The sequence below is a fragment of the Gnatocerus cornutus genome, chromosome 2 (genome assembly GCF_029298725.1).
Source record: "Gnatocerus cornutus isolate USDA-ARS CGAHR chromosome 2, icGnaCorn1.1, whole genome shotgun sequence".
Taxonomy (NCBI): Eukaryota; Metazoa; Arthropoda; class Insecta; order Coleoptera; family Tenebrionidae; genus Gnatocerus; species Gnatocerus cornutus.
Window position 1 is genome coordinate 10,084,507 of NC_142234.1, and position 67,264 is coordinate 10,151,770.

The 67,264-nt window shown below is 31.3% G+C and overlaps 15 protein-coding genes across 15 annotated transcripts; 14 read left to right on the forward strand and 1 right to left on the reverse strand.

The window, feature by feature from the left end:
• The first annotated feature begins 242 nt into the window (after positions 1-242).
• LOC148178851 (uncharacterized) lies at positions 243-1,780 on the forward strand. The gene is made up of 3 exons (XM_088030388.1): positions 243-334; positions 402-461; positions 521-1,780. Exons 1-3 carry the CDS (start codon positions 277-279, stop codon positions 1,627-1,629), a joined length of 1,227 nt encoding a protein of 408 aa, XP_087886514.1. The 5' UTR covers positions 243-276; the 3' UTR covers positions 1,630-1,780.
• Positions 1,781-2,009: 229 nt separating this feature from the next.
• On the forward strand, positions 2,010-3,493 carry LOC148178852 (uncharacterized). Its single transcript, XM_088029846.1, has 3 exons — positions 2,010-2,103; positions 2,163-2,219; positions 2,288-3,493. The coding sequence occupies exons 1-3, from the start codon at positions 2,049-2,051 to the stop codon at positions 3,364-3,366; spliced, it is 1,191 nt and encodes a 396-aa protein (XP_087885972.1). The 5' UTR covers positions 2,010-2,048; the 3' UTR covers positions 3,367-3,493.
• A 948-nt stretch (positions 3,494-4,441) lies between these two features.
• LOC148178853 (odorant receptor 4-like) lies at positions 4,442-6,392 on the forward strand. The gene is made up of 7 exons (XM_088029474.1): positions 4,442-5,151; positions 5,200-5,299; positions 5,346-5,450; positions 5,497-5,652; positions 5,946-6,001; positions 6,116-6,155; positions 6,303-6,392. The coding sequence occupies exons 1-7, from the start codon at positions 4,451-4,453 to the stop codon at positions 6,390-6,392; spliced, it is 1,248 nt and encodes a 415-aa protein (XP_087885600.1). The 5' UTR covers positions 4,442-4,450.
• Positions 6,393-8,232: 1,840 nt separating this feature from the next.
• Positions 8,233-9,667, forward strand: LOC148178854 (odorant receptor Or1-like). Its single transcript, XM_088029475.1, has 6 exons — positions 8,233-9,054; positions 9,100-9,204; positions 9,253-9,408; positions 9,455-9,484; positions 9,532-9,599; positions 9,646-9,667. The coding sequence occupies exons 1-6, from the start codon at positions 8,233-8,235 to the stop codon at positions 9,665-9,667; spliced, it is 1,203 nt and encodes a 400-aa protein (XP_087885601.1).
• A 2,200-nt stretch (positions 9,668-11,867) lies between these two features.
• LOC148178855 (odorant receptor 4-like) lies at positions 11,868-12,961 on the forward strand. The gene is made up of 5 exons (XM_088029477.1): positions 11,868-12,334; positions 12,388-12,487; positions 12,542-12,646; positions 12,694-12,849; positions 12,905-12,961. The coding sequence occupies exons 1-5, from the start codon at positions 11,877-11,879 to the stop codon at positions 12,959-12,961; spliced, it is 876 nt and encodes a 291-aa protein (XP_087885603.1). The 5' UTR covers positions 11,868-11,876.
• Positions 12,962-15,434: 2,473 nt separating this feature from the next.
• LOC148178856 (odorant receptor Or1-like) lies at positions 15,435-16,377 on the forward strand. Its single transcript, XM_088029478.1, has 3 exons — positions 15,435-16,150; positions 16,198-16,287; positions 16,329-16,377. The coding sequence occupies exons 1-3, from the start codon at positions 15,435-15,437 to the stop codon at positions 16,375-16,377; spliced, it is 855 nt and encodes a 284-aa protein (XP_087885604.1).
• On the forward strand, positions 16,369-17,168 carry LOC148178857 (4-vinylanisole receptor-like). Its single transcript, XM_088029960.1, has 3 exons — positions 16,369-16,445; positions 16,893-17,048; positions 17,098-17,168. The coding sequence occupies exons 1-3, from the start codon at positions 16,392-16,394 to the stop codon at positions 17,152-17,154; spliced, it is 267 nt and encodes an 88-aa protein (XP_087886086.1). The 5' UTR covers positions 16,369-16,391; the 3' UTR covers positions 17,155-17,168.
• Positions 17,169-17,547: 379 nt separating this feature from the next.
• Positions 17,548-19,200, forward strand: LOC148178858 (4-vinylanisole receptor-like). The gene is made up of 8 exons (XM_088029479.1): positions 17,548-17,649; positions 17,686-17,690; positions 17,739-18,524; positions 18,572-18,671; positions 18,718-18,822; positions 18,880-19,035; positions 19,085-19,134; positions 19,176-19,200. The coding sequence occupies exons 1-8, from the start codon at positions 17,548-17,550 to the stop codon at positions 19,198-19,200; spliced, it is 1,329 nt and encodes a 442-aa protein (XP_087885605.1).
• A 4,253-nt stretch (positions 19,201-23,453) lies between these two features.
• LOC148178859 (odorant receptor Or1-like) lies at positions 23,454-25,478 on the forward strand. Its single transcript, XM_088029480.1, has 11 exons — positions 23,454-23,458; positions 23,512-23,601; positions 23,669-23,671; positions 23,737-23,743; positions 23,848-24,644; positions 24,694-24,793; positions 24,847-24,951; positions 25,001-25,156; positions 25,203-25,244; positions 25,298-25,360; positions 25,434-25,478. The coding sequence occupies exons 1-11, from the start codon at positions 23,454-23,456 to the stop codon at positions 25,476-25,478; spliced, it is 1,413 nt and encodes a 470-aa protein (XP_087885606.1).
• Positions 25,479-31,940: 6,462 nt separating this feature from the next.
• LOC148178860 (4-vinylanisole receptor-like) lies at positions 31,941-33,275 on the reverse strand. The gene is made up of 5 exons (XM_088029958.1): positions 32,548-33,275; positions 32,400-32,499; positions 32,248-32,349; positions 32,045-32,200; positions 31,941-31,997 (listed from the first exon to the last, which is right to left on the reverse strand). The coding sequence occupies exons 1-5, from the start codon at positions 33,273-33,275 to the stop codon at positions 31,941-31,943; spliced, it is 1,143 nt and encodes a 380-aa protein (XP_087886084.1).
• Positions 33,276-35,181: 1,906 nt separating this feature from the next.
• Positions 35,182-36,723, forward strand: LOC148178861 (odorant receptor Or1-like). The gene is made up of 6 exons (XM_088029481.1): positions 35,182-35,188; positions 35,385-36,099; positions 36,147-36,246; positions 36,293-36,397; positions 36,447-36,602; positions 36,652-36,723. Exons 1-6 carry the CDS (start codon positions 35,182-35,184, stop codon positions 36,721-36,723), a joined length of 1,155 nt encoding a protein of 384 aa, XP_087885607.1.
• A 4,694-nt stretch (positions 36,724-41,417) lies between these two features.
• LOC148178862 (odorant receptor Or1-like) lies at positions 41,418-42,914 on the forward strand. Its single transcript, XM_088029959.1, has 5 exons — positions 41,418-42,316; positions 42,360-42,463; positions 42,510-42,610; positions 42,657-42,812; positions 42,861-42,914. The coding sequence occupies exons 1-5, from the start codon at positions 41,589-41,591 to the stop codon at positions 42,912-42,914; spliced, it is 1,143 nt and encodes a 380-aa protein (XP_087886085.1). The 5' UTR covers positions 41,418-41,588.
• A 4,619-nt stretch (positions 42,915-47,533) lies between these two features.
• On the forward strand, positions 47,534-48,630 carry LOC148178863 (odorant receptor Or1-like). The gene is made up of 5 exons (XM_088029484.1): positions 47,534-47,665; positions 47,696-48,264; positions 48,302-48,413; positions 48,464-48,568; positions 48,613-48,630. Exons 1-5 carry the CDS (start codon positions 47,534-47,536, stop codon positions 48,628-48,630), a joined length of 936 nt encoding a protein of 311 aa, XP_087885610.1.
• A 6,701-nt stretch (positions 48,631-55,331) lies between these two features.
• LOC148178864 (odorant receptor 46a-like) lies at positions 55,332-59,718 on the forward strand. The gene is made up of 8 exons (XM_088029485.1): positions 55,332-56,062; positions 56,114-56,213; positions 56,257-56,476; positions 56,525-56,609; positions 58,607-58,629; positions 59,135-59,188; positions 59,428-59,430; positions 59,609-59,718. The coding sequence occupies exons 1-8, from the start codon at positions 55,332-55,334 to the stop codon at positions 59,716-59,718; spliced, it is 1,326 nt and encodes a 441-aa protein (XP_087885611.1).
• A 4,575-nt stretch (positions 59,719-64,293) lies between these two features.
• LOC148178865 (odorant receptor Or1-like) lies at positions 64,294-65,494 on the forward strand. Its single transcript, XM_088029486.1, has 4 exons — positions 64,294-65,015; positions 65,070-65,169; positions 65,219-65,323; positions 65,429-65,494. Exons 1-4 carry the CDS (start codon positions 64,294-64,296, stop codon positions 65,492-65,494), a joined length of 993 nt encoding a protein of 330 aa, XP_087885612.1.
• Positions 65,495-67,264: the final 1,770 nt, after the last annotated feature.

The following is a 67,264-nucleotide window of genomic DNA, read 5'->3' on the forward strand; positions in this document are numbered from 1 at the left end:
TAAAATAAAAAGTTTTTTGAATAAATGAATACAAAATTTATTGATACAAAGCATAACTTTTTGTTTAAATTTTTATACTAAAAATCGAGGTTACTGTTAACACTGCAATAAACTTCACATTAAGTAAAAAATATCTCCACTATTTCCATAATTTTTTTGTTTTATTTTTGTTATCCATATCTAACTTTTAATAATATGCGAAACAATAAATTTTGATAGTCTAAAACGTATAAATTGTGTTTCTAAACCTCTTCAAGTTAACAATAGAACACAGAAATGCCGGTAGCAGCAAGTATTTTGACTTTTTGTGTTATTTTTGGAGTTCTCCTTGTTGGTAAGTGAGCTTTTATTAGAAAAATTTAATTTAATTTTTAAATATCTACATATGTGTACGAAAACAGGTAAATATGCTAAGGAAACAAAAACAACTTGCTGTGGAGATACCGAAAGCGAGGATCCAGGTAACTAACTACATAAATAAATTAACCTCTGAATTTCAATTTCACTCTTTATCAAACAGATAAATTTATCTATGGATTTTTGGCTAAAAGGAGTCTCCACTACTCCCACAGAGCAAAAACAAAGCAAGGAGGACTTCTAGACATTCATCAAAACCTAAGCATTTTCTTCAATGGTCAAACTGGTGAAGCTTTTGGAATTTCCTACGAAGACGGTCGTGGAGTTTACATACCAGCTGGCGTCACCAACAAAACATATAATGCTGAATACCACGATGACAATTACTTTAAAGACCCCGTCTCGGCGAAAGAACTGTTCCAAATAGGAGAACAAATGGGGCAACAGTTTCAAGCAGACTCTATTTCTAACGAGGTCTCTGAAAAACTAGCTGATATTATGGAAGCTTTGAGTACTGATTACTCCAATAAATGCGAAGCTTTGGCTATTGCCGCTCAAGTTTCCAGAGTCACATCGAATAATTTTAAGACCACTTTAGCTGCATTGGGAGATGTCATGAGCGAATCGACGTTAACGCCACGTGGAGATTTCAATTGGTTGTGTGGGGTTTACCGAGGAATAAATGATTTTTTTATTCCTTTTGACGGTGGTTTAAATGCTTTAAAAGAGAAGAATATCACCCTAGATTTAAATACAATTTTGACTCAAGATACAGGATTCCACGTTCTGATCTATTTCTTAGCGAGTTTACACTCAGACTTTGATCTAGCGCTACTAGAAACACTCTTGAACTCCCATTTAAACTTTTTTACTCTAATTAATAAACTAGCAGGAGAAATCACTCATGGATTCGATGGGTTTATTAATATAGTTACAGGAATCTTAAGTTACAATTCTGGACAAAATTCGAGGGATAATTTAGCGGGAATGCTGAGAATATATTTTAATTCTCCAACATCCCATAATTTGGAGGCAAAATGGTACACTTCTGCTCAAGATCTTCTAGTAACTTTGAAGAAACTAAGATTAGATGAAGAATTCAAAGTTTTAGTACAACTGTTACAAGATATTCTCGATAGTTGTTGGTTTGAAGGAGATATCAATATGTCGGAGGTGACCAAAATCATTCTTTTTGTTGAAATGCCTGGCGATGAAGACGCTGTTAAGCGGGTTATAGAAGTGGTAGAGAAGAAAGTAGAGGGAGATAAATAAGTGTTCTAAAATTATTTGTTTATAGTTTGTATGTAGGATAGGTAGAATATTTATAAAATAATTACCTGAAAGGAAATTTAAGATTGTGTTGATTTTTTTCACACATTAGTCATCCATAAAATAGTTAATTATGATATAAGTGTTCGTCGTGCTTCAAACTGATTTCGAGCTGTAAAATGTAAGTTACCACACGCGACTGTAAATAACTATTTTTTTACAGTGACAATATGACAGTTGAAAAATGTAATAAAATTATTTGCTACTTTTTTATTCTATTGTTTTATTTGTGTTATTTCTGAGGGACCAATGACTTTATATCAAGTGACATTACATTTTAATGACCCAAATGTATAAATAAGTATAAAAAACAACTCAAATATTAACCATTTTCATATTGCAAACTTTTTCAGTTAAAAACAATGCAAGTGTTAGCAAATAGTTTGATATTGTGTATCGTTTTTAGTGTACTTGTTGGTGAGTTTTTAAAACTAGCTTTTCTTAAAATTCATCATTTACTGACTTGAAAAAACTAGCTAAACATACTAGAGAAACCACAACGCTGGGCCAAGACGTCAAAAGCAACCATGCAGGTATCTACATACATACTATTATAATTATTATCTATGAAGCTATTTAATTTTTAATTTTATTTAAACAGATCAATATGTTTATGGATTTTTGGCCAAAAAAAGTCTTCACTACTCTTACACATCAAAAACAAAACAAGGAGGAATTCTAGACTACCATCAAAATTTAAGCATTTATTTCAACGGTCAAACCGGTGAAGCTTTTGGTATTTCTTACGAGGATGGCCGTGGAGTCTACATTCCAGCTGGAGTCACTAACAAAACATTTAATGTAAACTACCATGACGAGAATTACTTCAAAGGTCCAATTTCGGTAAAAGAGCTTTTTCAAATTGGAGAACGGTTGGGCTACAAGTTTGAAGCAGACTCTATTACTAACGAAATATCTGAGAAATTAGCGGGTATTATAGAATCAATGAGCAGCGATTATTCCAATAAATGCGAAGCTTTGGCTATTGCGATTGAAGTTTCGCGAATCAGCTCGAATAATCTTAAGACTTCTTTAGGTGGGATGGATTATGTCATGGGGGAGTCGTTATTAGCACCACGTGGAGATTATAATTGGTTGTATGGAATTTACAAAGGAATGAGTGACTTTTTTGTTATGTTTGATGGAGGCTTAAATGCTTTAAAAGAAAAAAATATAAAATTAGATATGAACACATTACTGACTCAAGAAACAGGATTCCACGTTTTGATCTACTTTTTGGAAAATTTACATACAGACTTCGACTTAAAAGTTTTACAGAAAATGCTCAACAGTCAATTAGAGTTCTTTAAACTAATCAACAAACTAGGAGGAGAACTCACTCACGGGTTTGACGGGTTTATTTATGTCATTACAGAAATTGTAAGTTACAATTCTAAACACAGTTCGAAAGATAATTTAATGGATATGTTGCGAACATATTTTAATTCTCCTTTAGATGATAATACTTTAAGGCAAAAATGGTACACGTCCATTAACGATCTTTTAGAAACTTTAAAGAAGTTAAGACTAGAACAAGATTTTATAGGTCTAGTAAAGTTATTACAAGACATTTTGAACAATTGTTGGTTTGACGGTAATATTAACATGTCGGCGGTTATTGAAATTATTATTTGTGGTAATGAAGATGGTGTGACATGGATTATAGAAGCACTGAAGTAATAAGCAGAGAATTATGTTTTTGAAAATTTTTAGAGTACAACCTCTTATTGTTTATTTAAAAGTTGTGTTGATTTTTACTGTATTGTATTTTACTGTATGACTTCAGTTTTGTATTAAAGTCTTAATTCTTGTAACATAAAATTACATCTCTTTAAATTATCGACTTTGGTTATTGAGGTATGTCAACGTGTAAAAACGTTATTGATGGACTTTTGTCGACGGATTCTACATGTTGGAAACTCTTGAACTGTTATTATGTCATTTATTATTTAACAAGTTGCGGTATCGAATTCAGAATAGGAGTTTTTATTCGATGTTTACAGTTTTGTAGACTGCAATTGTAAACCGATTTTCTTAAATTAAACATAGGTAAGTATTAAAAAGATAAAGTTTACTATATGGTTAAGAAGATAAACTTACCCGGCGCATCCACCATTTTTGCAGCTTCTTTTGTCATAAATATTAATTCCAAGGCCATGCGTGTTAGCAGAAATAATATTTGTAAAACATTTGTCAATTATTAAAGTTGGCTTTGTATGAAATTGATACCTAGAACTTTATATTATTTTAGCCACTAATTTATGTTTTGATACAAAAATATTTCACTCATTTTTATTAAAAATTTACCAACAAATAATAAATGGTTGCACTTACATATAAAACAACAATTTAATATTAATACTTTATTACAAAGGATGCCCCACAGGTCTGTATTTATAGACTTAATTATTCATAAACGCAAACGCGTTTTTCTGATGCTGTTTTTATGCAGTTTCTCCCCGGTCTCGTAAAGTGCTAGTCGATAACAGTGGGGCATGTTTGTGACAAAGAAATTCTGTAAGTTTGATCACAAAATTGAAAAGTTGTTACACCAATCTGTTTGTAGAAGCATAAAGAATTCATAGTCAGACTAGATAAATTATTTTAAATTAAAAGAAATTCTTTGATCTCAGTTTTGGTAATAAATTATTCGTAATCTGTAACAATTAATATTGCAACAAAGACGAGCTTAATTAAAAGGTGTACCAACTTATTAATTTCATACTATAAAGGCTGACCCATTTTTAGTGATAAACTAGCGAAGATGCAGACATTTACTTGGCCAACCTTTACCCAAATTTTCTTCTCTCTGAGATTAGTAGGTTTGTGGCCTAGCTCTGACTCGTACGAATTGAATTTATACACCCTGTATGCATTGATTTGTGTTCCTTTGTTTATGATCGCAAACACTTTTTTCCAAGTATTTAACATCTTCTTCGTTGAATTTAACTTGAAGGCGTTGGCTGCAGCCATGATGTTTGCATCCCACATCATGTCAGTTATCAAGATTTTGGGATATTTGAACAAACTGAAAATTATTAAAAAACTTGTAAAAGAACTAGGAGAAGAACATTTCAAACCGAAAAAGGGCAAAGAAAAGATCATCGAAGTGGATTTGAAAATATGGTTGTTTCTTTATAGAAGTTTCAGCGTTAGTATTGTTGTTTTGTCTGTTCTCTATCTACTACGACCGCTTCTGGATAAATCGTACCAAGATTACGAGTTACCTTTTTTTGCTTGGTATCCTTTCAACGTGAAGAAAACGCCGAATTACCAAATAGTTTACGTTTATCAAATCTTTGGCTTGTTTTACATTGTTACAGCAAATTTGAACTTGGATTCGCTATCAGTAGCATTGATGGTTTACATGGGGGCACAGTGCGACCTTTTGTGTGATGACTTAAAAAATGTCAACACTTTAACTAAACTGGTACAATGTATTAAACGTCACAAAAAAATTCTCAGGTATTTTTCACACTTTACGTTAACTTTTCTCATTTATTTGACTTTTAGGTTTGCATCAGACTTTGGTAAATTTCTCAATAACTTAATACTGGGTCAATTTTTAAATAGCGTGGCGTCCATGGCTCTAACGCTATTTAAATTATCAATGGTAAAGATTTTAAGTCGGCACATTATATTTTGATATAAAAGCTTAGAGTGTTCCAGGAGGAACAGAATTTTACACACTGATCATGTTCTGTTCGATGGTTGTGTTGGAAATTTTTTTGTACTGTTGGTACGGAAACGAGGTGGCAGTCAAAGTAATTCGTGTCAAATGTAATACAAAATATACAGTTTGGATTGTAGAGTGAGAACATTTTCTTCGCTGCCTATGATTCGCCGTGGATCAAATCTTCGATACAGTCTCAAAAAAGTTTGCTGTTTTTTATGATGAAGACTCAGAAACCAATAACAATAACTGCTTTTCACTTGTTTTCTCTCTCTTTGGTTACTTTCACAACGGTAGGTTCTCATTACGATTTCAAGCAAAAATGATATGTTTGTGAAAAATACGCATAAAATATTACAATTATTTGTATGTATGTATATACTCACTTAAAAAATTGAAAAACATTGTTAAGACAATTTGACCTTACTTTCACAAACACATCTGCTTAACGCTTAACAGGTGATTCTAAGTTGACTTGCAGCAATGAAAAGTTGCGCTACAGCAAAGCTAGTAAAGTTTGCGTCACTTGAAATTAGTTGATTAGTGCGTTCTTAGTATTTACATATTTTACAAATATCTGTTTTAGATAATGCGGACATCATTTTCGTATTTTACGGTCCTTCAACAGATGAATTCGCTTCAGTAATAAAAATAAAAAATGCACTTTTTAAACAATCAATTATTATTATCATTATAAACTAATCTAGTTTGTAGTAGGTGTTTTGAACTTTTAAATAAATTGTAAAAATTTCACAGATGTAGACAGATATCTAAAAATAAAAGCATTTTAAATTTTGTTTTATTTAAAAATGGAAAATTTAACTTAATTAAAAATATTAATAAGTTAAAGTACTGATTTATGTATTCCAGCTCATCTACATTTTTAATTTTTAGTTATTCATTTTTATTGTTCTTATAATGAGTCATTTTTTGCATAAAACAGTTCAATATATCTAGTAGAAATTCAACATTTTATTGTATGAATGGTGTATTTAGTAAATTGTATAGAGTTAGTTTTTTTTATGGGAATTAAAACTGATGGTACACCACATGAGATTTACCAAACTTAATGGTTTTAAAACACTTCGTTATCAAATATTTCTAATCGACTTTTACTTGTGCAAAAATAATGAGCCATTTATAATATTTGACCATTGACTTTGGTTACTCTGTTAATAATATCTTCATAATTTCTTTGAAACAAAATTGTTTGAAAACATGTCATTATGTCGTCTGCTTTCGAAATGTATAATTAATATTTTTTTTACAAGTAGATAAAGGAGCACGTGTTTTGGGTTGTCTGTATTAGAAGAATGAAAACAAATGTCATGTAATATGTCAAAATTAAAGATGTTTTATTGGTTTTGGGTTAGAATTTTTAGTTCATGAATTGTAAATGATATTTTATATCATAAAGTTTCTTATCAATGTTTTAATTTGTTCAAATTTGCTCGGTAAATTGAAAAAAATGACCGATTGTGCAAAAATATTATTTTACTTAAAAATGGACTTAAGTACCATAAACAAAAAAAGTAAAAAATGTATTACAAATTGAACATGTAATTATAAGAATTAAAAGTAAAATTAAAAGTAAAAAATATATCAAAATTTCTAAAAATTACAAGCTGATTAAATCGGAAAAGACCAGAAAAATCTGCATTCGATAATGATTAGGAGAGAATCGAATGAAAATTACAAAATAAAATCAAAAGAAAAAAAGCACAAAACCTAAATATGATATGGTAGGATAAGAAAGAATATTATTTTTTTACAATTACATACACAAAAAAGTAAGAAGAAATGTTTTCAAATAAAAATTACCATTGCATATAAAAAAGTTAATTTTTATCTTGAAATAGAGCAATATGTGCCTAACTTTAATTAGTGAACAGCAATAAAAAAAACTTGAGCTTGAGGGAAATTTATTTAAGGAAATTCTAAATTACGTTAAAAAAGGAGAGAAAAGGTTATAATAATAGAAATAAGGAAACAATACGAAAAACTAGCAAAAACACTAAATACAGAATAAAAAACAATTAACAATAAAAATGTTCTCACCTGTTTATATTTTCAGTACCTACTGATTACAGCAACCGTAAAAAATAGAACTGCAATAATAATAAAAAATAAAGATAAAGTAGGGTTTATTATTACGTTCAGTTTATCAGACAACCTATAATCATTAAATTGTAATGAGATCACGATTAAAAAAATTACAGGAAGTGATTTTTTGCAACTCTTGAAATGAAGAAAATTGTACTTAGAAATTTAAAATTTTAATTTTTACCACACTTCCGTGCTTGCTTTTACTTAAACTAATCGTCATAGAGATGTCCCAAAAATTAAAAAAGTTAAAAACAAACCAAAGTATTATATAACGGAAACAAATTTTGAAACAGTTGTATTGAACAAGATTGAATTGTACTCACCTGTTAATGACAAAGTACAATAATTTAGAAAAGATTTTCAGTTATGACACGAAAATGATGTGTTATTAATTAGACTAGACGGATTGATATTATTTAATTATTGAGTTACAGTGGATGTCATTATAAAACTTAATTTAAATTACTGTCTAGAACGTGAAAGATCAAAGACTTTATTATTTATTTATTATTCATAAAAGTCGGTTTTCTGCGTTTGTTTTTTTGTTCCACAATTTCTGAAGAATATTAGATGAATTTCGTATTATGCATAGCAGAGTTTTAATAGGCCGTTTCAGTTGTCCACGTGTTGATCGCCAATGTACATCTTGAACTAACATCGTTATTTTCTTTTGACTTGTGAAAGGCGTTCCTACAGTTCATCAGAACAAAGGCAATTTAAAAACATACGTATTTTTTATTTGTAACATACTTCTATTAGTTTTCAGCATGGATAGTTCAACATTGAAACATTACAACTGGATGTCAATTTTCAACCCAATTCTATTTTCACTGCGTTTAGTGGGTTTATGGCCAACTACTAACACTTATAAACATAATTCCTACAAACTCTACGCCACCATATGTGTCTCTCTCTTCATGTTTATCAACACTTTTTTTCAAGCAATGAACCTATTTATGGTAGACTTGGATTTGAACGAGTTAGCCGCATCGCTTTTCATAGCTGAACATATTGTTGCGGTCATAAAAATCGCTGCTTTTCTTATGAAACTCGGAATTATTAAGAAATTGATATCTCAGCTGAACAAAGACATATTCCAACCAAAGAATAAAAATCAGTTGGACAAAGTAAAACTTGATTTAAATTTGTGGATGATTTTGTATCGAGGCTTTCAAGGTGGTTCTTTCGGAGTGATCATTTTCTGGTTGATTAGACCGATTTTGAATGAAACTTACAAAGAGTGTGAGCTACCAATGTTCGCGTGGTATCCATTTGATGTGACCATAGAACCCCAGTATTATTTTGTTTACGGTTACCAATCTATTGGACTTCTTTGTATGGTTACTGCAAATATTAATTTGGATTCTCTCTCAGTGGCTTTGATGGTTTATATAAACGCACAGTGTGTTATTTTGTGTGATAATTTGATAAACATCAATAGCCTAACTGAATTAATAAAATACATAAGACACCACAAGGAGCTTTTACAATTTTCGGCAGATGTAAATGTGTTCTTCAGTAACATAATGTTGGCGCAATTCCTGGCATGTGCGGCAACCATCGCTTTGGGACTTTTTAAATTATCTTTGGTACGATAATTTTTTTAGAATCCTTACATTTAGATAATATTCTAGGTTGCTCCAGGAACTACAGAATTCTACACTTTAATAATGTTTGTCAATATGTGCATTTTCCAAACTTTCTTGTTCTGTTGGTACGGAAACGAGATAGAGATTAGGGTAAGTTCCAGTAATAAGATTAATGAGCAGTATAACTTCTTTTTTTAGAGCAGTAAATTTTGCGAAGCTGTACTGTCTTCAAAGTGGGTGGGCACCAACTTAAATTTTCAAAAAGCTCTCTTATTTTTTGTAATGAAGACTCAGAAGCAAATTAGGATCAGGGCTTTTAATTTGTTTTCTTTGTCGCTGCCAACATTTATGACGGTAAGTTGATTTTGATTTTTGGAGATTTCAAGGTGAAGGATTTCAGATTATTCGGAATTCATGGTCGTATTTTGCTGTTCTACGTCAACTCAATTCTTCACAAGATTGATTAAGCCCATGTAGCGATTAAAATTGAGTTTACTGATTAGAAGTTTTAAGTATGACATACTTTTAATATTTTTAGGCGTTAAGTGTGGTCGTTGTTTATTATTTGTTTTAATGATAAGTAAATTTAAGGAAAGTAGAGCTATTCATCTAATAAAATATGTTTCTATAATTTTTATTTGAACAAGAGTTTCCTATGGCCACTGTTAAACAATTTTTGTTTGCTAGTTTCTTCACCTTTTCTTGACCATCCAAAATCGAAAATTGTTAAAAATGTATTGCTTGCTTTTTTTGTAATCCATACTATGATGGACACAGAATCTTGGACAGTACTTTCCTGTCATTTCAAAAAGTCTGGATGTAATCCTAGCTTTATTGTCATTATGATTGACGTTAATACAAAAGACAAACAAATTTTGAAAACGTATTTCTGCGATATGCCATCAATAACAATTGATGTGCCGCCACAAGGAAGCTAGAATTGGTTTTGCGCTACAACACTTGGTCATGGGCGAAGAGTTTTGGAGTCGAGTGGTTTTATTATTGCTAAAATGTCAAAATTTCAAATGAATCAAAAATTAAAAGTTTGGTTATGAAGAAACGTCCTCCGTAAAGCCCGGTTTAGAAACTTTGACAATCAAATGACAATTCTGTTCAAGATTCAGTGTCCACCATTGTATGATTTGATTTTGTATAGGTAACTATTGACGACAACGAAATGTGTACAGCAAAATTGTACGTTCGAAACCTCATAACTGACATTGTCAAGTAATGTCAATTTTGCTACTTTTAAGCAGCTTGCCCACTAAAAAAAGGTGCACATGTAACTGACGACCCAAGTTTCGTGTCCTAATTATGCCCGGTTTTCGGCTAGGCATGAGTTCTGTGACATTCTATACAAAGTATTTGGTAAGTAAAGCCCCAAACTGTAACAGCAATGTTATAAAGGTGGTAGAAATTGAAATCTTAAATATTTTTTTTCTGCAACAATTCTTGCAAGCAGTGGAAAGACGTAAAAGTAACCAATCACATCACAGTTTGGATATTTGGAAAATTTAAGAAATCATGTCATTTCGTGGTACAAAATGTCACCCATGTCCCTGACATTTTGTAACATAGGCGTACGCTGTCAGGTATCTGTCAACGAGTGCTGAACAGTTTTGCAATGGTTCTAAGATTGCAGTAAATAATTCCTTGTTGCGGCGTTCATATCTGGTTTAGATCGGAACAAAGGACAATTTGAATGGTTTTATAGTTTTGTATACGATTTATTTTTCGAATTTAATATTCAGTTTCAAGTACCTACATTTGTGCCGTCACTGATTAATTATGTCAAATGTGACAGTTGGTCAGCACCCTCGTTTTTGTCAAAACCAAACTACTATGTTTTCAGCCTAATTTTTAATTACTTTTTAAGTCCTGATTGGTCAACTTTACAACCTTATAACTTTTACAAGAAAAGGAAAAGTAAGACAATTTTTACTCAGATCGCTTTCTGTAACCTCTCTGATTCTCCAGATTCTCCCTCTATACATTTTCAACAAAATTACATAATTTGAAGCTACACATCCGTGATTTGAGACGACCATGCTAATAATTTCAATTTTCACTTTTTGAAATTTTTGCATTAAAAGTTGGAAAAAATGTGCAAAGTAATATAGCACTCTGTGTTATTTAACTGTAAAAAAAAATAAAATAAAAAAAGAGCAAGGTGCGTAAGAAGGAATATTATTGATTGAAGAATAAAAAAATACAAAAATGATATGTATTAAAATAAGCATGTCAAACTTAATTAATAAAAATAATGAACAGAAAGGGAAAAGCTAATTTTTTGCAATAGAAGTCAAAAAAGTGACTTTTTTTCCTTAATCACTAATACCTAATTTCATTTCGACATGCATATTTTAAGATTCAAAAACACAATTACCAATTAACCAATTATTCTAATTACTGAGAACTCCGCGATAAACTTGTCCAATAATTACTTAAATTTTGTATAACTTCTACCCCACGAACTGTTGGATTGAGCATTATTGTTCATTTACAACCTTAAAACCAATCGAAAAAGTGACAGTTATTAGCAAACCTCGAAACTATACATTACAATGAAAAATAAAGAATTTAATTGGTTATCCACCATTGCACCTAATCTTTTCTGTCTGCGATTAGTAGGTGTATGGCCCGAAAAGAATAAACTTTACGACTTTGATGCTTATACATTTTACTCGGCTTTCAACGCAGTTTTTATAATTGCAGCTCACAACTTATCACAAATAATAAATATTTTCTTCGTTTATAACGATTTGGAAGCTTTAACAGCCACGATTTTCGTATTAACCACTAATATTTTAGCGACGATAAAAATGTATCTTTGTGCAAGGAATTTAAGAGTAATAAAGCGACTTTTTATGACTCTGAATACAGAGCCGTTTTTACCAAAATCTGAAGAACAGATCAAGTTAATACAACCAACATTGAATCAGTGGAGAATTGGATATTTCGCTTTGTGTGGTCTTGCAGGGTGTAATGTGTTTTTGTGGAATATTTCCCCGATGTTGAATGCAGGACAAAAGTTACCATTTTTGGCGTGGTATCCTTTTGATAGCAGCAGTGGAATTAACTACGCAGTTGTGTACCTTTACCAAGTTGTTTGTATTTGGTACATTACTATTGGGAATGCGAATATGGACTGTTTAATTTATGCTCTTTTGATGTACATTTCATGCCAGTGTAGTATTCTTTGTGATAATCTGAATAACAACGAAGGGGATTTTGGTAAAAATCTCGTCGCTTCAATAAAACACCACAAAAAGATTCTCAGGTAAAACTTATATTATCAATTGTACACATATAAATTAAATAAAAAAATCACAGGTTTACTGAAGAGAGCAACAACTTTTTTAACATTGTCATTCTTGGTCAATTCGCTACAAGCACGGTAGTTCTCGCATTGACAATGTTCCAACTAAGTCTGGTAAATATCCATTTGTAGGTACCATTTTTGGATAACGAATAGTGTAAAATCTAGGTTTCTCCAGTTAGTAATGAAGCTTTCACTCATGTAAACTACATCTTGGGTATATCAACCCAACTGTTTTTTTATTGTTGGTTCGGAAATGAAGTGGAGCTCAAGGTACATTTTATTTATCTACTCCTATTTTTTCTCATTAAGTTTTACAGAGTGGTGAAATACCATTTGCTGCGTATAAATCTCAGTGGCTAGACCAACCAAACAGCGTGAAAAAGAACATGCTTATTCTGAATTTAAGAACAGGGAAACCAATCAGAATAACAGCCATAAACCTATTCGCTTTATCTTTGCAAACTTTCATAACTGTAAGCTGAAAGTAATTTTATTGTTATCAAAATAATTAGAATAACAAATTTGCAGATTCTGCGCAGTGCTTGGTCATATTTCGCTGTTTTATACAAAGTCAATAATCCATAGAACACTTGTTAGAATTTATTAAATACATTTTAGCGAGCAACGACATATTCTTTGAGACCTAAAAACGGGTCTTACCTGAAATTACCTTGCAATGAGTAGTTGTGTACTGAAGCGCGATAAAACTGTTTATGAAGGGACTTTTATCGACGCACCGCAGCAAACAGCCCTTAATAATTCATTATCGATTTTTGCTCTCTCACGCAAAGTGCATTCTTATAAGAAAAATTAATAAAAGGGTTTGATTCGATTAAGTTCACACCTTGGATTCGAGAAACTAACATCTGGTGATTTTCTCACGGAAAAATTAATGACCGGGTTAAGAACGCTAATTAGTGAAAGTTATAAATTTATGAGTTCGAAGAAGGTAAGGAATGTCGTCGGTTTTATCGATTTCACTGAGAAATTTTAGTTGTAATAATGCAAAATCTTTAAAAATAAAGTTTTTTTATATTTATTTGTACATACACAAAAAGAGATGTAGAAATATTGATAGGGCTTTAAGTTGGGAAATAATGTGTTAATAACAAACCCTAGTAACTAACTCTAGTAATATGTACTACTTTATAAAAAACTGCGAATTAAAAAATACCTTATGGTCACGTTAATAAACAACATTCAATCCCGAAACTACTTACAATAAGTTATGTTATCTTCAGATCTTGAGTTCTTGAAAATTTTTAATATGATCGGATTCGAACAATTTTTTACCAGTGCTGCTTGCATAGCAATCACTTTTATTATTCGGCTGACTGTTGTTAAATATTCCAAAGTTTTTTTATTTTATTTTGAAAAATTAATGAGTTATGAGTTTTTCTCTCTTCCTATTTAGTTAGGAGCTGGATGTACTGTTGATTAATAACGAAGTGGAACTAAAAGCTTACTTACAGTCTTAACTGTTTAAACTTTTTATATCTACAGATGATTATAATTTTTAGAGTACCAATTTTGTTTAGGCTACCTTTGAGTTTGACTGTCGAGCTGCACTTTAAGTTTTCAGAAAAATTTATTTTTATACTGAAATGTCATAAATCGATTAAAATGTCTGCTTTTATGTAGGTCTGTCGTAATCTAGAAACTTACGGTGATTTGTTTAATTGGAATGGTACAAAATTTGCTTGTTTTAGATTCTATAGATCTCGTGGTCTTATTTTGCCGTTTTGCGCAAGATTAATAAATCATATGGTGTTTAAAATGTTGGATGCGCCCGTTTTTAGATTATTTTAAAAGTTTTTTAGTAATAATTAATAAACAATTATTAGAAAATATAGAAAATGTATCTCAAAAGTAAATTATTCTTCTAAATTATCTATAAATTAAAACTTATAATTTCTTTTCAAATTTCCAGAATTGAAGCTGGCTTTTTGTATAAGAACCAAAATACAGGTGCCCCAGAACTCGCGCCCCTAAGAGAAAAGGTTTATGGAGGCAACAATTCTGAACCAAAATTTTGAAACCAAAATTCATTGGCTCAAAAAATAATCGAGTTAAGACGTAAAAACAGTAGCCAATTCCGAAGCTGAACAGAATTTGAAAATCGGTAACCATAGACACATATTATCATCCATGGGTCAAATGAACATTATACTCTCGTTGCTTAGGAAATTGGAATGGCCTTTTACTCAACTTCTAGAATAGGCTTTCGGGATTGGTTGTTAATTTTTTATCCTTTTTCGAATACTATTGAACTTGACTAATTTTTGTTTTAAAATTTATCATCTGTATCGTTGTCGGCACCCTCTCTTGTTTTCTAGGGCGCGAATTTTTTGACACCTGTATTTTTTTCTCTAAACGTGACAAAAAGTCGCTGTTTTTAATCATTTTTAAACAATAAAGTAGGCAATTTTGTTTTGCAGTTATACATGAGCACAAATCAAAGACTATATTTTCATCTTAAACACCTAAAAATTACGAAATTTCAGTTCTATTGTTTAAACGTTGATAAATCAGATAATGGTGTCTACTAGATAATGATGGTAATAGACAGTATTACCTAATAATTGTATAAAAATTTAACCTGGTGCGTGAGTTAGATTTTACAAATGTTTAAATTATTATATTTCTTTTTCATTTAAAATCATTAGCTAGAATTTGCTTGGGTTTATTTATTTAGAAATAGGAGCAACACTAAAGTATTAAAACTATTTACCATCTATTATAAAATAAAAATAACAAGTCCTTTACCTATATTTCATCGAGCAACATACAATTGGGAAGTAATTACTCGAGCCTGCAAATCATACGTTTATTCAAGTACCATTGCCGCTATTGTAACAGTTAATTTTCTACTAAAAATTTTATTAAAATGCAGCAGTGTTTGTATTTGAAGCAGAGCTTTGATTGGAGAAAATATACATGAAAGCGTTGGGATTGGATAGAACATCAAAAGTGGGGTATAAAAATGCAAAAGCGATCGAACTTTTTGTATTTGTGTGTCAGATGTGAAAACAAGAAGTGGTAAAGTTTGTGATTAATAATGAGTACGTTCGATTGGAGAGACAACGTCAACGTCAATCTCATGGTATTAAAATTCTTTGGATTGTGGCCTCCAGACTACGAAGTTTACAAACCGGACTTGTATCTCTTATACTTTATTTTGGTCACTATCATCATTATTGGAGTCCACAATTTGACACAAATTGTCAACATTTTTTATGTTTATAACGATTTGGAAGCTTTATCAGCAACAGTGTTTGTGGCCGCAACGAATATCTTTTCTGTTGTGAAACGATACTTTTACATACAAAATCTGAAAACTATTAAAAACTTGTTTGCAACATTAAACACAAAATTTCGCCCGAAGAACAGTTATCAAGAAAAACTAATTCAACGTTCAGTCACCGAATGGAGAAGATTTTATATTATTTTCCATAGTATTGTTATAATAAATATAAGTTTATGGCTGCTCGTACCGGTTATTAATGGATGGGTTAAGCAGCATAAACTACCATTTGAAGCATGGTATCCCTTTAAAACTGATGGATTTCCAAATTACGAACTGACCTATGCTTTCCAATTTGTTTGCATTTGGTACTTGGGTCTCTGCAATCTAAATGTGGATACCCTAATATATGCTTTTATGATGTTTATTGGTTGTCAGTGTGATATCTTGGCAGATGATTTGAAAAATCTTGACAAAAATTTTGGTACCGAACTCATAAATTGTGTCAAATACCACAAAATGATTCTCCGGTAAGAATAATTAAACCCATTCTTGTACAAGAGCACCAAAATTTTAGTTTCGCTGAAGACACTAACAATATCTTCAGCATTATTATTTTCGGACAAATGGTGGCAAGCACTGGAGGACTCGCTCTAACAATGTTTCAGTTAAGTGTGGTCAGTTCTTTAGTGTTCGTTAAATTTTTAGTAACTTTTTTCAAAGGTTGGAATTTCCGGCCCTGCTTTGCCAAATATAGTTTACATTGTTGGGATGTCTGCTGAAATTTTCTTGTATTGTTGGTTCGGCAATGAGATTCAGCTCAAGGTTTGTGTCTAAATTTCTCAATTTTGGTCAAATTTACCAATTTTCACTTAGTATAGTTATTTTATTTTTATTTTGTAATCTAGTAGTTTACCTTATTTATTTAAATAAAATTGTTATATTTTGAATTATTTTAATGTATTACGAAGTTTGCTGAGTTTAGTTAATATTTCGATTACCCACGAATGTCATACAACAGTTTTTCCAACATGTTGAAATTTTTACCTAATGACAGTGATAACATGGTTGGCATAACCGTGAGTTAGTGGCGTTATAACTCTCGATGCTAAGGATAGCGTGAGTTACATTTCTAACTTACTAATATTAACTATAACTTATTACTAGTTTTAAGTTAAATATATCACTTTTATTTGAACCTACCTATGTGTTCAATAAAATGTTTAAATTAGCTATGTAGTACTAAATATTTACATGCTTATTTTTGTGTAGAGTAGAAACATTTCTTTTGCCGTTTACGAGTCAAATTGGATTGGACAGCCTGTTCCTGCACTTCGAAGCTTGATGATTCTAAGTGAGAGATGTCAAAGACCTGCTAAGATGACAGCCATGAATCTGTTTACGTTTTCGTTGGAGACTTTTATTGCTGTAAATATTTTTGGTGTGACAGATAAATGTTGTATAGGTCTGTTTTTAGATTATGAAGTCTGCTTGGTCATATTTTGCTGTCTTGTCTACTGTCAACAGTAAATAATTTTAAAATGCTCAGCACAGATTGGAAATATTTTCGTTTTGTTAGTTTTTGTAGTTAATAAAGCACAATAAAACACTATTTTTTATTAATTCAACAATATTTTAGAGTAATCTTATAAAAATAAAAAAATAATTTTTCTATTAAGTTGCCTTGATAGCAGATCCAAAAATAAACATTTTTGATTTTTACCAAAAATTTCCTATAAATAAGTTTACAGTCAAGCCTAAATTTCCAAATAACCCAAAATATAATTACTCAAAAATTTTATTTAACAGCTTTAGCACAAATGGTGAATTATCTGTGTGACAACATTATATAACAAAATTATTACTTTTCTAAGATATCATTTGAAAAACATTTCCCTACTTTAAACATGTATTTACTGCAATTTGAATGACAGAGTGCTCCATGTTTATTTGCCCACAACTTCCTGCCTTTAATTTGTGCAAATTAGAAGACGAAAAACTACCAGTTCTTGTTACACAAAGCCGCCAAGTAATACCACCTTTTTGTATCAATCTAAAATTATAGAACAAGTAGCTTTATGTAAGCGCAGAAGTACACACATTCCCCTCATTGGTTAGAAAGAGTGCAACAACCTGTATAAAAGCCTCAAAAGCTCGTTTAACCTACAGTTCAGAAAAAACCACAATGTTGTCTAAAAATAAGTTCAACTGGAAAAGTGCAATTCGTCTCAACCTTTTAGTTTTAAGAAGTGTTGGTCTGTGGCCTGAAGACGATTTTTACAAATTCGACTGTTATTTGGTTTATGTAACATCAGCAGCAATTTTCCTCGTCGGAGGCTTTAACTTGTCTCAAATTGCAAATGTATTTTACGTTTATACAGATTTTGAAGCAGTGACTTCTAGTGTGTTGTTGATCACCACGAATCTTTTGGCTGTCGTAAAAATGTACATTTTTCTGAAGAATTTGAGGTTTCTCAAAAAATTATTGACAACATTGAATACCTCTGATTTTCGTCCAAGAAGTTCCCAAGAGTTAAAATTAGTTGAGCCTACTTTACGGCGTTGGAAGAAGATATATTTATGGTATAACACTGTTGTAGTTTTTAACTTATTGATGTGGTCAGTGGCTCCCGCTTTGGAGGGTTGGCGGTTACCATTTGACGCGTGGTTTCCTTTTGACGTGAAAGTGTCGCCTTTTTACGAGCTTGCATATTTTTACCAACTGCTTTGTATGTGGCCAATGAGTTTGTGTAACATAAATTTAGATTGCTTTATTATGGGAATTATGATGTTAATGTACACACAATTAGAACTGTTATGTTTCCATTTGAAGACTCTTGGAAACCAAAAGAATTTTGGAGAGGAACTTGTTGGATGTATAAAACGACACAAAGCAATTTTAGGGTGAGATCTAAGTATGAACGAAAGTGTATTATTAGGAGTATTTTTAGATTTATTGAAAGAAGTAATAAGTTCTTTAATTGGATTATTTTGGGACAATTTGCTACTAGCACAGCTGTAATAGCTCTGATAATGTTTCAGCTGACTATTGTATTTAAATTTAGTTGCACTTTCTTTGTCTAAATAAAATTTGCAGGTGAGTCCAGCCAGTGGAGAAGGTCTTTCACATATTGCATACATCCACGGTATAACCACACAAATATTTTTGTATTGTTGGTTTGGCAATCAAGTTGAAATTAAAGTAAGTTGACAACGTACGAACCATTATTCTTGTTCTTATTGTTATTCTTATTGTTAGAGCCGACAAATTCCCTGGTCTTTGTACGAATCAGAGTGGATTATACAATCACAAAGTGTAAAGAAAAACATTCTAATTCTGTGCATCAGATGTCAGCGTCCCGTTAGAATTACAGCAATAAAGTTGTTTTCTTTGTCTTTAGAAACGTTTATTTTGGTGAGAATTTATTTTTTATTATACGCACATTTATGTAATTTTTTTTTAGATTATGAGATCAGCATACTCGTATTTTGCGTTGTTGTCAAATGTAACAAAGTAAAAAGTTTTAACTTGTTTGAGTAGTTTTATATGCGCAGGCCAGGTCCTCACGCACAAATATGAGACCACACGTTGAAAAAGTATTGTATTAATTTTGTTATTATTGTAATACTGTGCCGTCAAATCATTTTTAACATAAAAAAATTGATTGATTGTTATAAATGTATTTTACTGTCACTGACAAAATTGATTGCAATTTGCACGTCAATTTGACTGTAATGCATAGATTACACTAAAATGTCAATAAAATGATGTCCAAAAAGATTTGGCCCTAACTGTAGATTAATATACTTAAAAATTGTTATTTTGTAATTTCCAAAAAACTACACAGTAAATCAAAATAATAGTACAAGGAAGTAATAATGGTGGATGCGCCGGGCAAAAAGTTTCCTGTTAATTTTTTTTCTGTAATTGGCGCTTAAATTGTGAGTACAATAAAGTTTTCACTTTTCAGTTAAAGTTTTATATCAATAGATGGCTTATGCATGCAGAAAATTTCCCTATAAAAATACTCTTAGGATAAAATCAATGGTGATTATTAGAGCGATCAATGTTACGCTGTTACCGTCTAATGTTTTTAAGATTACCAAGTTTTGGTTATAAGGCTTATAAACCAAATTTTTGAAACTACTAAATCGACACTTATTTTTTTTTGAGTTAAATCTTTCATTCCAATGTCGTATGAGGATTTTAGATTGTAATATTTGTGCTTTTTACGATTATTCTATTTAATTTGTTATTACGCATTAATATTGTCGGTTTATAAAGAATTTTGCTAGTTAATAATTAATTCTTCTAATTACATATATTCAAGGAAATCAATAGATGGAGTTTTCCAGGAATAAAATCAATTCATGCAGCGCATCCGACGATGGTAGTTAAAGTTTTTTTTTTTTGATTTATTATTATTTTTGGCTACCATATTACAGTGGTAATTGATAAAAGGATAGGCGAAAATGGGAACATAACAATCTCTCGGTGTTTTTCGACACTTTAAAAATTAGACAAATTAAAAAAAAATCCAAAATTAAAATTTCGCTAGAGAATTCTTAAATTTTATCTGTAGTTTTCCATAAAAGATTAATGTCGGTATGTTGGTTTAAAATAAACTTTTGCGCAATTATTATTAATGCTGTGATTGTATAAACATTAAAAATCAATAAAATTTTAAATCATTAAACAGGTAAATACATGTAAAAACGGAAATAACGCAACACTAGAACAAGATTTGGATAACTAACGCACTCACTAACAGTGTCTGAATTAAACGAAACAAACTGCGAAATTTAAAATGAAGTAACAAGAAAGTCACAGAGATAAAATGCAATTGAACATATTCTTTCATTTAACTTAAAATCGTTTAAAACTATGAAATGATTCTATTCTTCATTGAGAAAATCGAAGGGTGAATAATTACATTTCCATTCGATTGAACTACAATGCACTGTGTCAGGCGGCTCAGTTTTAAAGGTAGTGGAGTAAATCGATATCGTCGCCCTAAAGAAGGTAATTGCTTTAAATAATGGCATATTGCACTAGAAAGAGAAATAAAAGTTCAGTAGCAGTATTGATGTCTCATATAAATCGATATCTTCTACTAAAATGTAATTTTATGGATATTAGAGATCCTTAGTAAACAGTGCAGTTTAAACATAAAAAAAGCTGTGAAAAATAATTCTGTTTTATCATTCTCCGATTCTCATTTAGTTGTGAAGCTCCGTGGAGGAAATGAATCAATGCGCAGATATGGGCATGGTCACCAGCGCTTCCTCCGCCGCGCGAGTTCAATTGGTTCGCAGAAAGAGAGCTGGCAAAAAATGGGACGATTGCAGTCTGCGCATCGTGAATTTGATCACCCTCTCTTATAATAAATACCCAATCCATACACGTTCTAGAATGATTTTACAGGATGTCAAGAAAATGACGGATTAATTTTGCACTACGTTCTTTAGAGTACTGTACTAAATCTTGAAACAAATAATTAAATACAAAATTTCTCGCCGGTTTTATGTCCAAAACCATAACAGTAAAAATTGCAGGTATTGTTTTGCCCCCATGTACCATTTAATTTATTTTTGTTGTAATTAGTTCAAAACTATGAAGGTCTGGTTTTTGTGACGACTTTATAAAATTCATGATTATTTTAAATAATTTACTCAGTTTGCATGTTTACTTTCCAGTACATAAAATAGAACTTTATATACGTCGGTGATATGAATGGTAATATGGAAAAGATCATCAATACCGGAACAGTACAGTAATTGTCGGGCGCGATTTTCTGTTTCCATCAGATTACAAGCAGAATTAAATATAAAATAATTAAAAATAAATATGCAATTTTTTATCAGTCAAGTATTTCAAGTAATCCAGACTACAAATTTCAATACTTACATATTTTACAGTTTTACAATTTTGCAATTTATTATGTTCAATAGCGAAGTTAGAATGAAGAGCGTTTTAGTTCCAAAGTCGCGTTACAATAAACAACAATAAGGGTAACATTAAAATTTTTTTCTTTTGACACTTTTTTTCTAAATGACAATTTTTTAAATCTGATCTAGTGTAACTATTTATTCACAAAGATTTATTTGACATTTTAGATTGGTATCCTGTTTACCTACCTAAAATAATAAAAAAAATTAGTTTTGTTTCAATAATGTTTCTTACTTCCGAAGGTAATTTATACACAATTAAATCAATAATTTTATTATTAATAAAGACACCTTGCAATTGAAAGTGTAAAAATGGTGGATGCGCCGGAATAAGTTAAAATCATTGTTATCAGTGCTTTATTTACGGTGTTGTAATTTTTGTGGTAAATTTTAATACAAATACAGATTTTTGTTACTTAAATATAAAATTTGTATTCACTGTTTGTGTACTTACCACAATCGTACGTTTTCTCTTTGCCACTTGAAACTACATTATCTACATTAATTTCTAGAATTTTTAAATACAAACCACGTCACATTATGCCTACAAAATTTGATGTTACAAAACATACAAATCTGCCGATATTTCCGTAATTCTCCATGTTTCCTAGCCCAACACGTAATAACCATAAATCCTATTGAAAAATTAATTCTTGTGTCGCTATTTTTCCTACGTAGTATACAATTGAAAATAAAATCGATTGAAACTATTGCAAGTCTGGAAAAATCATACGTTTGTTGGTAGCGCTTAGTTAATTTACTACTAAAAATTTCATTGCCAGCAGTGTTTGTATCTAAAGTACACATCTCATTGGAGAAATTAAACTAATAATTGGTTAAAAAGAATATAAAAGGAGAAATGGTAGATTTCTTTGTAGGTATATCTGTTCAGACTGTGTTAGAATCAAGTTAGAAATAACATGGCCCAAAGACTAATGTTTTCTACGCAAGTTGCTCCATTACGAATATTGTATCTAATTTACTTAATTTACTTTTTTGTTTCTAAAATTGTCGAATGTATTGTGCTTGTAGTTATTGATACCGAATAAGTAAGTACTTGAAGTTTTAAGCAAAATCGTAAATTTTAGTCATTTTTTAGTTCTACGTTCAAGATGAAGATTTATTGTAATGCATATCAGTTTTTAAAAATTGGATCCAAATAAAGGGAAAATATTTTAGAATATTGACTTATTGTCTCGTCGCTTTGGATTTTAAATGGTTGAAAGTATTTATAATAAATTTACTGTAATAAAATGTTATTTTTGTTTTTTTAAGTGAAAGTTTGTTTTTAATCTAAAAACTGTGGATTTTATTCCGCAAAACAAGTAAAACCAATGTAAAAACGTCATATTCCATCTACAACAAGAAAAGATCATTGTTTTAGTTTTAATACTACATTATGTGTGCTGTGTCTGCCAAATGTAGTCAGGCAAACAATAACAGATGAAGCACACAAAGGCATTTTTGCTCTGAATGGCATATACGATTTTTTTTTTGGAATGATAAAAAATTGCTCTATTTTACTTTAAAAAAATTATTTTCATGCAGAGTCTATGACTATGGTGCAATGTAAACATTTCTAGTGCTGTATTTTGCTTAAGCATATAAATGAATATTTTACCTTGACAGTCGAGATAGATAATGTGATCATTTTTTGACGTTTGAAAAAAACATTATTAAACTTGAGGTGTATATTGAATCGTTTGATTTTTAATACCAGAATTTGTTTACAATCAATAGGTTTGAATTTTCGATAAACAAATTAAATTTATTATATTTTAATCTAATTTTTCCTGCAGAAATTATCCTGCAGTAAAGCACAATGCTAATTTTTTAAACTCCTGCACTTTCTAAAAAAATTATCACTTGCTTGAAGAGCCATCTATGACGTACCTATAGTCAGATATTGATTCTTATATGTATTAGACTTAATCAAAATTAGGCAGCCACGTCATAGTGCGATTTCGACTTTAAAAACATTTAATAGTTTACATTTACGTTTTTCTGTCAAACATGTATTACCCACCCATAAGTAATCCTTGTGCGACTAATTTTCCTGAATAACATACAATTGGAAATAAAGTCCTCCGCAATTACAGCAAGTCTGAAAAAATCACATGTTTTCTAACGTAGTGCTTAACTAATATCCTACTAAAATTTTCATCAGAAATAGCGTAATGTATGTATGCAAAGCACACATTTGATTGGAGGAAAAATAAATGAGACGCCAATGATTGGTTAAGAATCGTATAAAAAGCTGAAAATACAAAATTTTCAGTATTTCTGTCTGATCTGCGTTTATTCAAAGTTCGGAGAAAACAAAGTCTTAAATTGTGTAGCCAAATTAAGAATGGTTAAGTTTTTGTGGGAGAATACTATTAAAACCAACTTGGTTTTCCTAAGAATGGCTGGACTATGGCCTGCCGGCTACCACGCATACGAACTAAATTTTTACCTGTTGTATGCAATATTGGCGACAACCTTCATCATTGGAGGCCACAATTTAACACAAATCGTCAACATTTACTACGTTTACAACGATTTGGTTGCTCTCACAGCGACGATTTTTGTTGCAGCAACCAACACTTTTTCCGTTGTTAAAAGGTACTTTTTCATGAAGAACCTTGGCACCATCAAGAGGTTGTTTGTTATCTTAAACAGTGAGCAATTCAAACCGAAAAATGCATATCAAAAAAAGTTAGTGCAAGATTCAGTGACAAAGTGGAAAAATGCCTACATTAGTTTTACTGTCGTTGCGTCTTTTAATTTAACTTTGTGGATATTGGTGCCAGTGGTGAATGGTTGGATTAAAGATCATGTATTGCCGTTTCCCGCCTGGTACCCTTTTAAAGTTGATAAGTTTCCAAACTACGAAATTGTTTATGGATATCAGTTTATTTGTATTTGGTACATAGCTCTTTGTAATTTGAATGTGGACACTTTGATTTATGCCTTTATGATGTTTATTGGGTGCCAATGCGATCTATTAGTTGACGACTTACAGACTCTTGAAGGTGATGAAAGTTATGGTGAGAAACTTAAAACGTGTGTGAAGCATCACGAAAAAATTCTAAGGTAAACAATTGCTCTTGGTTTTCATTTTAAAACATTTAATTTAAATTAGGTTTGCAAAAGATACAAATGACATCTTCAATATCATCATTTTTGGACAAATTACTACAAGCACTGCAGCACTCGCACTATCGATGTTTCAACTCAGCTTGGTAAGTCCAAATTTCAGTATTTTGTAGGAAAGTATTTATCATTGTTTTCAAAGGTTGAAATTACGAGTGGAGCAGCAATGGCACATTTGGCGTATATGTTCGGAATGTGCACAGAGGTTTTCTTTTACTGTTGGTTTGGAAACGAAGTACAACTAAAGGTTAGTTTAAGACCAAATAGAGTGGTTTTGTTATAATTTTAATTTGTAGAGTGGAAATATTCCATTTGCTGTTTTTCAATCAGAATGGTATGGTCAGTCGAAAACTGCGTTTGGAAATCTAATAATTTTGTGTGAAAAATCTAGGAATCCTATCAAGATAACAGCGATGAATTTGTTTACGTTTTCGTTGGAAACTTTTTTGGCGGTAATAGATATTTTTGATATGACACATTCTATTAATTTAGTTTCAGATTTTGAGGTCTGCCTGGTCTTATTTTGCAGTTTTGTCTACAGTTAACAGCAAATAACGTATTATTGTATGTAGCTAGCAGATTATCAATTGTAGTACAGCAATCAATATAAACTGGCATGTTTGAAAAAGATGGTCTCAATATCTTTTCAAATTAATGTATGTATTAAGAAAATATGATTTCATTCTTTTAATGGTTTGTGATGATTGACAAATTTGATTAATTTCTCAGTCTTCTTATTCCGAGTTAAAAATATGTTTGGAGCATTTACTATGAGTAAAAAACCTAAAATCACTTATAGCCTGCTTTACAAACTAACGTTACAAAGAAATCGCGACGTGAGAATTATAAGGTTCTAAGTGATTTTTTGTGAAAATTTAAATTGTCTGTTTTGCGATTTTTTTAAACATTTTCTATCATGTATAAAAAAGAAGTGAGTTAATATTTTAACAAACCAAAATGATTTTAATAGATCCTGTCATTTTTTTAAATAAATGCTTAATAAATTAAAGAGATATCACTGATAACGTGAACACTGGATCAATTTAATAAATGTTAGTTAGAACCTTATAGTTCTCAGGTCGCGAAATAGGTGAGTGTGTCGATCAACTAACTCAATTGTCCACGTGGTTGGTCATTTGCCTCACATTTAAATACATATTCCCATAAAACTTCCAAGGAAGTGGTTATTAAAAATCTGTTATTTGAAAAGAAGTCAACGGTTGTTCCGTGTTGTCTCATCAATAATGAAAAATATAATTGCAAAGTAATTCAATGAAAATTACACATCCGGGATTTTATCAATAGCAATCGTAGTATAAAAGTCGCTTCGACTTGGTCGAAGTATTTAATGTTAAGATGTTGCAATGTGCTGAAGTTCGAGTTGGTTTGTGAGATTGTTAATTTAAGTGCAAAGAGTGAGTTTTAAAATAAAAAATGTTGTTAATTTGGGCCGAAAGCTGGAGGAATTTTTGTAAGAGCATATTTTTAAATTAATTTCATAGATGTGATCTTCACAATTTGCTTTCTTTGCTTTATTATTATTGAAGAGTTGCTATTTTGTCTCCCATAAATGGATGTTCTCACTCCCAGGATACAAAATTTTATAAAAAAAAAACAGAATTTGGAAATTTGTGAAATTTAGTAGAAATTTTGCTTTGGTATTGAGAAGCATTTTTTTACATTTTGAAGTTAAACATTAATTGTTGTGTAATAATGTCACTTTTAATGGTTAACAGCGTTACTCAAGTGTGACGCATTGCTACTATATAGCAATCCTCATTTGATAACTGAAGAGGTAAACATTAATTTGCCATTGCAAACGACACTTTTTTCAAAAAAAATAATTTAATTTCTATTTAAATACTCGTAAATAATCTAAAATTAATCTTATTTTAGTGTGGCAATAATGACGGGCGTTCATTGAAAATCAACTGACTAGGAAATCCAGAAAAAGAGCAAAAACTATGCTAACTTTAATGAAATCAAGAACAATTTTAGACATCCCTGACATTTATTTCAATATGCCTTTTTTATTATTTTATTAAAATCGGTTTAAAAATAATGAAGATAAATATTGGACTAGAAAGTTTTAGGTGATCCACCTTGTACACATATTTGCTGTACAAACTTAATTAATAAAAAAAAATAATACAGCAAGCACACAGCGCAATTAATTTTTTTTTTAAATTTAAAAAGGTAAATAATAGGATACTATCTACTCGTAGTATTGATGAAAACTAGAGTTAATCTTTTTTCTTTTACTTGAAGGCTTTTTTCTCTTTATTTTTTATTTCACCATTTCTACTATTACAACTTTGTATTGTTTTAATAAGTATTTGGAACAAATGCAAAGAAACAGCAGAAAATTTTGGTCCTAGACACCACAAGGAAATCTTAAATAAGTTCTGGAATAATCTAAATTTATTTTATGTTTAATAAGTTTAATAACAAAAATAAATTTATGCGTACTTTTATACAAAAATAACAAGAAATTTAATGACAATTTTGGATACCTATACAAACCTAAAGTTGGTTTTACAATTTTTGTATTGTGCAAATTAAAGAAAAGTGCCGTTTTTGTATATCTACGAGATTATTGAATTTTTTATGCCTGGAATAAACTAGAGAGAAACTCGCGTTACTTTTTGCTTTGTTTACACTGTTTGCAATAAATACTGCAAGTTTTTCTTGCGAGAATCCGATGAGTTCTGGCTTTTGAAATTTTACCCAGATTATTTAGAAGAGTTGCGAGAACTTAAGCAAGATCAAAAATGCTTGTAAAAACTAGACAGAGCGAGAACTTGTGCGAGTTCTAGAGAGTTAAGAGCGGTCGCTACTTAAAATCCTTATGGGCAATGCAATGTAAACTGGAGCCATCATAACCCAAAAACGGTTTGGACTAGAAAACTGAAATTTAGAATATATATTGTCCTTGTTGTTATCTACAAACTGCATGCTTTTTTTTATTGATATCACCTCTGAAACGCTAATTACACTGCATCAATTTTGGCTGAAGACTGTAACTTCGGTTTGCGTTGTTGTATCAAAAATTAATCCAATCGGATTGTAAAGCAAGTCGTTCTGAATACAACGGTCCTAAGTTTTAAAAAATATTCCAATAATTAAGCGAGTATTCGCAGCGTAAAATTTTAGATTTCAAATCGAAGCTGAAATTTTGTAATTTACAACCAGCAATTGCCGGCAAACCACAGAAATGAGTACTTCTCCACAAGCACAAAATTTATGGTGGGGTCAGGTAGTTTGACGAAACCAAGAGGTCCAGCTGTTTGTGAAGTAATAGCTCTTCCTTGGAAATGGCAATGGGAAAATAATAGAACTGTATTTTTATCTTTGCACTGCATTATTGGACCACAGGAAAATGTTGAAAAAAACCTCTTATATTAATAAGGATTTCTGTACTAGGAACAACTACCTATTTCACGTTCCTATGCATTTTTTATACAGAATCGGAAGCAAAAATTTGTTTTTTATCACTAATAATTTTGTCGTAGCGACGCTTTAAAAATGTAGTTTGTAAATTTTAGTGATTTTTGAGGCATAAAAGAACCAAACACCCAATCCCATTTTTCAAAATAATGCTCACTTGGCGTAAGTTTTTTATTGTAATCAAAAAAGTACCGTAAACATTATTCGCAATACATTAGTCTATAATATTTAGTAAAATTTTTTTGTTAATTTCTATTATTTTAGAATGCGTGACTAATTGATTGTTAAGTTTCCCACTATGTCCCCCCTCCCCTCCCCTACATATAAATTTGTTAAACATTTCTCAGTTGTCATTTCAGATTTGATTCAAATTGTTTTTAAAATTTAAGGAAAAATGCTTTTTTATCAAATTAGTCAAAATTGGAAACGCATAGTACACCAAACGATCCTTTAGTTCGCTTTAGATTGTAACAAAAGCCGTACGATCTCAAATGCAAATGACCTCGACGAATAAATGAAGTAATTTATGAAATTTGGAATAAATCTAAATTTGCAAGTGTTTCGTCATGATATTGAAATATTGAAAAGCGTTTTTTCCCAAATTCAAAACACAATTTGCATAAAATGTAATATTAAAACAGAGACTTTTTTATCACAGTTATGTTAAAAAAAAGATCGAAACTTTCCACTAAAACTCGACATTTCACTTCTTGGACGTGAACCAACTTGAACCATAAGCCGTAAGCATTTGAACAAAATTCACATATTTGTTTTCCAACTAATTTTGAATTTTTGTTAAATTTAAAAAATATAAATTAGGCAGTTTTGTGCTCTCATGTTACTTCAATCAGTTAGTCGCGTTTTCGATTACTTCTTTCATTATTAAATATATAATATACCTCGAATATATGACGCACCTTACTTTATAAAATGCATCTTACTTTATAAAAAAATCCGGTATTTTTAAATGGTAAAGAAACAAATAAGAAAGTGCATCTCTAGGTTCTACAATTTGCTTTGAAAAAATTATTATGTTAAGCTCATTGTTTTATGGCGGTTATTAGACCCAAGCTCTGGCCTGGTCATTTTTGTAACAGCTCACTACCGAAACCGAAATCTGAAGAGTGGGCTGGGTAGCGACCGCTCTTAACCTTTACACTGCTCGGCCCGGAAAAATCCGCAAAATAATATTTCGCTCAAACTGCTCCGAACGGATATATTCGCATTGATTAAGAAGTGGTCAACTGCTCAAAACATAATTTTTTGAAGACGCAAATATGGTTATCTACCTCTTAGGAATACACAGTCACAATAGCTTTAATTTTTTTAAATACATTTTTTTTACCGTTCCTTGCTCAGAACGTATATATCCGTCTACGACTAAAATTCATTTGAAATCTATTCCATGCATTTTTTTATCCACGCAGTTTAAAAGTAGGTCCGAACTAAGGGCCAGGTAATATCACCATAATAATCAGCTCTCATCTCAATGTTACCTTGTTTAATATTTATATTGACGTTGTGGAAAATTAAAATCTCTATGAACATTTTTAAAACTAGTTAATCGGACAAGTGCTCAAGACGTTAATAGACGCCAAGGCAAAACAGCGATCAACTGCTCGGAACGTATATTGTCGCAGAAGCTGACAATCCGCGCACAGTTACAAAATTTTCCAAAAAACATTGCGCAGTGAAAAGGTTAAGGCGAGTGCCAAGACATTTTTCTTATGGAGAATCCCATGTAAAGTATCGTCTAAATATTTCGCTTATTTTTTGATGTATCAGTTTCGTTCTTATTCTCAACTGCTTGTATTCATATTTTCTTCTAAAACTAAGAATCAAACATTGGAAAAAACATTTAATTTAAAAGTTAAAGGACTTGAAAATTCGATAATTTAGGGGTAGTTTTACGAATAGAAGTTTATGTCCGATTTTTGTGAATTTTTAAACTTAGAATTAGTAAAGAATACTTTCAAAATCACTTTCCCGCTAAATTTAAATCGATATCATTAAAATTGGTCTAGTTATGAGTGAGATAAACTAAAAATTTTTCAATCGAAGCTCTGAGCTTTGCAGATAATTTACGACTAGGGTGATTTATAACCGAACCCTCATTTGCGGTTTCTTGACCAGCTTTGGAAGTTGTAAATCAAGGTATTTCTTCTAAAATTTTTACCTGCTTGTTTCGCACAGAGGATAATAAAATGGTTACAATTAGAAGAGCGTTATTAAAAGTGCTAATAAGTACAAGCACATCGAAGTTTCATAATGCTTGATGTATGAAATTATAGAAACAACTATGTAGTATGAAAATTCATTTAATTAATAGTCATGTTTTCAACTAAAGTCTTTCAATGACACACGAATTAATTTCTCGACTATTTCACGGTGTTGGACGTAAAATTTAGAAAATGAAATTTAATAAAATAGTAATTTATTATTATTTTTCTTATTACATATTTTATTATTTATGTTTATTTTTTTCTTATTTCACTAGAATTTAAAAGTTCATCAATGAATAAAAAATGTTGAATGAAACAAAATTGTTTTGAATGGTATGACTCTATGGAGCGACCTGACCGGATGCAATTTACCTGATGTTTGCAATATTGGATTAGAGTTTATCCAAGAAACTGACCGAAGTTTTACTAGGTGATGACAATTTCTTTCATTTTGCCGCCGGCCGGTTCAACTTTTACTGAAAAACCCACTAAATCTTGTTCCTTTGAGAACAATATACATTTTTTTTGGGAGAATAAAAAGGTTGACTTCTGGTAACTAGAAAAAAATGGAACATACATTGTAAATTCAAATCATAATTGGTATTACCAAATCCAAGGGCAGTTAAGAATAACACGAAAAAAAAAGTGTATTCTGGGTGTTTGGTTTGGACAAGAAAGTGATATGAAATATGAATATATTTATGAAGACACAACTTTTTGGAAAAAAAATGGAACCAAAATTGATTAAGTTTTATTTTGATCACATGTTGCTGGAATTAATTGACTCTAGGAAACAAAGATTGTCTATTCCGATCTGCCGTCATTGAGTTTGTATTACCTATGTATTAGTTAATTGTCAATATTGTAAATAAGTATCTATTATGTAAATACCACTTTTCTTATAAATAAATCTATTTATTATTTGACTAGTTAAATTATTTTTTGAACAACGTACTAATGTACTTACAATTTTAAAATAATTTTTTTTGATTCATATTATTTTACCCATGAAGAAGTATTTCTACCAGACAGAGGCAAAATAAGCATTTATCATTTTACAATCACTTTACGATAGCACAGTAAGGGGTGTTGTAAACAGAGGTACCGCTTGACAACCTTCCCGATGTGACAGCTCAGCTCGAATTCTGACCAGCGACGAGTCTTGGCACTCGCCTTAACTTGCAGCGGTAGTTATACTAAAGAAACCGCACTGTCAGAGTCAACTGTAGCTGGCACTGTCCGACAGAAACTCTATTTCCGCCTTAAGATGAATCTACTCAATAAAATAATTTATTTCCAAATTGTTTATTAATTTCTTTTTGGTTAAATAAACTATCTATCTGATTACTAAAATTGACAATGATCATCAATACCTAATATAATAATTTTAACATTAGCAAAATTACCATGATTTGTGCGGTTTAGCGACTAAATCTAGTACCCAGCTACAAATTCTACAATATTAAAAAATTCTTGTCAAACTACATGAGTATACGATGCTTTAATTTACAATTAAGCTTAATCTAAGTGCACCCTAAATTATAAAAAACTTAAAATTAATGTGTTATTATTTACTGTTAACAGTAGACAAAACTGCAAAATACGACCACGCAGACCTTAAAATCTAAAAAAAAACATAATTATTTAAAGCCACATTCCCAAAGAACTTACATTAAGAAAAGTATGCAGAGACAAAGTAAACAAATTAATTGCTGTAATCTTCATCGGTTTCTGACACCTAATACAAAGAATTAAGACACTTCGAAGGGCACTTTTTGGTTGTCCAAACCATTCAGATTCATAAATCGCATATGGAATTTTGTCACTCTACAAACAAAATATTCAACATAAATATAGGCACAGGCATATACTACCTTGATAGTCACTTCATTTCCGAACCAACAATACAAGAAAATTTCAGCATTCATCCCTAAAATATAAGCGAGAAGGGTAAAAGCAATGTTGTTAGATTCAACCTAAAATAACCAAATTAAACAAAAATTTGATCCTAAAAAAGTGACCTGACCACACTTAGCTGAAACATCGATAAAGCGAGCGCTGCTGTGCTTGTAGCAATTTGCCCCAAAATGATGAAATTGAAAAAGTTGTTACTGTTTTTGGTAAAACTGCAGTGGGTGTTAATTAAATTGAATGAAAAAGTTGTCTTTACTTACTCTAAGATCTTCTGGTGGTGGTTAATACAGTTCACTAAGTTTTTATTGAAGTTTTTTCCTTCGAGATTCTTCAAATCGTAATTTAAAATATCGCACTGACTTCCAACAAACATCATAAAAGCATAAATAAGAGTATCTTGATTAAGATTACTTACAGTAATGTACCATATACAGATTAACTGATAAAAATAAGTAATTTCGTAATTTGGGGATACTTTACTATCAAAAGGGTACCATGCTTCAAAAGGTAATTCTCGATGTTCCGCCACTGTTAAATTATTGACCACAGGTACCACAGACCATAACGCCACATTCACGTAAACAATAGCCGAGAAACAAATGTAGGCTTTTCTCCAGTTTTTCACCGATCTCTGAATTAAATCCATGTGATCAGTCTTTCGAGGCAAAAACTGATAAGAGTTTAAAATTCCAAATAATTCTTTGATGAGTTTCAGGTTCCGGACAAAGAAGTATCTTTTAACGACGGCAAAAATATTAGTCGCTGCAATAAAAATGGTTGCTGATAAGGCCTCCAAGTCATCATAAACGTAGTAGATGTTAACAATTTGTGACAAGTTGTGTCCACCAATTATTGTTATTGTAGCCACAACCGAGTAAAGTGAGTATGAATCCCATTTAAACACTCCGTATTCTTTTGGCCAAAGTCCCACTATTCTTAACACTACAAGATTAATATTGATCGTTTTTCTCCAGTCGAAATTGTGCATTCTGGAACTCACTTAAAGACTGAATGAGCTTTTTTTATTTTCTTGGTTTTATACCGACAGGACGCAATCATATTTATTTCTAGACCAATAAGAGCCTTGTTATATGGAATGGTAGTTTGCGGTAACATGCAATTTTCTTGGTAATAGATTGGGAGTTACTCTTTTATAATTTTGGAAAATTTTCTCGTTTTGAATGCTGTCATTAAGGATGTGTTTCCTTGGCACATATTACGGTGCTCTATTATTGAGGCAAAAATTAAAGACAAGGAAATATATATGTAGAATGGCGATTAATAGGGAAATAACACAGAGATCTTCAATAAACTTGAGTGGAAATAAGTAAAGTATATGTAGACAAAAATAACGGGAAATTAAATGGTGAAGCCATATTGAACATATACGTCAATAAAATAGGAGTTTCAATTTTTCTGGTGCTATCATTAAAATGACCATTTTTTGGGATCATGTCAAAGTTATGTCAAAGTTGAAATACAATTTTTATAACAATTAAAGAAAATCATTATGTCTGAATTATTTATTAATTTAAAAAAAATCGAATTCCAAAATTTACATACTTAAATCGATAACATTGGCTCAGCTAGCACGATTTTGTGCGGTTTAGCGACCTAGGACATGTCTTTAAATTCCATAATAGGTATAAAGAAAACATTTTTTAAGTACATAATAGACTTTACGTTATTATTTAAATTACAACAATTAAATTAAGCTAAATGCATCCTAAACCATAATTAAAATTCCAGTTTGAGGGTTATTATTTACTATTAACAGTAGACAAAATTGCAAAGTACGACCACGCGGACCTTAAAATAAAAAAAAAGCATCATTTAAATTTTCACCTACATAAAAACTTACATTTATAAAAGTATGCAGAGACAATGCAGTAAACAAATTGATTGCTTTAATCCTCATCGGTTTCTTACACCTTATACACAAAATCATCAGACTTTGAAAAGTCCTTTTTGGTTGTTCAATCCATGCAGATTCATAAACTACATATGGAATGTTGTCACTCTACAATGACATAGTCAATAAAAAATATAAAGAGAGTCAAATTCATTTCCGGACCAACAAATACATGAAAATCTCAACATTCATCCTAAAATATAAGCGAGAACTGTTTAAGCATTTTGTTGGATTCAATATAAACAAGTTATAACAATAATTTAATTAGAAAAAAGTGACGTACTAGACCTGGCTAAAACTGCTGTGTTTGTAGCGATTTGCCCTAAAATGATGAAATTAAAGAAGTTGTTGCTGCTTTTAGTAAAACTACAACCACTCCTAATAAAAATGAATTAAAAAACTAATTTTACTCACTTTAAAATCCTCTGGTAGTGTTTAATACAGTTTACTAAGTTTTTGTTGAATTCTTTTCCTTGGAGGTCTTTCAAATCGTAGTTCAAAATATCACACTGATGAACTTCAACATCATAAAAGCATAAATCAGAATGTCTTGATTTACATTCCATATACAGACAAATTTATAAAAATAAGTAAACTCAATACTTCAGTATCAAAAGGGTACCAAACTTCAAATGGCAAATTTCTATCTTTGGCTAGTGTAAAATTATTGAGCACAGGTAAATTTTTTGTTGCTTTCCACAAATATGATCGAAATCTACGCTGTCTATTAGATTTATTTTGAGTTTATTTCGTTCTTCAACAATCCACTTAAAAAAAAAACATTTCGACAAAGTATTAAAAAATTATATATACCTACCTAAAACTGTCAAAATAGAGGTTGTACTTTACATATCTTCGATCTAAAAATAAACAAAACCTTAATTTTGCACCAAGATAAACGAACCTGAAACACACTGCACATCTTTTCATTTACATCGACTCAAAACGTTACATTATTAATCTAAAAAAATAATTTTATTTCATGAACCGTGAGAAATTGCCACGTGGCAGCTCTTCCAAAAACCAACTAATTAAAATTCTTATTATGACTGTCCCTACTTATTGTCCCATTAATCATTAATAACAAACTTCTTTGTAATTACATCTCAAGCGTCTTCCCTAAAATTAATAAACCATCACTTCTTAATATATACTAAAGTATTTTGAAATAACGTCAGTTTTTAGCCATGGAGAGCTTTGACTGGACAGTGTCCATCACACCCAACATCATTGGTTTAAAAATCGTGGGGTTATGGCCTCCCGGCAAAGCCTACAAACTCGATCTGTACTCATTCTTCGCTGCAGTTGCGGGAGTTGTCATCATCGGAGGTCACAATTTATCTCAGATTATCTACATTTGTTATGTTTACACGGATATGAAAGAATTGATAGCGACGATATTTGTTGCAAGTACTAATTTTCTTGGTTTTATCAAGACGTTCTTTTTTGTGAAGAATCTCAGGATGATAAAGGAGTTTTTGGTGGTGTTAAATAATGAAGAGTTTAAACCGAAAAATGAAGAACAAGTTGAAATGGTTCAAAAGTCATTGGATTTTTGGAGATTTTTATATTTTTGGTACAACACTGTTGTTTATTCTATTGTATTGTTGTGGTGTGTTGTACCAGTAGTTAATGGGTTCGATGGGTTACCATTTCCGGCGTGGTATCCTTTTGAAGTCAACACAACGAGGAATTATGTTGGTGCGTACGTGTACCAGCTTTTTTGTATCTGGCCTATTACTACCGTTAACTTAAATTTGGATACTATAACGTTAGCGTTGATGATGTACATTTGGAGTCAGTGTGATCTATTGTGTGATAACTTGAGGACTTTACCCAAAAATCAATGTTTCTTGAAAGAGTTGATCACATGTATAAAACACCACAGAAGAATCCTCAGGTAAAATAACAAAGTTGCGGCATAAAAAATAAAACATTTTTTTTCAGATTTGCAGAAAATTGTAACAATTTTTTTAACATGATTGTTTTTGGGCAGATAACTACAAGTTCAGCAGTGTTGGCTTTAACAATGTTTCAACTAACTCAAGTAAGACAAAAATATCATAATTTCTTCCAATCACAGTAATTTTTAGGTTGATGTTCTTAGCAGTGAGGGTCTGAATCACCTTTTGTATATTTCAGGGCTCATAATGCAGATTTTTTTGTATTGTTGGTTCGGAAATGAAGTCGAAGTGAAAGTGAGTTGGTATACAATTTTTGATTGGTATTTTATGTCGCTTTTTGCAGAGTGGACAAATATTGTATGCTATTTTTGAGTCAGAGTGGTCAAACCAACGTCCAGAAGTCAGAAAAGTGCTGCTTATATTTTGTGTAGAATGTCAGAAGTCTATTGTTATAACAGCGGTCAAATTGTTTCCTCTGTCGCTTAAGACGTTTATCTCGGTAAGATACCTAATTTAATTATGAAATTAAAATTAAGGGCGATTTCTAGGTGCTGAGATCAGCGTGGTCTTATTTTGCTCTTTTACACACTGTTGGGACTACACAAGACTTGCATAAGTAATGTGCATTGTTAATTATGAACTGAATCATATAATTTTATTTTATAATGATTAATTTTCTCAGCGCTAATTTGACTGAATTTTGATATTAATTAAGAAGTTTATCAAAACATGAACATTACGATGTATCTAATACGTTTGTATGCTTACATGTAAAGTGTACATCATAATAGTGATGATACAAATAATTCATCATAACCTAGTTACTGTTTTATAATAGCATAGTTAGCTTTTATATTTGGATAGTTGCCCTTAATCCATAATATTCAATGTATTTTCAAAAATAAAAGTAACTCCGAAGACCAAAATTTAAAGATTTCCATTTCCTCGATCTTTTTTCGTGTTCAAAACTTAAGCTAAAAATTGGAAATTTGCAAAACTGTTGGGTGGTAGCATTGCCACCTTTGTACATGTTTCGATAAAGCTTTGTATTTACTGCGGATATTAACTAATTCATAAAAAACTTGGACGTTAACAAGTAACGTCCTCGTTTATTATGAATTACTTAATATCCTTCTCAAATAAATAGCTATTTAAATGCTAGAGCACCATAAATTCATAAATAGGATTGTTAAACTAAAACAATAAATGTATTTAGCAAAAAATAGCTTTTCAGTGAATCAAGAAATTGTTGAATCAATTATTATTAACTTCAAAAATAAAAAAATAATCATCCATCTTTGAATTTAAATGTTTTTAACATTTTACATATAGTTTTACTTTAAGCATGATAAGAAATGTTACTGAGCCCAAAATTTTATGTTTATAAAAAGTTTGATTGTAACCCGGCGCATCCACCATTTTTGTACAAACATTAATTTTATCTAGAATTAAGTTTGTTGTATAGTTAAGTAATTATAGTTCAATAATTAATTGTAATTTAATGTTTTGTAAACTAGTACATAATTACTTTATGTCTGTACTTATATCGTCAAATTTTAAATAAAAAATCTTACTGCCGTGTTAGAAAACTTAAAATTAATAATTTATATTACTAATGATATTTGCAATCGTTTTGATTTACTCTACTTTTAATACCTGTTGCCAGGACAATATTAAATAATTTGAGGTAAAATTTAAATAAATCTAATCTATTTATTTAAATCAAGTAAAAATTATTGTGCATGCGTTATATTTTTAGAACAGTTTCTACTTAATAAACCAATTTGGTATTCTTTTCTTATTTATATAATAAAGTAATTATTCCTAAATTTCGTTGCTATTATAATAGAAATTATACATTTTTCAACCTGTTATTTACAAAATAGCCCGTCCACTTACCATGTCAATATTTTATCAGCTCCAAACTTTTCTTTATAAAAATTGCTTCAATCAATGCATAACCTCAGTTCTAAACATTTTATCACCGTGATGACACAGTATTGGAATTTACCTCACAAATCAAACTTGATGATGTTAAAATTTGTGGGTTTGTGGCCTGATGAGAGATACAAATTCGACATTTATACGTTTTACACAACTATCGTTATCGTGGTTTTTGTCACTGGTCACAACTTTTTTCAAACTACCAACATCTTCTTTGTCGACGATCTAAGCTTAGCAGCAGCTATTATTTTTGTTGTTTTATCGGATCTTATCGCAATTCTCAAGTTTTACTCCGTCTTTTCCAATATGAAGGTTGTCAAACGCTTGATCAACGACATAAACAAAGAAATGTTTTTACCTAAAAATAAACTGCAACAAGCTGTTGGAAACTCTAGCATACAAATTTGGCGAAGAATTTTTTTTCTTTTTAGTGCTATGGCTGTGAATACTGTTTTTCTTTGGATGTTTTTCCCTATTCTGGATGGTACATATAAAGAGTACAGATTACCATTTCTTGCGTGGTATCCTTACAACTATAAGACTTCGTTTTTGTATGTAGTCACGTACGTTCATCAGGTTGTTGGTATTATTTACATCGCCATTGTTAACGTGTCTGTTGATTCTTTGATCTCGGCTTTTATGACGTTTGTTGGAGTTCAGTGTGATCTTTTGTGTGACAACTTGAGAAAATTACACCCATGGAACAACGTTTCAAGAGAATTTCTTAAGTGTGTTGAGCATCACTGGGAAATTCTGAGGTTGAAATTCCCAATTTCCTAAAATGTTTTAACACAAAGTTGCAGATTTGCGCGAGATTCGAATAAATTCTTTGATTTCATTGTTTTGATGCAGTTTTTTACCAGTGCAGTCTCTTTAGGACTAACCATGTTCCAGCTAACTATTGTATGTACACAATTTGTTATTGTTGTTTCTTCACTTTTTCTGTTTCAGATTGCTCCTTTTACCAATGAGTTTTACTCTTTTCTGATGTATGGTACCGCAGTTACTGTGGAGATTTTTATGTACTGCTGGTTTGGAAATGAAGTTCAATTCAAAGTATGTCTTGGTAATGTAGACAGAACATTTACTTTCTTTACTTTATTTTAGAGCACTGATATTCCAACAGCTGCTTACCAGTTTGATTGGGTAGACATTCCATTTCAGCTGAAAAAAGATTTAAGTTTTTTTATAATGAGGACCCAAAAACCGATAATGTTTTCTGCCTTCAATTTGTTCTATTTGTCTTTGGAAACATTTACAAAGGTATGTCGGCATGCTGATATGTTATTGCATTTTAAGGTACTCTTCCAGATTATAAGAACTGCATGGTCCTATTTCGCTGTTCTGCACCACATAAACACCACAGAAGACTTAAGCATTCAAGAGGTGTTCTAACTTACAGTTTCTAATATTCTAAGTATTCTTTAAATTTTTAAATTTTTGATTTAGTATGTAACATAATTAAGCATCAATACAAAAGTATGTATGAGCACGACAACACTGTCCTTAATTTGTAGCCACTTTATTAAAGGCTTAAATAAATATTGCTGACTTCGTAACAATTTGCTACATAACTACACATTACATTCTTGTCTTTAATTTTTCCACTATGAATAATTCAGAATTGTGCAATGAGAGAGTGTGAACCAATGTGTGGTAGTTTCTTGATGACAGTTTTCTATAAGACGGCGCAGCAACTGAAAAGCACCTCATTTGTGCCGCGTTTTACAATGTGTGAAAAGCTCGATTTTAACTACAAGAACACTATCAAACCAAATTTAGTAGTTTTGCGATGTCTTGGTTTATGGCCGAAAGGTACATTTTATAAATTTAATTGGTACACAATTTATGCAATTTTTGGAGCTATTCTTGTTGCGAGTTATAATTTATCACAATTAATTTATATTTATAATGTGTATGCAGATTTAGAGGAGCTGTCTGCTGTAGTTTTTGTGGAAATCATGAACCTGTTGGGATATTTAAAAATATGCTTTTTTGTTTGTAAACTTAAGTTGATTAAACGGTTGTTTGTGGTGTTGGAGAGTGAAGAGTTTCGTCCAAGGACTAACAGACAAATAGAAATAATTCAGAAAACATTACGCAATTGGAGAAGACTTTATATCTGGTTTAGTATGATTGCATGTGTTGTACTTTCACTGTGGTTTATTTTACCATTGTTGAATCCAAAGGGAAAAAAAAGATTGCCTTTTAAGGGATGGTATCCTTTCAATAATTTTCAACTGTTATTTTTTTATCAGGCAATTTGTATGTGGTCTCTTAGCTTTGCCACCGTAAATGTGGACGCTCTAATATTTGCAATAATGATGTATGTTAGAATCCTTTGTGAAGTTTTGTGTAACGACTTGAAAAATCTTCACGGTGCTAACTATAGAAAAAATCTGATCCTTTGTATTAAACGCCATAAAAAAATCATATGGTTTGCCAAAGAAAGTAACAATTTCTTCAGTATAATAGCTCTTGCACAAATGGTCACAAGTACTTCAGATTTGGCTTTAACAATGTTTCAATTAAACTTGGTAAGAATAATTATTTAAAAACATGTCTAATTAACAAATCTAAGGTTAGTAGTGCCAATACTGAAGCTTTGGCATATGTTCTATATCTTTGTGCACTTACAACGCAGATATTGCTTTATTGTTTGTATGGAACAAACGTTAAAGTCAAGGTTAGTAGCATATTTTTGAACAAAATTATTTAATTTTTAGTGCTTTTAGAGTTGGGAAATTTCCAATGCTTTGTATGAGTCCCAGTGGTATGAGCAGCCAGTACGCGTGAGAAAAGATATTTTGATTTTCTTTATCCGGTGTCAGAAGCCGATTCAAATGACGGCAGTTAACTTATTTAAGTTGTCGCTGGCAACATTTTTAAAGGTAAAATAGTAAGTAGTTAGGCAAAGATAATTTTTTTGTTTTAGATTTTACGGTCGGCCTGGTCATATTTTGCACTATTGGTAAATGTTCACAACTCTTAAAATTCAACACAAAAAATTTCATTGTAAATCTAAATACTAATTTATATGGAGCATCCACTATTTTTAGACAACTTTTATCAGCCAAAAATTCTTTAAGAAAATGACAATTTAAATTTTTTTAGTTTTTTAGTCATTTTCTTGTAAATATTTTGCATTTTTATTTTAAAATGAATTGTTAAAATTTTATCCCACCATACGTTCTTGACACACATATTACCCTTCACAATGTTTGCATTTAAAGTGACCTCATTTCGATTTCATATTAAAGGGCTCAATATCTTCATGCTTATTTACTTCCTAGAGACACCTCTACATTATTGAAAAACGAAATGCAACTCACTCTTTAATTTTACCGTTGATTGGTAGTCAGAAACCCTTTCTTTTTAGCCTGATAGTTTTTAAAGTGGAACATAAAAATATACAATTATTAGTAAGTATGTCGAGGAAGGTAATTTGATTGGCCGCTAGCAAGCAATTCATTGGCCAGCTAGTTGATATAAGTGCAATCAATTCGAAGATGCCTCATTTCGCGTTAGTTCGTTGTGAAAAATGTCCCAGAAGTTCAATTGGCAGAAAACGATGGATGTTAATTTGATGGTGTTAAGATGGGTCGGAATCTGGCCTAAAGGTGACGACTTCTACAAAAAAGATTTCTACACTGTTTATGCGATATTTGCTGGAATTTTATGCATTGGAAGTCACAATATACCCCAAATAATCAACATTTTTTTGGTGTACTCTGACCTGCAAGCTCTGGCAAAAACGATTTTTGTTGAAACGACGAATTTACTGGCAGTCACGAAAATCTACTTCTTTGTCCGAAATTTACGGACTATTAAAAAGTTTTTTGTTTCTTTAAGAGAAAAGAGGTTCCAGCCACGTAATCAGCGACAAATTGACATTGTTACACCTGCTCTGAAAAGCTGGAGGACTCTACACATTTTTTTCATGGTATTTGTTTGGATGATTTTATCATCATGGGCTTTAAATCCATATTTCCACGATGGTATTAAGGATTATGAGCTGCCATTTGACGCGTGGTATCCGTTTAATGTTAAAAAATCACCGAATTATGAAATTATGTATGCGTACCAATTAATCTGCATGTGGCCATTGAGTATGGGAAACATACATCTAGACACTTTTATTATAGCCGTTATGATGTACATTTGGAGCCAGTGCGATATCTTGTGTGACGATTTAAGACACCTCACAGATGATAAAAATTACAGCGAAAAACTCATCCAGTGTGTTAAACATCATAAGGAGATTCTTAGGTAAGTTTTCTACATTTTAATTAAAATGAATTTTTATTCTTAGGTTCGCCGATGAGAGTAACAGATTCTTCAGTTTTATAGCATTGGGTCAAATGGCCACAAGCACTATCGTTCTTGCTTTGACCATGTTTCAGTTAGCTTTGGTGAGTTTTATAATTTTATTTTGCAGTGTTAAGAATTTTGGAACAGATAGATCCTGTTAGTGGTGAGGCCATGGGTCATTTACTTTATATCACTGGGCTTATAATTCAAATTCTTATGTATTGCTGGTATGGAAACCAGGTGGAAATAAAGGTTGGAATTTGTTGTAAAATAAAAATGTGTTTTAATTTTTTTATAGAGTAGTGAAATTGTTCATGCTTTATACGCATCTGAGTGGTTTAATCAAGACGAATCGGTGAAAAGAAGTCTTTTAATTTTCTCTATTCGTTGTCAGAGACCTATTCAGATGACGGCAATCAACTTATTTATACTTTCTTTGGAAACTTTTGTTAAGGTTAGTGATTTTATTTTTCACACTTTTATTTCACATTGCTTTTTTCAGATTCTTCGTTCAGCTTGGTCGTATTTCGCAGTCCTGCATAGTGTAAATGCTTAAACAATAAAATTTTGATGTTTAATTTTTACATTTACATAAAACATTTGTTGAAAAATAGTTATCAAACAAATCATTTTTCTGAAAGGCGTTTTTTTGTCTTATGACCATTTATTATTTATTTGCCAGTTTTAAGGTAAAAACATGTTCTAAAACTAATAAAAAATGAAAATTTAACAAAATCTGCTTCTAATATGTTTGATTTCAGTAATATTTCTATTTTTAAAACTGCAACAATTTTCTCAAATTGACAAATTGTAAATTGTAATTTTGACTGAAAGTCTGGTGTCAGTCGCTATTCGACAATAAACTCATTATTTTTTATGGCTTCAATAAAATTCTAAAATTTCTACAAGAAAAAATAGGTTTTACTGTTCTGTTATTAAAAGCTTTGTTTGATTTAATAAGATGTTTGATTAAAGTTAATTACCGTATCTACTTTTACCTTGTGGGTTATAAAACAAGTTAACATTTAATAATTTAATTTAATAATCAGCCACACATAAAAAATACACAACGTGTAATACTTTTTATTTTTGACAAATATGCTCCAACTCTGATATATTTATGGAATATGTATACTTACTTAATTTAGCAAACTTTTCTACTTACCTTGTAAAGATAAATTTATGTTGACATTATTTGAAAAAAAGTACCTATAACTCACTAAGAATTGAACCCGGCGCATCCACCATTTTTACAACAAAATATTTAAATGTTTTTAATTAAATAAAATTAAAATATATTAATCGTTTAGAAATAACTAAATAATTACTAGAACAAATAGAATAATTTATCACTGATAAACAAAAATATTTTCTTTTTTCGTTTCATAATACTTCACATACATTGGATTTCAACCCGTGCGAAATTTGTGTAAAATTATAGAACTGCCAGAAATAACTTTCTAGAACTTGCTAAAATGACAGTAATGTGATGTTTATTGGGTTCTTTAGTTTCTAAATCGATATTATTAATCTCTTTTAATTTTGTTTCCAAAGATTTACAACTGATTACGATCATCTGAAACATATAATTAATTAAGCAATAATTTGTTCACTGACTTGACCGAAACAGCTTCAGAGAAACTCTTCTATGTTTCTACTTTAACTCTACTTCAACGTTTAGATAATTAACCAGAGAAATATATTTGGGGTCACTCACAACTTTATTAAAGCCTTCTAAAATATGTAAATTATTTCAAGGACTATCCCCTATTTTTATCATTAATTTTGCATACTATGTGCATAATTAATTATTCCTTCGTGAGAATTCACGAAAATAAAATTTTTCTAATTAAAGCGCTCATTATCTTAATGAACCTGCTTATTATCTTGTGTCCATTTCATGAAAAGCCATCAATAATTAAAATTAGTAATAAGGATATCTTTAGTCGGGTAGTTTATATAAGCACAACCAATCCTAAGATGCCACACTTCACAGTAGGTCGTTGTAAAAATGTCCCAGAAGTTCAACTGGCAGAAAACAATGGAGATTAACTTGAGAGTGTTAAGATGGGTCGGAATCTGGCCTAAGGGTGATGAGTCCTACAAAAAAGATTTCTACACTGTTTATGCGATATTTGCTGGACTTTTATGCATCGGAAGTCACAACATACCGCAAATAGTCAACATTTTTCTGGTGTACTCTGACCTGCAGGCGTTGGCAAAAACAATTTTTGTTGAGACGACAAATTTACTGGCAGTCATGAAAATCTACTTCTTCGTTCGGAATTTACGAACTATAAAAAAATTCTTTGTTGCCTTAAGAGAAGAGAAATTTCAACCTCGTAATCAGCGCCAAATTGAGATTGTTACACCTGCTCTGAAGAACTGGAGGACTCTGCATATTGTTTTCATGATCTTCGTTTGGATGATTTTGTCATCATGGGCGTTAAATCCATATTTTCATGATGGTATTAAAAAATCTGAGTTGCCTTTCGACGCGTGGTATCCGTTTAATGTTAAAAAGTCGCCGAATTACGAGATTATGTACGCTTACCAGTTAATATGCATGTGGCCGTTGAGTATGGGAAACATACATTTAGACACTTTGATTATAGCCGTGATGATGTACATTTGGACACAGTGTGACATCTTATGTGACGATTTAAGACACCTCAAAGGTGATGAAAAGTACAACGAGAAACTTATCCAGTGTGTTAAACATCACAAAGAGATTCTTCGGTGAGTTTTATATAGTTTTATTGAAAATAACTTTTTCTTTTTAGGTTCGCTGATGACAGTAATAGATTCTTCAGTTGGATAGCACTGGGTCAAATGGCCACGAGTACTATCGTTCTTGCTTTGACCATGTTTCAATTAGCGTTGGTAAGTTTAATAATTACATGTTCAGTGTTAACAAATTTTTAATAGATAGATCCTGTTAGTGGTGAAGCCATGGGTCACTTACTTTATATCACTGGGCTTATAATTCAGATCCTTATGTACTGCTGGTACGGAAACCAGGTGGAAATAAAGGTTGTAATTGTTTTAAAATTAACGTGTTTTGATTGTTTTTTCATAGAGCAGTGAAATTGTCTATGCTTTATATGAATCTGATTGGTTTAATCAAGACGAATCGGTGAAAAGAAATCTGTTGATTTTTTCTATTCGTTGTCAGAGACCCATTCGAATGACGGCAATTAATCTTTTCATACTTTCTTTGGAGACTTTTGTCAAGGTGAGCAGGTTTTTTTTTAAGTTTTAATGTGTACACATCTGCTGCTTTCAGATTCTTCGTTCGGCTTGGTCATATTTTGCAGTATTACACAGTGTAAATGCTTAAGTATTATAATAACCTGATTACATTTAATGTTTAGGCTAGAGTGTATTTTATACAGAGTGATTATTTTAATGCCACTTCTTATAATAACTAGATTTTCGCATATGTCGATTTTTTTGTAAAATATTAAATAGATAAATTGTGTCAATGAAAGGGCGCAAATTTGTGTTTATAAATATGATTTTGAGTCAAAAACGACTACTAAATAACAACTTAAATTCAAAGATAAAATCAAGCACAATTAGTTTTTACAATGCAGTTATCGATTATGACAATTATCGTTTTAATAGCATTACTAATTTTTTCTAATAAAAACATAACAATAATAAAAATAGCAGTATACAAAATCATGTTAGTACACTTGCAAAAAGCTCATAGCAAAAGCTCGCACACCAGCTCTACACGCCGGCGCCGCGTCGTTGTGCCTCATTACCGCTCGTTTTTTGAGCGTTTGTACTTAAAAAAAAATTATTGTATCATGATATAATTAAATAAATTACATGTTTTTCCGAGTAAAATAGATAATGATATTAATTCCAAAACCAGCCTTAAAGTAACTTTGAATATGATTATGTTTGACAATCAAAAGTGTGATTTAAAATAATGTCTCTGTATAAATAAGCAATTTAGTTAATAAACAAAGCATTAAAAAAAATCTTCACTTTGTTTTATTTCATATTTTTGATATAAATACAGTTATAGTATATTCGGTAAGAGATTGGGAAATTTTGACAGTTGACATATAGGTTGGCAGCAAATTATGCCACAAAATACACTAAAAACATTGAACTGGGTTGACAGGGTTGACAGTAAGGTGACTAATTTTGTTATTTTAAATTTCGCGCGTATGGTACACTTTTTATCGCGTAGATTTAGTGATTTTTCTGTCATTCAATCTATCAATACCATTTTACAATACCGATTTGGCATTTGCCATTAAAATTTCGGCAAAATCTACAGAATCCGATTAAATCTTGAACATACAACGAATGTTATGCCTTACATGGCTTAAAGACCTCGCCTTTCGGCTCGGACCTCAGTCTGCGATCTGCGGTTGTAATCAATGCCATAACATATCTATGTATGTTAATAGCTATTACAAACATGATTTTTATTTAACGGTAAAATTGGTGGTCCTGAATATTGTTTATAATTCAAAACTTATTAGTTCAGGAGAAAACTTTTAATGTCCTTTGAAAATTAAAAACTTGAAATTTTAAGTACAGTTAATCTTTGATTCCATTTTCTGATTATTATTCAAATGGTTTTGGAATCATCCAGACATATTCGTGTTGAGATGGCCGTCAAAGTCCCCAGACCTAACGCGAACGTCAGATAGTCAGATAGTGAGATCATAGAGGCATTTTTCACCTTAGATTAATCGGTGACGTCGATCTCCGAGTTCTAGAATTTATTATTTAAATATACATTTTAAAGTAGTAATTTATATCTAATAGTATGCAAAACCTGTATTTAAAAAGAATTCTTTACAGTCATATTAATAATAAAATATTAATTATAAGGAAATTGAAATAAAAATTATACAGTCTGGATTTTATCAATATTCTAATAAAGCTGTTCCGGTCGAAGCTTTCAGTCTTATTGTTAATCTTGATCTACACGGATGGATATCAGTGCGGTGCTAGTGATACCTGCATCAAAAGTGTAAAAGTGACTTAAATTAAAATTGTGGTAAGTTTTGTGTATCAATCTAAACAAAATTAACAAATTGTTTTTAATGTAGTTGCACATATTCGAAATCGATCTAACTTATTTTATTTGCGTCTTCTTTGGTTGACGGTGGTTAGTATACAACAAGTATATTGCATTTCCTTAACATGGAACACTTCGAGTGGAAATTAATTCTTCGTCTAAATATTTTCGTCTTGAGAATTGCTGGTCTGTGGCCTCAAGGCGACGAATTGTATAAACGCGATTTGTATCTTCTATATTCCTTCGTGGTATTGAACGTATTTATAAACGCTTACAATGTGTTCCAGATAATAAATTTGTTCTTTGTCTACAACGATTTAGAGACTTTCGTTTCTATTGTCTATGTCGGTCTTGGTACTACATTCATTTCTGTAAAAGTAGTCATCCACATAAGTAATATTAAATATTTAAAACAGACGATGTTAACGCTTGATAGTGAAATTTTTCAACCACAAAGTAAAGAACAGGAGATTTTGGTGCAACCTGTTTTGAATTTCTGGAAAAGAATAAATTCAGCATTTTACATAATGTGTATGATCACGTTATGGTCTTTTATATTATATCCCATGGTAAATGGTGATTTTCGAGCTCATAGATTACCATTTCCCGCTTGGTATCCATATGATGTGACGAAATCTCCATTTTATGAAATTACCTACATATATCAGGCTACCTGCTTATTGTTCTTTGGAATGAGCAATATGACTATAGATTTGTTAATAACTGCTTTGATGATGTATACTGGTGCTCAATGTGAACTTTTGGCTGACAGTATGAGAAATTTGTCAAGTAATGGAATTTCGAAATTTCATACCTCTGTGATACGTTGTATTTTACACCATAATCAAATTATAAGGTAAGTTAAAGAGTATCTTAAATTGATATATTTATAGAACTGGTTGTAGTTTTGCAGAAACTTGCAATAGGTTTCTTGATAAAATTGTGTTGGGCCAGTTATTTACGAGTGTAACTTCTTTAGCGTTTTCTATGTTCCAATTGACTTTGGTAAACTCGACGATTTTATATTTGTAGTGTTGTTTATGGAAAAGTTTTAGGTAAGCCCCACAAGCAGTGAAGGAATTTCGCAACTTATTTATACTTCTACAATTATTGTGCAAATTTTCCTATATTGCTGGTTTGGAAACGAACTGGAAGATAAGGTAAGTGTAAAATAAGATAATTTTTATTACGGATTGTTAAACAGTTTCTATTATACGAGTAAGATAAATTTAATGTAAATTTCCAAAACAAATACTATTTGAACAAATTACGTTCTGTTTTTCGCATATGAAACTGCTGGCCGCACATTATGTTGATTACTAGGTTATGTATAAAAATTTTGTATGATTATTTAATGACTTTTTAATAAATTAGTTGCAAAAATTTACCTTAAAACAAAGCACTTTTACTATTTCACGTGCATATAGTTAGTTTAATTTTATATTTTACGTTTCAAAAATTTCTAGTTCTAAGAAAATGTTATTCTTGTATAGCAGTAACTTTGCAACCGAAGAGACAGTTAACAACTGAAGATCATTCGTAAATACAGAAAAACTTGCCTAAAATAAGATTTTTGTGTTTTATCCAAACGGAGCTAAAATATTCGATTTCATGTGGACTTGCGGCATTGCAAATCAGAGTTGCGCAACCCCAATCAAACTGATGCTACCTTAGCAACTGCGCCAACGCAATTTTGCGCCACTAACTTAAAAACGGGCCCATAGTTAGTTTTTACAATGTTCAACTCAGAATTTTTAACTACATTGATGGCTTATTCTATTATTTAAAATTGTTGAGCAAATTGAGTGATATTATCAAGCTTTATCAACGTAACAGTTATTTAACCAACAAGTTGTGTAATGATAGCGATTAAGGATCGAGGCATTTTAATTACACGAGCGACTGTAAGGAGCAAGTGGAATTAAAAATTGCCGAGATCGTTAGTCGCCATTACAGCACGTGTTGGTTACTAGTATATTGTAAAACAAGTGTTGATAATGAAAGATTGTACACGAGTTTGCAGAATTAAGCAAACGAGTGTGAAAACGAATTTTCAACACGTGTTGTACACGATATTTTTCCGACGACCACAAAAAACGCAGAGTTAATATTTAATTTTTTAATTAAAATTTATGGTAAGGTTACGCTCTTCCATTTGCTAATAACGGTGCAAAAACACGTCAAGTTATCTCTGGTCAAAACTTAAAATGTCATTCGGCAGAGCACTGTAGTCGCGGACAAAATAATTATACTGTTGCCCGGAAAGTTAGATATCGATAATGACCGATCTGTGTCAGCCTGTGTGCAATATAAAAACACACAGCTGTCAGCCAATCGGAGATCTCAAATTTTTTATTGCACACAGGTATGCTCATCGTTCGTCTTCGTGCTGAAATTGTTTAAAATTTTACATTTTCACTAAGGGAAAACTATATGAAATGTGGCATATTTTATAGTGGTCGTCGGAAATAGATATTTACATAACAAGTACGGAAAGTGACCAATTTTGCACGAGTGTAAATGTAGATGCACGAGCGCAAGAAAGACACGTTTCGACGAGTTATGTACACTATTTTTCCTATGACCTTCTATCATCAAAAAGAAACCATAAGTCTCGACAATACTTCATTTAACCGTGTGGAAAATGCCAGTTTCATAAGGGGTAGTAGGAAAAATACATTTTGTCAAAATAATCATTGTCATCACTTTCTTAAACATCTATAGAACTAAAATCGCAAAAGCCAAATTTATCTTAATCTGTCCTGTCAGTATCTAGCAGTTTCTGCCACTCGCCAATGTTTACAATTGCGGTATTTTATGAAAAGTCCGCTGTAAAGTACTTTAAAAGTCAAGACTGTAAACGCACTAAATATCTGAGGCCATTAAACAAGTTTGCATTGACAGACGACTTTTGCAGTGGCGCACCGATATTTTTAACTCCCTACTCTGATGTGAACGCCCATAGTCAACTTTCTCGCGCGAACGTTCCTGGTCGGTGAATGGAGTTACAAAAATGCAACTTCGCGCAGAATTCAATTTTGGGTGGCAGGTACTCTAATCAAAAGAGGGGAATAATTCAGACTCTGTAATAATACAACAGATAATTTTTTCTACGCTATCATAATAACCAATTTCGATGTGCACAAGTTATAATTACATACAACTCCAAACGTGCTTAATTTCAACATTGAACATGTAACATAAAGTGACATTAAAATTTTATAAGAAATGAAAAAATAAAATAATATATAGGATGTTCCATTAAAAAAAATAGTTTTTATCTTTAATATTATGAAAAAAATAATGTCATAGGTGCTTAGATATGTCCTCAAATATGTCCTAGGTGCTTAGATATGACATTTAAAAAAAATTAAATTTTTTTTTTTTCAACAATTCGTTTTAGTGTTACAGCAAAGAATCGAAAAATGATATGTTCCATTTAAAATAACAAAATTGATAGCTACTTCCGGTGCAACTGACAGTCAACGGAAGTTGATATTAAAACCCTAAGATAATTACATATTTACAATAATTATTCTTGTAGCAAAATTTTCAGATTTTAATTGAAATTTTTTTCCTAAAAACTTTAAATCAAATTTCGTGTTTACATATCGTGTATAAAAAAACTTCATACATCGTAAATCTCCTATTAATCGTTGACGTCGATTTCCACGTTCGTTCTAGAATGTATTATTATTTAAAAGAGAAACGTATATTTAAAAAAGCAGTATTCTTTCTACTCTCATTAATAATAAAATATTTAATTATAAAGAAGTTGAAATAAAATTTACTGTCTTTTATCAATAAACGGTCAATATGTGGCAGTGCCGGTTGAAGTTTTCAGTCTTACTCTTGAAGCATACGGATGTGAATGCAGTGCTAGTGATAAGTGCAGCATAAGTGTAAAAGTGACAAACTTTAATAATTGTGTTTGGTAAGTTTTGTGTACAAATATAAACGGTATTAACATGGCATTTCTTAATGTAGAACTAAAAATTAAAGTGCTTACTTAATTTATATACGTCTTCTTTGGATTACATTGGTTAACATGCAGGAGTTTAACTGGAAAAGAATCATCCGTATTAATATTTTGATCTTAAGAATTTCTGGATTGTGGCCTCAAGGCAATGAAGTGTATAAATACGACTTTTATTTTCTATACTCTTTCGTGGTAGTGAACGTATTTGTAAACACCTACAATGCGCTCCAAGCTGCAAATTTGTTTTTTGTTTACGACGACTTTAAGGGTCTCGTTTCCCTTTTCTATGTCGGCATTGGTACGATTTTGATTTCTTTTAAATTTGTTATTTTCGTCAGTAATATTGACATTCTAAAAAAGGCGATGGTAAAACTTGATAGTGAAAATTTTCAACCACAAAACAAAGAACAAGAGATTTTAGTACACCCCACTTTACATTTGTGGTCAATAATGAATTTGGGATTTATCGGAATGGGATTTGCCACGGTATTCTCATTTATACTATTTCCCTTGATAAATGGGGATTTCAAAGCACATAGATTACCATTTCCGGCTTGGTATCCATACGATGCTACGAAATCTCCATATTATGAGTTTAGTTATCTATATCAGGCTCTCTGCCTGTGCTTCATGGGAATCAGCAATGTAACTATGGATTTGATAATAACTGCTTTAATGATGTTTACTGGCGCTCAATGTGATCTTTTGACTTACAACATGAAAAATTCGTCAATACATGGAGGGTCGGAATTTAATGCATCTCTAAAACGTTGTATTTTACATCACAAAGAAATATTAAGGTAATATAAAAATAGTATGAAAAAGCGACATGTTTTGGATAGTTTTGCAGAAAGTTGCAATGATTTTCTGGATAAGATTGTCTTAGGGCAGTTTTTTACAAGTGTAATCTCCTTGGCACTTGTTATGTTTCAATTGACTATGGTGGGTTTGACATCTTTGTGTTTGTAGTGTTTTTAATCAAAAAGTTTTAGGTGAGCCCCCTAAGCAGTGAAGGAATTTCGCACCTTGTCTACACCTCTACAATCACTGTGCAAATTTTTCTGTATTGCTGGTTTGGAAACGAACTAGAGTATAAGGTAAGTGTACCTACTTATAATGTTCATTGCAAATTTATTGAATTTTGACTTTTTAAAATTTTGTTGTGGTTATTAATTTAATAACTGAACATATAATAGTATTTTGTACAACCAGTGGCTAAAATAGTGCTTTTTTTTACGCGTGGGCCATTTATATGCACGAGCCGAAGGCGAGTGCTATAAGGCCCACAAGTAAAAAAAAGCACAATTTAGCCACGTGTTGTATACAATACTTTTTGTATGACCATAATTTAACACAATACTTCTTAAGAAATCTAATTAATTTTATTTAAGTCAAAGTAACGTAAGCTACTTTAAATATATATGAAGAATCTCGTATCCAAAGCTTTTTCTGGATGAGAAGAATTGTCCTCCATGTCGGCATCTTTCTGAAAACGGACAGGAATTTTTGATCAAAATTTCCTGAATTTAATCCAGTCGTCATTGTTGGTGTTACTAAAGAAAAATTGTCAACAACCTAAATTTGCAACACAAAACGTGCACAAAACACGACATGTGATAGCGAAACAGATGTTTCTTGTACTTCTCCTGAAATTAGACAAGAAGCAAATGATTTACTTCCAGGAATAAACATTAATAATGTTCAAAATAGTACAATCCACATTACTTTTCGTTAACAAGTTTTTATGTTTTTTATTAAGAATTTTAAATATTTGTACTTGAATGTTGAATAAAATCTTAATAAAAATGGTTAAATTGTTAATTGCAGCTTGAATTATTTGCAATAACATGTTCTAATTTATTGTTCAAGTTTTTTATCACGCCGTGAAAAAAAATTTTTTTTTATAACGTTCCTCGAAAAAGCCACACTTTTGACGTTAGTAAGGGGTGTCAAAAATGGCATTTTAGGTTATGGTCGTACAAAAAAAAAAATTGTATTTGTTTTGAATTAAAATTTGGTAATATAATGCTTTGTATGTTAAAGGCGCCTACGTTATACATAGTCTATGGTCGGCTTAAGTTGTCAAGTCTTATTTAATCCAAGATAGAAAAAATATTGACATTTGAAAATGTGGTGAATGAAAATTCTAAATTATAATAAATTTAAATTACTATGAATTCTCGAACTAAGCGTTTTTTCGAGTTCAGAAATCAAGATTGTTTTAATGGCAAATTTTAACCTAGACCGACAATAAAAAAAGCTCTTTTTTTAATATTTAAAGGGAGTATTTATTGCAATATCTCTGTGCGTAAATTAGCAGGGAAATATTATTTTTCTGTGTCCATTACAAACTATTGAGATTTTGTGACGGTTTCATGTTATGGAAGTTATAAAAATATCTGTACCACAGTTATGTTAAAAAAAATTTTTTTTGTCAGCTTCTAGAGTTTTGTCAACTGTGAGCGTATGCAAATTTTTAAAATTTTATCTGTAAAATTAAAGACGATTTTGGGGGTGGACACTAGTGTTGCTAGACCTTGTGTAAGTGTTACTTTTTAAACGTGGTTCTTACAAACGTGTTAGCAACGATTGTTTTCATTTATAATTTATATTCTTATTATTTTATAACTTTAGTTTAACCCCACTGTTTCACTATTTTTTAGTCTTTTTAGAGAATAATGTAGGCAATTTTGTTATAAGTAATGAAAAGTCCTCGTTGTCAAAGAAACACTTTTTCTGCCTAGGCAGAAATTATTTGTGACTTCCATTTTGTATGGCACTTGCACGATCTTAACTTTTGAAACCAATGTTTTTCACAGTAAATGTCATCATGTCATGACAACTACATGCATAGCCATCCATGTTTATAGTTCAATTTGCGTTTACTCATTGTCGGACGTGGAACTGAATCTTTCGTTTGGAGAAAAAGTAGTACATATTTGTTACTTGGCCGAAAATTGGCTTTTGTTGTTTCGCCTTGCTACTGCAATTTAATTGCTTGACAAAAAGTACCACTTTTCTGCCATATAACAAAATCTATTATTTTTTAGTCGTGTTGACAAATGCTAAAACGTATTTTTTTAGTCCAAGAGTGCTAAATTAATAATATAATACACTGTAATCTTCGACTGATAATGAGCCTGACTGAACTCAAATTGCAACCCAAAATAGATATTACTAAATGTCAAGATTGTAAAATTTTGCGTCAAATTTTTTTCTATGAGTACTAGAACTAAGAGAACTAAGAGAACTAAGTTGATATCCAATACGTGCATTAGAAAAGGTTAAATTAAAATTTAGCCGTCCAGGTTATAGATGGCACTGTCGCAGATTATCTCAAAATTGAGCTGATACATTTTCCAAATATGTACTTTTTTCTTTATGTTGTATGAATGTGCTTAGTTGTTTACAGATTGAGCGTTTTCAGGACTATAGTTAGTAGATTAAAGGAATACTAACACGTGAAATTTTTGCATATAATACTTGTTGATTTAATAACTAAGTATTTCTCCCCTATAAATTAGTAATTTTTTTGAACCTGTCGATTGTCCACCATTATTGTCCAGTGTTGTACAATTAGGCTCAAAATGTAATTTCTAAGAATAGCCACTTTAAAAATTAAATCTTGCAAAATAACTTATTTGGGTCTTTTTTTACAAATTCTCAAGTAACGTCTACTTTGAGTAAGTACGTCGATTAATTTTTTTTTAGAAGTAATATTTATAACCGGATAAAATATCATGAGAATATAACCAAATGATATTTTTAATTTCGGGTTACATTTCAACCAAACCTGTCATTACAATTAATTCATAATTTACTCTAAGAAATATTCAAATCATAGATAATTACTTCAATAAATATTTGATCACGGTGAAAGACAATACATTTTTTGCTTTCAGGCCTCACTGATTATTCTGTCTTAGTTCAGTGTTTTATTTAATATGGAACGCTTCGAGTGGAAATTAATTCTTCGTTTAAATATTTTCATCTTAAGAATCGCAGGTTTATGGCCTCAAGAAAACGAAGTGTATAAATGCGACTTTTATTTGTTATACTCCTTCGTAGTGGTGAACGTATTTGCGAACACTTACAATGTGTTTCAGACTGCAAACCTGTTTTTTGTTTACAACGACCTAAAGGCTCTTGTTTCTCTATTCTATGTCGGTCTCGGTACTCTACTTATTTCTTTAAAATTTGCCGTTTACATGAGTAACGTTAAGGTTCTAAAGAAGGCTATAATGACGCTTGATAGTGAGATTTTTCAACCACAAAATAAAGAACAGGAGTTTTTAGTGCAACCTACTTTACATTGGTGGAAAAAAATCAATTTAGGATTTCTTGCAATGGGCGGTGCCACGTTATCCTCATTTGTACTTTATCCGATAATAAGTGGTGAATTTAAAGCACATAGATTACCATTTCCGGCTTGGTATCCATACGATGCGACAAAATCTCCATTTTATGAACTCACTTACGTATATCAGGGTGTCTGCTTGTGGTTTATGGGAATCAGCAATATTACTATAGATTTGTTAATAACTGCTTTGATGATGTACACTGGTGCGCAGTGTGATCTTTTGGCTTACAAAATGAGAAATTTGACCAATCATGGAGTTTCGGAATTCAATACATCTTTGATACGTTGCATTTTACATCATAAAGCAATTATAAGGTGAGATAAAATGTAATTTTAAATTGATATAATTATTTATAGTCATTGTAGTTTTGGAAAAAATTGCAATAAATTCTTAGATAAGATCGTATTGGGGCAGTTTTTTACGAGTGTAATTTCGCTCGCACTTACAATGTTCCAATTGACTCTGGTAGGTTTTTAGATTTTTGGTGCTGTTTAAGAAAAAGTTCTAGGTAAACCCCTTAAGCAGTGAAGGAGTTTCGCACCTTGTCTACACCTCCACAATTATTGTGCAAATTTTTCTGTATTGCTGGTTTGGAAACGAAGTGGAAGTTAAGGTAAGTAAATGCATGCATACTAGTATAACGTACGCATGCTTTAAAAAATTTAAAGTAGACCTTGAAAAAAAAACATATTCCGTTATACATATACTCATTTTTGCTTTTTCATCCAGTTTGTAGTTTTTGTGTGAAAAAATTGTTTTGCCGGCTTAAAAAAAAGTGGCTCTGTTGCTAAAGTTCAGTCAAGTCATATCTTTTTTCAGTCCTGAAAATAGAGATTTTTACACTTTAGTAGTACGAACTAGGTGGCCCTCGGAATTCTGTAGATCTCTTTTTTCGTGAACCTCGCTTTTCCGTGGCGTTGAATTTTAATTTGAGATTGTTTATATGCTATACTATGAAACAAAGATGGCCTCGGAAAAATTAGGTTTACAAAAAAACCGAGTTCTAAAGAATTCCGATGGCCACCTAGTTAATTGCATTTTGTCATTTAACATTTAACAAAGAAAGTGTTAAGATAACTTCATATTTTGTGGTTTTCGTTTTTTGAAACTCTGATAGAAATAATTACGCATGGCAAAATGTAGATTTTCCTGAAAATTTTAGAATCAAAAAAATAATAAAAGGTTTTAAGGTTCTAAAACCACGCGCTTCGCTATTAAAAATTTAACAGTACTACGCAGAAAATTCATAAATCAGACAGGCTTCGTCTTTCGTGGTTTCTGAGTCTATTGCAAATTCTATTACTCATACAATAAAAGAAGAAAAAATATAAGACACACGGTGTAGTCTCCCATTCGGGCACCACGTCATAGCAAGAAAAAAATATACAACAGAATCTCGCAAATGTATATAAATTGGTGAGTTTCTATGAATACAGGCGATTTCTGAGTTGGTGTCCTCTAAGCCATAAAATGAGGCTGTTGTAAACCAGTAATAATCATCTCCTAATTACCCAATTTACGATTTTCTTTTGTGAATGTGATGCGGTACGACTCTCGATCTTTGTTCAAAACATCTGATGACAGGGGTGGAAAAGGAAAACAACAAACCAACGACAATAGAGCAGCAGTTACAAAACTGGTCCAAAAAAGATTATACAGAATAACAGAGTTCGCTCACTTACTAAATTTCTATTTAATCAAAGAAATAAAAAAAATTATAAATAAATAGAATATTGACTTAGCCATGATGTTAACGGAGATGATTGAAGTTACAAAATTTGTCCAATCTTTTACGGTCGCTTTTGCGTTTGAGAAGCTCTGGTACCTGTCATGGGTCCCAACCATTTTATGACTTAACAGAAATCGCCTGTAAATTCGTTAAATCGCAAATAAACATTGCATTTCAATATTCTCGATAATAAAAATTATTATACACTTTCGAGATTTTCGCTGTCATATTTAAAATGGACCTATAGAAAAATGGTCGAGTCAAAAAACTTTAGAACATTTTGAGATGTGAGCAATAATTATAAATGGGTTACAGTAATTTATATTTTGGGATACATTGTTTGGAAACGACCTGTTTGTTTAAGTTTATTCATTTATAAATTGGTATTGACCAGGGGCTGAGTTCACCTGATTTTGTCGCTGATTGTCTTGTGATTTTGTCTAACTTCCCCTGATTTCCGTGTGATTTCGTCTAACTTTCCCAGATTTTTTTTTGATGTCGCGTCTAACTCCTGATTTTCTATTGATATCTTAATGATTTTCCCATATTGTCTGCCTGGTGATTTCTTATTGATAAGATGACTTGTCAAAAATGGCACACACTTAACTGCCTTTTATTTTTCTCGCTAATTTCCTCTGATTTCCTTTTGATTTCGCCTAACTTCCCTGATTTCCTTGTGATTTCGTCTGACAATCCCTGGTTTCCTATTGAATGCCCCTGATGTTCTAATAATTTTCCATCGATTTCGTCTAACTTTCTTTTTTTTTTTTGTATTTCGTCAAAGCTTCCCTGATTTCGTAATGAATTCCTCTGATTCATAGTGATTTCCTAAAACTAACACACTGATTTTTCAGGAAGATTAATCCTAGAAGTTAATATTTTTCAAAAATGGCATACGACAAACTTCCCTTGATTTCCTTGTGTTTTCGATTAACATTCTCGGATTTTCTTGTAATTTCGTCCAAATTCCCCTGATTTTCTTGGGATTTCGTCTAATTTTCCCTGATTTCCTAGTGATTTTCTCTGATTTTCTAATGATTGGCCCCCGATGTTCTAATATTTTCTCCTGATTTTTAGTGATTTCCTCTAACTGCCCCTGATTTTCTAGTGATTCTCGAGTATTGATAAGCATACCCGCTGTTTGCAAAAAAGGTTTATTTGCGCTTTTTCTTGAACTCATGCAATCACACAATAGATTCTCAGTTTAAGAAGAAAAAATGCTGTTGATAATTTTTCATGAAATTCTCCAGTTACCTTTCAAAACAATCTTTTTTTACCGAAATAGGGACCTAAAAAACTCATATAGCTCACTCAAAGCAAATACTTGTATCCGAAACATGCGTGAAAAATCGTATTTTTTTGTAAATTGAGAGTACGGATCCGTAATTAATTAATGTCAGATTATGTTTTCTTCACAGCTCGGACTGATTTTAATAAGTGCCGTTTCTCTGGAGGAAAACAATATTTTATGTATTTAAACATTGTTTAATTATAGACGTACTTTTTGGGGTATTTAAGGTTCTGTTTTTTTTTGTTAGATTAAAATAAAACGATTATCAGGATGTCCGGTCCCATTCTTCAGAGATTTCGCATTCTTCATTCCTTGTGAATTTATTGTTTTCTTCGAATTCATACTTATTTATCGGTTCATTTATAGTGAACATTATTTTAACAAATCCTTATATACCTCCTCCTTATCTCTGCTTGAACAGTGACTTTAAGTCTTAATTGGAGTACTCACTACACAATAGTACCAAACTACCAAATAGCAGATTTTGTTATTGATGAAAAATATCGGTAAAATGAGCCACCCGACTATCCCTGTCTGATGGTCGGTTTTTTTCTGGTGAGAAAGGGTGTGAAGTGGATGTCGGTATACTTTTCCAAGTTGAGACTCGTTATTATGGCCCTGCAATAACGATTACCGCAAACATTATCAGTGGTTTCAAGGTTGTAAAGAACCCTGCCATAAATTATTTCTTAGGTAGGCCGAGAGATCTCAAACCAGGAACGGCTGACATTTATTAATTTTTTTCTGATTTCTTTTTAAAATTTAGCAAATAAAATAAATCCTGACACTACTTAGTAAGATTGGTACTTATATAAAAAAAAAATAAAAAAAAATATTCAGGGTTTAGTGTCACGGATAGCTTTGGCACCAAATGCAAGTTTTGTGTCCGGTGCGGTTCTGGTCGAACCCTAGTGATGAGCTGCAACCGCAATTTATGGTCTGCATTGTGAAGAAATTTAACTTTTACACAAAGAAGCACCCTCATAAAAACGAGTCTCAAATTGGAAAAGTATACTTATAAATACTCATAAATAACAAAACTCAAGTGCTGTGATGGTGTACTCCTTTTGTGTAATAACTACGTTAATGCATTTTTAGTCTCTCTAATATCTATTATTTACTGCTTTAGAACGATTGAATGTCGGCCGAGTCGTAAATGGTACTTACGTTTCGGGGTATTTATGATGAACGGTTCGTTTTTCTTTTTTTGTTAAACTACAATAAAACGACCATCAGGACTTCTTAATCCCTTGTTAATTTATTGTTTTAGTCAAATTCATATTTGTTTATCGCGACTATCGCTGTGTGATGGTCGTTTTTTTAATTGTGTGAAGGGGAATGGGGTGACGCCGATTTAGAACTAATAATTAAATTATGAAGAATATTTAATTTATATCATCAGAACAGAATAAGTTAGGATTTATTTGTAGATATGTTTTTTTTTGTAACTTCTCCCCGTGCCAAAAATCACACGCTTGCAATAAAATTTCCATCGGTAACTGTTTCGAGAAATATCCCAATATGCGAAAAATTAATAAAAAATCGTATTGTTTCGAAACGCTATTGTTGTAGTAGGTCGGGAATGGATTAAAATTTAGAAAGTCGAAATTGATTACACGTTCGTTTCTTTGATTATGCTTTAAGTAATAAAGTCTTCGTCACCCGGAAGGGGCAGTTTGTTTAGATACCACTTCAGATCCCAAGAAAAGAGGTAAAAAATACTGTTCATAACACTCGGGCAATATTTGAAGCTCCGCTGTCAAGTTATCCAGTTGCAGCAGGTACCAAATAGTGATTTTATGGCTTAATTGCAGTACTCACTATACAAAAGCATTAAACCGGTAAAGTAGCAGATTCTTAAATTTTCTTATCTTTTACATCTTTTGTGTAATGAGTTCCCGCAATTAAGTCTTTCACACTTGCATTTTTTGTCTCTCTAATATCTACTGCCGCCGAACGATTAAAAATCGACCGAGTCGTAATAAAATTCGATACTCGTCGCGTCCATTTTATTTATCTGTTCTACTTTTGCATAAGTACCCCTAAAAAGGGCCTATTAGATACTTTATATTTATGCAAATTTTTTATACAGACTATCAACAAATGTTTGTCCATCAAATGATGATCTGTGATTGAACAATGAATTCGCGCTTCCTGATTTTTAAGTGTAAGTTACGCATACATACGGAAAACACACCTTGATGTCGAACTCGATTAAATAAATCAATCTCCGCTAATGTTTCCTTCGTTGCTCGGACCGATTTAAATAATAAAAAATAAATCAGACCCTTTTGAGATGTTTACGACTGAGTCTCTCGACTTAATGGTCATGGTTTTGTCCCCACGAACATTAAAGCATTTTGAAACATCTACCACGTCAGCAAAGCCGGACGAACGAAAACGACTTTTAAAAATTTATTTCTCGAAAACCAAACGGCCGAAAAGGACGAAAACCGGCCACTTTGTTAGTTTGGAAACTCGTCGATTTTTCTAGCGGGGCAAAAGGAGCGAGAATGGTACGGTTCGGGTGGAGATAATTTTGAAAGTACGTACACGCTCGGACTCGAATATCTCAACTTTAGAGTGAGGGTTACCCTACACGTTTTAGTATAGAGTTAACTACTATTCATTAAATTATCGAGGTTATGTTAACAAGAAAAATTTCATCAATAAGTAAGGTTGTGACTTTGAATCACACCTGAATTATACCTTAATTTTGTTTGCTAGCAGAATTTATTAAATTTCGATATTGGTTGATGTAACGTAAATTTATTAATGCGTATAATATGTATTTGTGTAATTAATTAATAAAAATAACTATTAAGAATAGCATAAATAAATCAATTAATAACTTTACATTCCGCTTGTTCAATCAAAATTTGACGTTTGATGCCTGAGCGCAACCTGAGGAAAGTGCGAAAGTTTAATTTTTCGGTTATAATAACAATTACAACATAGAAATTTAATTTTAAAATCTGTGTTTTTTACAATAGAGTTGATAACTAGTTTTACAATTTAAAAATATCGGTGTGCCATTAAAAAAGTTCAAGTCCATAAGTAAAAGCACGGTAAGCTAATTGTGGATCATACTAAACTGTGAAATACAATTTAAGCAGCTGGCTGGACATTTCATTGTCATTTAAAGTAATTACCGATTATAGTTATCTAAGTTAAGTTTTTTTTGACAATACATGTGCTGACAGTGTCAGCTTAAGAATTTTGGTATCCACCGGTGTGGGAGACCCTACTCAGGTAGTAGTAGAACCTTTACCAATGCAGTCATTGTAAAAAATCCTATCTAAATGTGTTTTATTGTCGTTTGTATTTGTTGTCTAAACTTGACGAATTAATTTTTGACGTTAAACTTTTCAGAGCATACATCTCTCTTTATTGAAAACAGAAAATGTTGTAAAGTTGTTCATAAGATGTGTATTTTGTGTTGCATCTTATGTAAATAATTCTGTTTAAATGTTTTGTGAGCTAAATAGAATACTCAAAAGTAGACAAAATATAATACTTTTACCAAATATTAGCACAACTTGACAAATAAATCGACATAAAAAAAGTTGCGATATTTAAGTGCTGCTACTTTTGTGGATAAGTGTTTTTGTCTGGAGCGCTAAACACAAATTGGTCCAATTGTTTTTTCGATAATACCTTTGCTTTTTATGGTTTATAAGTTTCACTCCTTTTCTTAAAAAATGCTTGTAATTTTAAATATTTTGATATGTTGAGATTTAATAATGATTTTATCATAGAATAATGAGACTATAAAGTCGAGCTTTTCATGTTCATGCTCAAGTTTGAGTAGTATGCCGACAGATCATTTCCTGAGAACACCGTTTCTTTTTTGTTTCAGCACCTATCCAATAATCTTTTTGTGACGGTTACTATTTGAGACTTACATTTTGTATGGCGCTTGCACGATTTTAACTTTGAAACTCTTTGAAACCAATATTTTTCACTGATGACAACTACATGCATAGTCATCCATGTTTATAGTTCAGTTTGCGTTCACTCATTGTCTGTCGTGGAACTAAATCTAACGTTTGGAGAAAAAGTAGTATTTATTATTTGGCCGAAAAGTGGCTTTGCTGTCTCGCAATTTTGCATACACTTGGCTACGCTACGCCTTGCTACTGCAATTTAATTGCTTAACAAAAAGTACCACTTTTCTGCCGTATAACAAAATCTACTATTAGTCCGATTGAGCTCAGAGTTTTTAATGATAATATTTTATGTAAGCTGTAAGCAAAAGCAATTTTTTGGGATACTTTACTTCACGGCTATTTTACTTCTAACTTCAACTTAACTCCAAAATACACTTTTTCCTAAAAATATCTGACGTTATTCGAGAATTATTATTTTTCATATTATAGTTAAAATATCCATTTGTAGTTTTGTAGAATAAAGATTTATTCCTGGCGTCTCATAAATAATGAACATGATAATTGTATGTTAATTCGAAAGAAAATTACACAGAATGGATTTTACCAATAAAAAACGTTGATATACAAAGGGTCAGGAGTTGAACGCTGCATTTTATGCTAAGATTTTGAGGTGAGCTGAAGTGGTGAGTGAAGTGATTCCGATCGTTATTATGGCAATTTAAACAAAAGTCTGTAAGTAAAATATAAAATTTTCTTTTTCTTTAAAAGTATGACTGCAATGCAAATACAGTTTGGGGAATTTTAATAAGAAGTGGGAGAGGAGTAGTGTCAGTGGGTGGTATTACTCTCCTCAACGCATCTTAGCGACAAAGTTCTCGAAAATTTTAACTCAAATTGATTGAAAACATCATTACTAATAAAAAATAAAATTGTTGCATTTTGCATTCGAACGACCAAATCTCTCTAATAGCGAAACTAAAGGAGCAATCATATTAACATCTCGTCTTGCCAATAATGATAAAAAAATGCCACGACGCATGCATTCACGCTGATGGGGGTAAATTATTTTTATCTTTCTCGCTCCAATAGCAATTATTGTTTTCTTTGTTGCGCTCATCTATTTGTCCATTAATCGTTCTTGGACTCACCAAAAATTAATGTTTCTTGATGTGTGTGAGAATGAAAAAATGAAGATGTCTTTCTCGCTCGGTGTCCCCCACTTTCTATTACATTTAATTCCATCGGGTGCATCGGGTGCCAATTCCCCAAACTGTATTGTTTGTGTGGCCAACAAAGAAGTGCACGAATCTTGGAAGGCCTTATTTGCATTAGGACTAGTAATTAATAAGTAACCTGCAACGTAAAGTGTACTTATTATTGCTTCATAGAATGAGTCTATTTAAAAATTAAATTTCGTTTAGTATACTTTCAAACCCTATAATTATAATGGTTTACTCTTGTTGCTTGTAAAGTGCGTGGGAAAATTTTTGAAGTAAGTCATTGCTATCTACTTTTAAAATTACTGTCTAATTAATATAAATAATAAAATTACAGTGGTTTGGTTATCTAAAATTTCTCGTCTGATTGAGAAGGCATTTGTTATTTATATTTTCACTTGAAGACCCCTCAGTTGAAATGGAAAAGTTCAATTGGCAGTTCACTATCCGCTTCAACATTCTGATCTTAAAATTTGGCGGGCTGTGGCCTAAAGGCAGTGGAGTCTATAAATGCGACTTATATCTTGTGTACTCCTTTGTGATTCTCAACGTGTTTACAAATGGGCACAACTTTTTCCAAACTGCAAATATTGTTTTAGTTTATAACGATTTGGAAGCACTCACCGCAATTATTTTCATAACTTTAACAGACTTATTGTGTTCTGTGAAGTTGTGTTATTTCATCAGCAACATCGCAATTTTAAAGAAGTTAATGGTGACGTTAAATAGTGAGACTTTTCAGCCACGTAACAGAAAGCAGCAGATTTTGGTCCAACCTAGTTTAAATTCGTGGACAGTAACTTATATCTCATTTTGGGTACCTGTCGTCATTACATTAATACTCTGGGCAATATTTCCCATTATTGATGGTTCGTATGAAGAATATAGATTACCATTTTCGGCGTGGTATCCATACGACACGAAGAAATATCCAAATTATGAGTTGACATATATTTATCAGATTACTAGCATTTGGATCATGGCAATAACTAACATGAATATGGATACTTTAATGGCTGCCATGATGATGTACGTTGGAACACAGTGTGACATGTTATCTGATAATTTACGAAATTTGACTTCCTTTAAATTTAATCAAAAACTAGTTAGGTGTGTCGAACACCACAAAGAAATTATTACGTGAGAAAGTCATCTAATTGCAAGTATAAAACTAAACTAAATTATTTTTTGTAGTTTTGCCAAAAACAGTAACCGTTTTTTTAATAAAATTGTTTTTGGGCAGTTTGTTACCAGTGCGCTTTCATTAGCTTTGGCCATGTTTCAATTAACTGTGGTAAGTTAACAAAAAATGTTATTATTTTGATTCTTATACAATGTGTTAGGTTAAGCCATGGAGCAGCGAGTGCTACTCTCTGCTTTTCTACGTGTTTTCCGTAATTGTGCAAGCTTTTTTGTATTGTTGGTTTGGAAATGAAGTGGAATTTAAGGTGAGATTTAATTGCCTACAATAAGATTCTATTTTCTAACATTTTTGTTGATCAACATTTTGCATGCGGTTTCTTCATAGGGACTCGTTTTTAAATTTTCGATAGATTAGCGAAAATTCTAAACTAAAATACAACTTGTCTCGAACTTGGATTGTTTACTTTGTTAAATAGCATAGCTATTTATAGACATTTTATGGTAAAATAATGATTAATATTAAAAGTAAATAAATTATTATAAAAATGCGCAATGCAAAAATGGTGAAGGCGCCGGGTTAGTTTTAGCAATTTCTATATGAAGATTGGTTTATTTATCGTAAATGCCAACTGTTATCGTAATTTTATTTTAATCACTGACATAGTTTTTTTGTGAGGTATTGTAAAACCAAAATTTGTTTTTTTCGGAGATAGTTAAATCTCTCTTCTTTTTGTTCATATTTGTCTTCAAATTTAAAATTCTTAATTTTTGAATGGTAACATACAAAGTTATGTAATGTTAAATCTTTTTGTTAGCCTTTATAAAAAATCTAAAATACATTTTACCCCAAAATTTACTTAACAACTTACTTAAACCTGATGCTTTATATTTTAAATACACTACATTTTTTTATTTATATCTTTTTCAAAAAAAACATTAAAATTAATTAGTGCAATCTACTCTGAATCAATAAAATTTGTAAACACAGTGAAACTTCGTCTAATTTGTTTTAATGAACTTAAATCTTAGTTAGAGAACAAATAAATAATATTTATTTTGAACACGCCTCTAAAAAATATATTTTTTTTTCAATTACATAATTGTACTGAGTGTGCTTTCCGCAGTCGTCCCATATAATTGCATGCTTAATAAAACATGAGCAAATGAATGCAACAACAGAATTATCAGCTCATGAATAATATATGTTAACATCTACAGGTGGTCCTAAAATTATCGCTTATGTCAATCTATTAGATCAGTGGTAGTTAATTGCTGATCGCAGCCAATCTTAAACAATGATTTATGTCGTCAATTTTTCAATTTTTTTTTATTTTTTTTAAATCCACGTATAGACTTAATTGTTTAAGATTGTTGGTGTTTGTGGAACAACTGTGTATGTTTCTGTACAACTTGAAGAGAAGGGGAAAATAATAAAATTATCCAAACTCTAGCAAACAGCAAACAGTTGCCTTTTGGTATTAATCGGGAGTGTTTCGTGGGAGTGTCTGGTTTTCTAAAATTCTTTTCACTATAAATGTTGTTTTTTGATCAATATTTGTTCCTGCGTTTTGGGGTGGGACTCCTTGCCATTAAGCAGTGTTTATTCGTAAACCAAGAGCGAAATATAAATTTTACAGGTTTGTTTTAAGGGTGAAGTATAAGTAGGTTACAAGTTTGGAGGTTTCGTATTATAATTGAGCAATCTAAAGAATTTCATTTTATCTGGGTGTTCAAAAAATTTGATGGGTAAATTTTAAATAGTTCAAGTGTGAAATGAATTAAATAATGCTTTTTAAAAATGTCACATGTTTTAAAAGAACTAACATTTTAAATGTTTCTAAAGGACGGTTTGACACATATTTTTTCTCAAATTTTTATTCGGAAAAATTTGAAAATTTTTCTTGCAAATTGACGTTCAAGATCTGTCACAATACTAATGAAGAAAAATTTTTCCTGTTCGCTAACCTCGAGAATCAGGGGTTTGGGGAATTATTCCCTTCACTTGGCGCATTGTTACTGCGCAGAAATTAGTTTATTGTTTAACGGTTGGTATCGCAGTGTCATCAATGGAGAGGAGTCTGCTGAAATGGAATCGATTGTTTTATTTCCAACATAGTCGCTAGTCGACCAACCTGGTGGAGTAAAAGTTACTTGATCAGATTTTTTTTTTATTTTTAAATTTTGTTAGCCTAAAAATAGTGATCACACGTCTGAAAATGTTTTTGGAAGTCTTCGTGTGGCTACGA

Bases quoted from the DNA above. Each gene is read 5' to 3' on its own strand.
- LOC148178851 (XM_088030388.1), top strand. From the start codon at position 277: ATGCCGGTAGCAGCAAGTATTTTGACTTTTTGTGTTATTTTTGGAGTT. The intron at 335-401 runs GTAAGTGAGCTT...GTACGAAAACAG, and splicing joins TTTTGGAGTTCTCCTTGTTG to GTAAATATGCTAAGGAAACA. The intron at 462-520 runs GTAACTAACTAC...TTTATCAAACAG, and splicing joins TACCGAAAGCGAGGATCCAG to ATAAATTTATCTATGGATTT.
- LOC148178852 (XM_088029846.1), top strand. From the start codon at position 2,049: ATGCAAGTGTTAGCAAATAGTTTGATATTGTGTATCGTTTTTAGTGTA. The intron at 2,104-2,162 runs GTGAGTTTTTAA...TGAAAAAACTAG, and splicing joins CGTTTTTAGTGTACTTGTTG to CTAAACATACTAGAGAAACC. The intron at 2,220-2,287 runs GTATCTACATAC...TTATTTAAACAG, and splicing joins CGTCAAAAGCAACCATGCAG to ATCAATATGTTTATGGATTT.
- LOC148178853 (XM_088029474.1), top strand. From the start codon at position 4,451: ATGCAGACATTTACTTGGCCAACCTTTACCCAAATTTTCTTCTCTCTG. The intron at 5,451-5,496 runs GTAATTCGTGTC...TTTGGATTGTAG, and splicing joins GAAACGAGGTGGCAGTCAAA to AGTGAGAACATTTTCTTCGC. The intron at 6,002-6,115 runs GTAATAAAAATA...AAAATTTCACAG, and splicing joins CAACAGATGAATTCGCTTCA to ATGTAGACAGATATCTAAAA.
- LOC148178854 (XM_088029475.1), top strand. From the start codon at position 8,233: ATGGATAGTTCAACATTGAAACATTACAACTGGATGTCAATTTTCAAC. The intron at 9,409-9,454 runs GTAAGTTGATTT...GAAGGATTTCAG, and splicing joins CGCTGCCAACATTTATGACG to ATTATTCGGAATTCATGGTC. The intron at 9,485-9,531 runs GTTCTACGTCAA...AAGCCCATGTAG, and splicing joins ATTCATGGTCGTATTTTGCT to CGATTAAAATTGAGTTTACT.
- LOC148178855 (XM_088029477.1), top strand. From the start codon at position 11,877: ATGTATCTTTGTGCAAGGAATTTAAGAGTAATAAAGCGACTTTTTATG. The intron at 12,488-12,541 runs GTAAATATCCAT...TGTAAAATCTAG, and splicing joins CAATGTTCCAACTAAGTCTG to GTTTCTCCAGTTAGTAATGA. The intron at 12,850-12,904 runs GTAAGCTGAAAG...ACAAATTTGCAG, and splicing joins CTTTGCAAACTTTCATAACT to ATTCTGCGCAGTGCTTGGTC.
- LOC148178856 (XM_088029478.1), top strand. From the start codon at position 15,435: ATGAGTACGTTCGATTGGAGAGACAACGTCAACGTCAATCTCATGGTA. The intron at 16,151-16,197 runs GTAAGAATAATT...CCAAAATTTTAG, and splicing joins TACCACAAAATGATTCTCCG to TTTCGCTGAAGACACTAACA. The intron at 16,288-16,328 runs GTTAAGTGTGGT...TTAAATTTTTAG, and splicing joins CTCGCTCTAACAATGTTTCA to TAACTTTTTTCAAAGGTTGG.
- LOC148178857 (XM_088029960.1), top strand. From the start codon at position 16,392: ATGTCTGCTGAAATTTTCTTGTATTGTTGGTTCGGCAATGAGATTCAG. The intron at 16,446-16,892 runs GTTTGTGTCTAA...ATTTTTGTGTAG, and splicing joins GCAATGAGATTCAGCTCAAG to AGTAGAAACATTTCTTTTGC. The intron at 17,049-17,097 runs GTAAATATTTTT...GTCTGTTTTTAG, and splicing joins CGTTGGAGACTTTTATTGCT to ATTATGAAGTCTGCTTGGTC.
- LOC148178858 (XM_088029479.1), top strand. From the start codon at position 17,548: ATGACAGAGTGCTCCATGTTTATTTGCCCACAACTTCCTGCCTTTAAT. The intron at 19,036-19,084 runs GTGAGAATTTAT...ATTTTTTTTTAG, and splicing joins CTTTAGAAACGTTTATTTTG to ATTATGAGATCAGCATACTC. The intron at 19,135-19,175 runs GTAAAAAGTTTT...TTATATGCGCAG, and splicing joins TTGTTGTCAAATGTAACAAA to GCCAGGTCCTCACGCACAAA.
- LOC148178859 (XM_088029480.1), top strand. The intron at 24,794-24,846 runs GTAAGTCCAAAT...TTGTTTTCAAAG, and splicing joins CGATGTTTCAACTCAGCTTG to GTTGAAATTACGAGTGGAGC. The intron at 25,157-25,202 runs GTAATAGATATT...ATTTAGTTTCAG, and splicing joins CGTTGGAAACTTTTTTGGCG to ATTTTGAGGTCTGCCTGGTC.
- LOC148178860 (XM_088029958.1), bottom strand. From the start codon at position 33,275: ATGCACAATTTCGACTGGAGAAAAACGATCAATATTAATCTTGTAGTG. The intron at 32,500-32,547 runs GTAAGTAAAGAC...CACCCACTGCAG, and splicing joins CACCACCAGAAGATCTTAGA to TTTTACCAAAAACAGTAACA. The intron at 31,998-32,044 runs GTAAGTTCTTTG...GTTTTTTTTTAG, and splicing joins CTCTGCATACTTTTCTTAAT to ATTTTAAGGTCTGCGTGGTC.
- LOC148178861 (XM_088029481.1), top strand. The intron at 36,247-36,292 runs GTAAGACAAAAA...AGTAATTTTTAG, and splicing joins CAATGTTTCAACTAACTCAA to GTTGATGTTCTTAGCAGTGA. The intron at 36,398-36,446 runs GTGAGTTGGTAT...CGCTTTTTGCAG, and splicing joins GAAATGAAGTCGAAGTGAAA to AGTGGACAAATATTGTATGC.
- LOC148178862 (XM_088029959.1), top strand. From the start codon at position 41,589: ATGTCCCAGAAGTTCAATTGGCAGAAAACGATGGATGTTAATTTGATG. The intron at 42,317-42,359 runs GTAAGTTTTCTA...TTTTATTCTTAG, and splicing joins CATCATAAGGAGATTCTTAG to GTTCGCCGATGAGAGTAACA. The intron at 42,611-42,656 runs GTTGGAATTTGT...ATTTTTTTATAG, and splicing joins GAAACCAGGTGGAAATAAAG to AGTAGTGAAATTGTTCATGC.
- LOC148178863 (XM_088029484.1), top strand. From the start codon at position 47,534: ATGGAACACTTCGAGTGGAAATTAATTCTTCGTCTAAATATTTTCGTC. The intron at 47,666-47,695 runs GTATTTATAAAC...AATGTGTTCCAG, and splicing joins ATTCCTTCGTGGTATTGAAC to ATAATAAATTTGTTCTTTGT. The intron at 48,265-48,301 runs GTAAGTTAAAGA...ATATATTTATAG, and splicing joins CACCATAATCAAATTATAAG to AACTGGTTGTAGTTTTGCAG.
- LOC148178864 (XM_088029485.1), top strand. From the start codon at position 55,332: ATGGAACGCTTCGAGTGGAAATTAATTCTTCGTTTAAATATTTTCATC. The intron at 56,063-56,113 runs GTGAGATAAAAT...TAGTCATTGTAG, and splicing joins CATCATAAAGCAATTATAAG to TTTTGGAAAAAATTGCAATA. The intron at 56,477-56,524 runs GTTTGTAGTTTT...CTTAAAAAAAAG, and splicing joins CATTTTTGCTTTTTCATCCA to TGGCTCTGTTGCTAAAGTTC.
- LOC148178865 (XM_088029486.1), top strand. From the start codon at position 64,294: ATGGAAAAGTTCAATTGGCAGTTCACTATCCGCTTCAACATTCTGATC. The intron at 65,016-65,069 runs GTGAGAAAGTCA...TATTTTTTGTAG, and splicing joins CACCACAAAGAAATTATTAC to TTTTGCCAAAAACAGTAACC. The intron at 65,170-65,218 runs GTAAGTTAACAA...ACAATGTGTTAG, and splicing joins CCATGTTTCAATTAACTGTG to GTTAAGCCATGGAGCAGCGA.